Source organism: Pinus tabuliformis, chromosome 5_1 (genome assembly GCF_031772625.1).
Source record: "Pinus tabuliformis cultivar Carrire ecotype Pingquan chromosome 5_1, CPIR1, whole genome shotgun sequence".
NCBI lineage: Eukaryota > Viridiplantae > Streptophyta > Pinopsida > Pinales > Pinaceae > Pinus > Pinus tabuliformis.
This window is the reverse complement of record NC_142305.1, coordinates 343,355,465-343,427,553: the sequence shown is the minus strand read 5'-3', so window position 1 is coordinate 343,427,553 and position 72,089 is coordinate 343,355,465. Positions and strand designations below refer to the sequence as shown.

The 72,089-nt window shown below is 39.3% G+C and overlaps 1 pseudogene; it reads left to right on the top strand.

Annotated features, from left to right (window-relative positions):
* Positions 1–33,989: 33,989 nt before the first annotated feature.
* LOC149164856 (uncharacterized) lies at positions 33,990–71,702 on the top strand (annotated as a pseudogene).
* Positions 71,703–72,089: the final 387 nt, after the last annotated feature.

Sequence of the window (72,089 nt, the reverse complement as noted above, 5' to 3'; positions counted from 1 at the left end):
GAAAATCAAACTATACACTCTATATTATATTAGGTATATACAAGAGTAGAGTTAGGAGAGTGATAATTTTTCACCCACCTCATTGTAATAAACTTACATATGTATAAATATTGGACCAAATCAACTAGGCCTAAGTCTCATCACTCAATAAAGTTACTAAAATTACATCATGGAAGAATAGCCTAGCCTCAAAAGCAAGTTTTGATACAAAGAAAAAAATGGGTTATTGTGAGTATTGGCTCCATTTTTTGTCTGCCTCCTACACCTTATTTGGATGGTCTTTATAAATTTCTCATTCAATCTAATTTAGCACCTTATAAGTTATATCTTGTTTTATGTCTTCTAGATTTCTCTTGGTTCAAAATCTAGCTTTTATAACAAACATGGAAAATATTTCCTGAACAATAAACCTCGAAACCTAGTATAATTTGTCACAATATTGCATGGTAACTGGGTTAAAAGATAAATTGTTGAGTTTTCTGAGTTAATGAAGAAATTATTAATCCTTTTTCCATTTTCTATGTATCACCAAAAGAAAAATAGAAGTAGGGCATGTTACATCTATCTAACAAGAGATCCTATTAATCCAAACTCTATAATTAATTTCAGGTGAATCCTTGGGCTACTTGATATATATCACATAGGGTGAACCAGGTTTAATCAGGAACTCCCCTCCCTAAATAAGGAATGGGGTAGCCAATTAATGGGAATTTTGCATATGATTCCTCACATCCTGGAGGAACATGAAGGAGAGGAAAATATGATGCATTGCCTTCAAACCTACCCTTCTTCAAGATCATGAATTCATTGTGTCAAAACACAACCAAGTGTTCCAAACAATGTTTGTGAGACCACACTGGTTTTTTAGCTGATCAACTCTCATCTTGAATTCAACAGGGTCAAAGATGTAAATTCAGTGGTATCCCCTTCAAATTCAAGGCTTGACACAAGAATATTTTGGACATGGTCATTCATGGAGTGGAAAAGAAATTCAAAAATTGTTGACCAACGTAATGGCTAACATTACTAGATTTCAAATATGAACTAAGGTTCTAGCTTCTACCCCATCTACATTCATCATGTTAGGGTCCATCATCTAATGCATAACAACGTCATGATAAATCTCTCCAAAAATCTCTAGGCTAATAAGGGAGGAGGCAAAGTCTCCCATCGCATCAACAAGAACACCTATTACATCTGAGGGGACATGAGGTATACGAATCATCAAAGCCTATACCTAAGGCTCAAGCCTTATATTTTTTTATTTCCTGTGGATTCCTTGAAGTTCATAAATTGGTTTTTAGAACAAACATATCCAATCGTTGTGCACAAGTACTTCACCTTGTTGACCATAATCTTAGAACATTCATTCATAATATATTGCAGTTATATGGGGGCATTTATATGAATTGGGGATTCTAAAAAAGGTATTTAATAAAAATAGGTTTTTTTATTGGAAATATGTATTGGTAATGTTGTTCAATAGAAGACTTTTGGAAGAAGACTAATATCCTAATAATATATTCCCAAGGGAGGGCTGATATTTCAGGGGTGATTATTCTTAGATTTGGCACCATATATCAGTGTTTTCAGGAGGATAGATTGGAGATCAATCATCATATTCTGAGGCTGAGAAACATCATTAAAGGGTTCAGAATTTTTGAAGGAGGCTAACATTTTATACCTTCTTTCTGAGTTTATACCAGTTTATACCAATGGGCCGAGATTGGTCAAAAGTTGTCGCCATGTGAAGTTGCAGTTTCCTTGATCTTCCTATATTGTAATAGCTTTCTAAATTAAGAAATAAACTTAATGATTGCCTCTTATTTCCTCTTGTTGTAGTATTTCCCTTATTGTGCACACCAAGTTTTTGATGAAATTACTGCACTCTAACTATTCGTAAAAAAATGTCAAAGAAAGTTTGTTAATGAAGGAAGAAACTGCATAATTTAGAATTCGTACATCACAATGGTATCAGAGCATGCTCCTGGCCAACTATGGAACTAGAACATATTGAAAAGGAATTTTGGAACTAGAATAAAAAGGTCTAAGGTAACTAGGAAAAAAAAAATGTTTCCAAATAAAAAATTTGAAGACTATAGCCAAGCCTTCATAAAGGTAACAAAACTCTTGGAAGCCTAGGTATCATCAAGGGTTTCCAAGAAGGGAATAAATAATGATGAACCTGAAGTTTATACAAGCAAGACTAAAGGCTTAGTACATTTAATTGAGAAGACATACAAGGATGAAGACATGGAAGTAGTTAATTCCGTAGAGGATCTAGATGCAATTGAAGAATTGAAAAATCCATTTAGAGGGAGCCAAAAGGTAAATAAAGGTATGGGAAATATGTTAAATCCTACAAAAGAGACAAAACCTATATTTGAAGGTGAATTCCAAGATTGAGATATCAAGGACAAATTTGGAGGAATTTTCCCTGTTGAAGAAAAGTATAGGACAGACGAATTAGTTTCATTATTTTTTGACCAAAATCCTTCTACTCAATTATCTGACAGCACAATTATAGTTTATGATCGAGGCAAGGGAAGATATACGCTTAAAATGTGAGGTTGTAGTCTCTCTAAGAATTTCTCAACTACGGAGGTGGGCCATTCTATAGACGTTTTGGAGGCAAAGAAGCTAAAGTCCCATAATCCACAAGAGGTGGATCATTATACACAGACACTACAAATTTTCCCAATCCTGCAAGTTAAGTGGCTCATTATTTTTTAACAAATGCAAGAAGTAAAATGATATGGTAGTATATGATATCAAAATAATGGAATAAACTCTAAAACCAACATACTGGAACCCATTCCTAAGCAATAAAAAAGGCCTGACAGTCTAACAAATTGCAATGGTTTATTGGAAACGAGCATTGTGAAAATGAGTGATGTTTATTGGAAATGAGAATTGTGCAAATGAGTGATGGCTATGTGAAACTTTGGAATATTAATAAGGAAGAAAGTGTTCTTCAGTTTCCACCAGGCTCTGCATTGGCTACTTGCATCCAAATCTGTAGATTATAAAATATATTGTGACAATCTTCGAAAGATAAAAACACCATGGTACATTTTGGCACATCATAGGAAAACTGTGGATAATATCAAGTCTCTTTATTTAAATAACCTTGCCACAGCTTCAATTGATGGTACACTCAAGCTTGGAACCTAGAAACAAGTACAAAAAGTGTATATTGCAACCCTATTCTAACATATTTTGGGCATAAAATGAAAAGAACCTCATGGGGCTTTCTATTTCTAATAGGTATAATTCTATTGGTTCAAAGTCAAAAAGGAATTTGTCTATTATGAATAGTTTCTAATACTAGTGGCATCTTACAAGTTTAACTGTGTAGACCTAGTGAATGGTCAAGAGGTATATGATGCTAATGGGCAGTTGGTTTCCTCTGTGTTCTAAAGAGGCATACCCAAACATTGGTTACATCGCCACTATTTACATCGGGAGGCCTCTATTACACTTCATTTGTAAACCAGATTGGATGTAAGGTGACAACAAGAGTTCTTGCAGCTCATGCAGTTGTCAAGGCATATGCATAATGTTGCATGAAGAGCGAGTCTAACATTATAGAATATTAGGTATTTGTACCATTTTTTTCAGATGACCCAACCCTCCTTGAATAATGTTGGATTGGGCTCCTCCAAAATCATACACATCTAAATATGTGTGTGTTATCAAAGGAATACAAGATGTTTCTGGATGGAACTCAATCAATAGCCATTGGATCAGTTGTGCTACCATATCTACATGAAGTCAGACCAATTATTCTTCAATCTAGTGTTTTGGATGCAACCCCAACGAAGTTTGGGAATGGAAACCCTTACACCCAAAATACCAAAGAAATGAATTCACTAGATACTAACACGTCTCGTTGGATCGTGGTTCAATTGGGAATACAAGATTTTAGTTTTCTTTGGGGCTTGCAATACTGATTTTGTGTGAGAAATACCATGCAAAATCATTACCATCATCCAACTCCTACATCTACATTATAAATGGAAAACTAGCTCAAGACATCCATACAAATGTAGACTCTAGGTTGCTCTCAAAACAAGACTTATGAAAAAGAGATGTTTTCTTGCAAATTTTGTCTAGAGCTCTTGCAGATGCTTATATGGGCAGTCACTTTATCCTTATCAATCTTGGAACAAGTTCTCAAGTTTTATCTGGATGATCGCATAAAAAATGAAATCCTTTTATTTATTTTACTTTAACTTTGTATGTACTGCAACATTTTTGGAAATGATAACTCTAATATTCCTAATCATAGTGATCTAATAACTACCTTTTAAAGAATTGTTGGAAGCCTTGAGTATTGGCTGGCTCACAAGTTGTTACTTTCAAAGGTCCCAAACAACAGGTTGAATCATGCTAAGCTTTTGAACAAGTGTTTGGAATTTTTAAATGAACAAGAGCATTTGGTGGTTTTTGCATGTGCTCATGAACAACTTAATTCCATGATGAAAACTGAAAGTGATGTGCAAGTTCATGTTGTTAAGAACCTTCTTGCTATGCTACAACAAGATATGTTTCTCAACACTATTGAAATTAAGGAATATGACACCACACCAATAAAATTTGATAGGGTTTCAGAGATCTCATTAAACAAATTTCTGAAAATTGATGTTATAGGTTATGATGCCTTACAATTTTTTCAAGTTGATAAGCATCCAAGCAGCATGGCATTGGCAAAGCCAAGGAAGGATTTTTGTTATTTGGCATGTTTAACAAGTGTTTCATTGTCATGGGTTCAGGTCTAAGGACTTGATTCTTAAGGCCTATATTAGATCTCAACATTTTGAATGGTCGCTTCAACACTATTCCACTGCTCCATTGTGATGAAATGATGTCATCCTTGCACAACACTTTGAAATCTGTGAATGATATTCCACATCTACTCAAGATTTTAGTGTCCAGGTTGTTAGCCTCCTATACCAATAGGTTCTCATCTCTCATGATTGACAGTGGAAATGCCAAAAAGGCTCACCTTCCATGCCACTAAGGTTCCATTTTTGTGAAGAAAGCAGACATGTTAAAAAATGTAAAGAGGGTATGCCTTAAAAGAAAAATCAAAGGGAAAGAAAACGAATTGGTCAAAGAAAAAATAAAAGAAATGAACCCCAAACAAAGACCATGAAAGTGGCTAGTTCAAAATTGCCACTACTACTTTGGTGGGTGGCCCAACAGCTCAAGCTGGGCCACACCATGTTTTAAATTTCATGTCATAGATTAGAGAGGAAGTACCTATTCAAACAGTTCAAGCTTGACAGATGACTAGGTGGATAGAGAAAGAAAGGAGCCCAACCACTTAATCTGGGCCCTTGGAAGTCATAAGGGTAGACTTAGATAGGAGGGCAGCAAAAAGAAAAAAGAGAATTATCAGGGTTTGCAAGGCTAAGTGCACCCATACAAAATGAAGAAAAAATGTTAGGCATAATAGGCAGGGTAGGCAGTTGAAGGTTGCAGAAAGCAAGATCCAAGCACATCCCTTGGAAGTAAATCAAATGTTGCCATCAGCAGGAGAAAGGCAAGAGCAATGGCCTATTTGGCATACTACTAAACCATCACTAACTTCCCTCCTCGCCTTCAAAGGTTTCTTACTAACCCCCCATGAGCGCTGCAGGATCTGCCTGATCAGTCCTCTTACACCCTTCATTTGTACAAATTTCATGTCATAAATGACTTCTTTCTTTGAAAAGAAGCCACATTTCTTGTGTAAAAATTCTCTTCATTTTGATCTACTTCCTAACTAAGTTTGATTCCTGAAAAGCTTAGTAACTACCACTTCCCATTGTCATTCCCCTCCCAGTACTAATTACTAACTGTATCTACATTAAATCCCCTATATTCCCCTTTCCCTATTATTATAACACCATGGTGTATAAACCCCAAACAATGTATAAATATCGCCCCTTTAGCATTATAGCTAAATAGTATGTCTATGGGAGACTTTAGTCCACCAGGGACTGTAGTCAACCCTTGTGTTGGGAATTACTCTGACCCCTGGTTAGACTAATAACCCACCTTTAACCCTCATATACCCTATTTTTCTAAAAATGCCCCTGCAAGCCCTTTCCCCCTCTCAAAACCCAAAATCCCTACTTTTTATAAAGTCCGACAGATTAACCAAAAACCCACGAAAACCCAAAACCAAAGTTTGAAACCCAAATTATTAAAATGCATATTTTAATACGCCGGGGGGTCCCCCCCAACATGCACGACGGGTCGGGGCGCCCGCCAGCCGTCCATCTCCTGCCCCCCTTCATCCAACAGTGGGCGGTCTTTTATGATTTGCAACCCGCCTCCCTTTAACGTCCGGGGAGAGGGCGGTTTTCCTCCCCGTACACAGGACGCGTGGCAAGCATCGGGGGTGTTCGGAGCCCCCCTCCCCGATACCGCCTTTGCCCAAAAGCGGTGCGGGGAGACCGCTTACCACTCTCCCCGATACCGCCCCTCCGCTGTCACGTCGGCCCCAACGTCATCGTGATGTCATGCCACCTCTGCCTGCCCTCGCGCCTCGTGGCCCTCCACGTAACCATGCCACCCCACACCGTCCGCCACCCTGTCCTGCCACGCTGGCCTCCAGCTCAGCGCCCACGTCACCCTCTGTACTCGGGGTCCGCCATGACGTCATGCTGACGTCATCAGCGGAAAAGCGCCAATAACCCCCATTTTCCAAATTTTTCGTTAAAACACGCTTTTTAGCCGTTTTATGTCATTTTCATTGGAAACAAACAAGAGCCGTTTTTTCCGTTCACTGTGAAAATTGTCACCAAGCTACGAATTTGAAGATTCAGACGCCGCCACTCGCCAAATCAAGTGCATTCTTCATTCACTATCCAACCCGGCAACTCTCGGCGTCGTTTTTCCAGGTATTTGCCCAAATTCACCTATTCAACCCGTGTTTATGCCATTTCTCTGCAAATTGTCCATTAAGCACCTGCTCAATCCAACATTAAGGACTGTCATTTAATCATTTCTGCACCAAATCAACCTACATTGCCCCCTGCTCCAAAATTTGATGATAAAACCATAATTCGCGACCTTAAATTCACAAATTATCATCCAAATCGCCCGGCATTGTTCCCTTTTGCCGGGTACATATTTGAAAAACTAAATTTCACCAGTTATAATCCTACCACACCCTCTGCAAATCATCCTCATCAATTCACAATCCCTGTGAAATTACCCAAGCAAAGAAGAGACAGTCCTGCATAGCCTGCCTATTCCAGTTGAAGAGAATTTCTAGCATTATCTACATTGAGTCTGTCACTTGAGCTTTGAGGAACCTTGCAAGCTATTACACTTACCTTGTTCAATTCAAAAATTGCATAATGGCTGCTCCTGCACCCACAACTCTCAGTGTTGCCCCCATAAATGCACCAAATAAAGACCTGGAGTCCTTGCCTCTTGCTGACAGAGATTTTCTCATTCAGGACTTTGTAGGTGATAGGAATCACTTGCAGACTTTTAGGGAATTGAGAGATGATTACTTAAGCAATAATGACAAATATGGGATATGGGAATCCAATCTCCCTTACTACTTCCTCCCCTCTGTCAATATCTTTCCAGAGATTATCCGACTGTGTGCTGAGAATTATGATGCCAGTCAAAGAGCTGTCAAGTCTCCATCTGGGAGCATCCTCTTTCACATTAATGCTGAGTGCATCAACCAGATGCTCAGTTACAAACAAACTCAGTTGTTGTTCCCTTTCTCTATGAACTATCTGCTGGATACAGGTGCCAAGATGTCCACTGCTGACATTTAGAAAGTCACCCAGACTTTTATGAGGCCAGACCGCCAACCCAGAGGGCCACCTCCCTATTTGTATGTGCACTTCACTGAAGTAGGAAAGCTCCTGTTGGACATGATTGCTTATGTGTTGGGGTCCAAAACCAGCGAATTTGTTGATGAGACAGTGCTGGTATTACTTGCAGCCTATAGCCCAGGCCAACCTCCTGCCTACAAATGCAATTTTGCCAAGTTCATAACCAACAGAATACATGAGCAGCTTTTCAGAGTAGACAGGGAGGGCATCTTCAAGTATTCATCTTACATCTACCACCTATTCATGTACTATCAGTCCGAGGCTTTTCCATGCCACATCAAAAAGCTGGATTCTAAAGGAGAAGGAAGATCTGTTATCTTCTGGACATCTGTCTTCCACCGAGTGCAAGATTCACCTTATTCATATTGTGAATTCATAGATCAATTTGTTTACCCAGTCTCTTGTCTGTTGATGAGGTCCCCTCCCTCCAGAGTGTCATTTGAAATGCAAAAAATCCTGCAGCTCTCCAAGAATTTTAAAATAGGTGATTGGTACCTATACCAGGATCATATAGTCATCAGAATCTATGGCTGTGAGCTCTGTCCATACAGGCTCCCAAAATATGTGCCTATGAGACTGTTTGCTCTGGAGTATTATAGGCAGCTCATTCATTCTGACATCACTCACTTTCACAGCTCCAAAAAGAAAGCCCATCTCAAGTTTAAGCACCACCTGGGCCCCTTCATTATGAATAAGAAAGAGGGATGGCAAGATGCTGAATTAATCCTCGAAGAGAAGTACAAGCTCTCAAAGAGCTTCCGGTGGGTCCCTTATGACCCAGAAGGCTTCATCACTGCTAGGAGAGTCAAGTACAGGCTGCTAGGCTATGAGCATTGCAAATATCCACACATTGAACAATATGCCAATCAGAAAGAGTGGAAACCAGATACATTAATTGAAAAATTGACGGAGGAAGAGTTAATGCAAAAGAATGTCAAGGATTTGGAAAAGACTCTTGACCTAGATTTTGTGCAGTAGGTACCCTTCAAGCGACCGCACCCAGTAGGAGAAGGGACCTTGGCCTCAACAGCTACACCAACCAAACAGGCACCTTCTACAGCAGCACCAGATACAGGTAAAGGTAAAGGAATAATGGGTGTTGAAGAGGAAGCACCAAAAGAACAGCCTGCCCCTTCAAGTGAGCAGCAACAAGAGCAGACCCCCCCTCCACAAACTGAGCCACCAGCAGCTCCAATCTTGCAAACCCCGGCACATGAGGAGAGGGGTAAGAAGAGAGAAAGAGAAGAGTCAACTCCTGCAAGTGGATCCTCCCAGCAACCGGAGACCAAAAGGCAAAGGGCTGACTCCCCTGAGATAGAAGTAATCAGTGAAGAAGTCCTTGACAGTTCAAGGAAAGATGGAGAAGGCAGCCAGCAAACAGGTACAAGCTCCTTTCAGCAGGAGCAGGGAGTGCAACTTGGTTTGGAGGTGTCATCCTCCACTCAGCAGAGCAAGAAGCATAAGAGCACTGAGGCTTCTTTCAAGCAAATAAAGGCACAAAATGACTTGCTGAGGGTAGAAGTGTACAAACAATTTCTAAATGCAACACCAGCCCAACAAGAAAGGCTGATGTCAGTTTATGACTTTCAAGAGGAGAAAATGATCCTCAGTCACTTCAAGCCTAAGGTGCCGCAGCCTAAATCAGCTGCAGATTTTGTAAGGACAAGGGTGGAGGTCATGGCAAAGGACATTCACCCCATGGACCAAATAGAACTCCACAAGCAAACTGGAGAAATGGTCTATGCCACCTTGGTGGACCGGGCAACCATGGCCCATGAATTAAAAGAATCACTGAAAAATACCAACATTCAGTTGGATTTTGAGAGAATGTCCTCCATGGCCAAGGACAACAGAATAAAATCGCTGGAGGACATCATCATTGACTTAGGACATGATCCTAAGGATCCAAAGGGCGTAAGGGCCCTCCTAAAGAAAAAAGAAGATGACCTTAATGCACTAAAGAAAAGGTTAAAGCTGCTGCCCACAGAGCACCCTCAAACAGCAGAGTTACAGAAGGAAAAGGAGGCCGATGAGCAACTGGACCTCATAATGCAGCTCAACCAGAAGGTCCTCGATTTGGAGAAGGAACTTGAAGGAGCACTGCAAGATAAGCAGGGAGAATCCACATCCCAAGCTCCTCCAACTACTTCAACCACTGCAACAACAACAGAGGCAGCAGTAGCCCCTGTCACAACCACAGCCACAACAGAAGCAGCAGCAACAACAACAGCTCCAGACTCCAGTACAAGCATGGAAGATTTGACTAAGGCTATTAAAGAAATGGAGCTCCAGGCCACTGAGATAAAACAAGCCAAGGAAAAGTTGGCAGAGCTGGATACCAAATATGATAAATCAAAAATGACTGTGGCAGAGCAAGGAAGAGAAATAAAGGCCCTCAAAGAAAAGATAAAGGCCTTGGAGAAAGAGCTGAATCTAGAAAGCACCATGGCTGAAATAAAAAGAATTATGTGGGCCAAAATTGACCAATCCATCACTAAACAATGGAAGTCAATTAAAATTGTACATGAACAAATGGATTTAATTGGCCAAGCACAGATAGAAATTCAGAAGGCCAAAACAATGCTGGGAAATAGGCCTGAGCAGGCCAATAGAATGATTGATTTTTTGAATAACCAGACTAAGGAAGAACTGACAGCCTTCGGCATTGTCAACAGAACAGAGGCTGTCCTTATAGCTAAAAAGGTGCTAACTCTCAGGAATTTTGTACAAATCGTGGAGAGGAAATGCTATGAGATACAGGCTGAAGTGGATGAGTATAAACTCAAAATGGGAGCACTGCAGCAAAAGGGACTGCCCAGCCTACTAAATGGTGCAGGAAGACTGATCTCCCGAGAGCAATATGCCACCAGAATGTCAAATTATATTGAAAATCAAATCACTGCATCTGGCAGTACTTCTGAGGAAACAGGGCCTCCAACAGGACAGAGTCTATACAATAAACTTGAAGGTCTGTTTTTTATTGAAAATGAAGTAAATCACCTTTTTGAAATTCCTCCAAATTTTTACAGATATACAGAGGCAGATGAAACTTTAGTGAAGATTCGAAGACATCAAATGCCCAAGGAGGATTGGTGGCAGGCAATGCTTCAAATTTTGCCACAATAGCCTCAGTTGCTCGGTCATTGCCAGCTCCAACTCAGCAAAAGTTAAGCAGCAGAATAAAGACAACATTTAAGGCAGCTGAAAGGTGACTCAGCATATGGACAACGACAGCAAGCCCAAGAGATAAGAAATACGCAATTTTTGGACAGCGTATCCTCAGCCGACTCCAACAGCCACAAAGTCAACAGTTTCTGACTATTTTGGACAGCGTATCCTCAGCCGACTCCAACAGCCACAAAGTCAACAGTTTCTGACTATTTTGGACAGCTAAGGCACTGAAGAGTTACTACAGCATTTACTTTCTCAGCTACCATGCTCCAGAAGTTGGCACGATATTAATGGAACATTTATTTCATCAGCTAGATATTTTCTTATGTAAATTATGTATATATACCTCCCCTGGCAGCGTATAAGGGGTTGGTGATTTTCATTCTGAGGCAAATGTATTGTATACTTTCAGATTATCTAATGAAAAAGGCTGGAAAAGCTCAGTGATTTCCTGAATGTTTGATGTCTTGTTGATGCTATGCATGCTGTTGCAGAATTCCTGTGTTGTCTGATGGAACAATAATTTTTCTCAATCGATGTTTTGTCTTCTTATGTTTATCTAAATCATATACATGTTTCACTAATCTAGCAGTAGGGAAAAGGAATAGTACAGGAAATGTTTGACTACATCTTGTGCTCAATCTCTATTGCTGTAAATGTTTTCTTCAGAATTGACCATGAACATGAATTCTTAATTGCTCATGTTTTCATTAATTCTATAAATATGAATGTTATGTAGAAATTCTTCATTGCTTCTAAATAATATTCTCACTGTTCTCCATACCAGTTTGTTGAAAGATCCGTAATTGCCTTTCATACCCTGGTTATATCACATTTAAATCACAGATTCAAAGAATTGTTTCTCAGACACTTATCTGGCTCTGCAGCATCACTATGGTAACAACACAGACATGTCAAACTGATCAAGCACCACTGACTCCATGCCCAATGGCCTAGAACACCCTGGTAAGCACATATATATCTTGACTGAAGTCACCATCCAGCAAATTCCTAAACAAAACCTTGAGCATCATAACTAGCCTAAAATCTTATACCAACAAAGTTAAATCACAAAGAGAGAGCCCTCTCTAGTCACAGGTAGGCTAGAACCTGTGACCAAAAGATTGGTTAGTGGTTACCTCGGTCGTATTCCCTTGGGAGTCAAAGGGAACAACCTGAGTGATAACATAATTGGCGACTCCACTGGGGAAGAGCGTATTTTCAGCTGCTGTCTATTCTTAGACAGTGGTTCCAAAAGCTTAAACAGTCCCTTTAAAATAGTTCTAAAAACAGCCCCAAAAAATACCAAAAACAAGTTCAGAAGCTGGCTCCTAAGAAGAGAACTAGGCACACCAGGTCAAATCCTGACCCAAATCCCCCACCTGTTTTTGATAATCCAAATCTCATCCCTAAAACTCTTAGGAACCAGAAGGAACCAGAACAATCTCCTGAAGCTAGCCCTGAGGCAGGTCAGCCGAGTTTTATTCCAACACCTGCTAAACCATCTGTTCACTTTCCTACAAGTCATTCTTCCCCCTCTTCATCATCCACTTCTCAAAACATATTGTCCACATCCAACACACAGACTGCTGTTGTTTTCCCTGTTGTCCCAGTTGTTCCATTTCTACCAGTTGTCCCACTTATTCCCCCAAATATGGCTAACCGTTATGCACCACTTCAGTTACCTGGTAATCCTGGGGCTATGCCTCAGGACTACCAAAGCAAGGTTACTTATTTCGATGGAACCAGTACATACACTGCCTTACAACATACTAAGAAAATGCAAGACTACTTTGAGAACTATGAGATAGATGATGATGATGTAAGGATGAAAATTTTTGTCCAAAGTTTGACAGGTGAAGTAAGAACCTGGTTCAGGGCTTGACCCCAAATTCAATAGTTGATTCGGGTGCCCTTTATCAGTCCTTTTTAAACTGATGGGAAAAGAAAAAGGACCCTCTACACATTCTATCTGAATATGACACCATAAGAAGAGGCCCACAAGAAACTGTCCTGGACTGTTGCACTAGATTCAATACTATCTATAATGCCATACCTCAAAACCTTAGACCTCCACCTGATTTAGCATTGATTAAATTCCCTGATGGATTTGATGCTGATATGGCATATCAACTGAGAGAAAGAGCCCCTGCAACTCTAGCAGACATGCAAAACATAGCTGTTAGTGTAGAGGCAAATCTAATTGCCAAAAGAAACCGGGCCAGAACTGAAAGGAGGACTACTTTCAAAGAAAAACCCTCATCATTTGAGCAAAAGCTAGATGCAATCATCAAAGGGATGGACAGACTTGGAGATAAGGTAGAAACCATAGAAAGAAAATCATCATGGGAAGGCCAAACAAGCAATATTAGAAACCCAAACTTCAGAAAGAATCAAAATCCTAATGTTGGTAGGACTGATCCTGACCAGCATGTCAGACCTCCTTTTCAAGAGAATTATGCTGAGGCTTCAACATCTAGTGAACCTAGTGAGGATCCTCACATCAATCTAATGGGTTTGGACAGTGAAAATCAAGTCTTTTTGACACAAGAAGACCAAGAGGTTTACAATGACAATCAATTCCACACTAAGTCAGGAGAATCTTTCGACTTTAAAGAAGGATATGATGCAGCTGTGTATGAGGTGCACAAACAGTACAAACTAAGGAGTAGAACAATAGAGGTACCTACACCCCTCAAACCAAAGGATAATAAACAACCAAAAAAGATCAATGAAAATACTACTCTCCCCAAATCAGCTGACAGCTCAAAATCACCGGCCACAGAAGTAACTGTGGAGGACATTTCAGAACAACAGTCCTCTCAAAATCAGCCAGGTTTGCCCCATCAATCAAAGACAAAGGCAGATACTCCCATAGGAAACAAACATGGCACCGGTGTCACTCAAAAGGATCCTAACTATGAGCAGAAGACCCCTGATAACTCAGCCGAAAAGGAAAAATCTGCAGCACTAAATGCCAAATTTCAAATGGAAAAACCTTTCAACTTGGAAACAGAAATTAGTAAGCTAAAAATATCAGTGCCTCTTTCAGAACTAGCCAAACATGACATATACAGACAACAGATTAACAAATCACTCCAAATATCAGACAATAAAGATGTTGTGAATGTCCTAGATGATCAACCAGAATTGTTGTTCGGACCTGAGGTTAATGGAAAAACAGAGAATGGAGGGGTGCCACCCTTTTATGTGAGTCTAAACATTCATGATAAGGTCCTACATAATGCAATGTTTGATTCTGGGGCCTCACACAACTTGATGCCCAAATCTGTGATGGAAAAACTTGACTTGGATATCACAAGACCATACAAGGATCTATTCTCATTTGATTCAAGCCAAGTCAGGTGTTTAGGCCTAATTAAAGACTTATGTGTCTCCCTAGTTCAATACCCAACCAAAACTATCTTGATGGATGTAGTGGTAGCTGACATACCCCCTAAGTATGGCATGCTCTTGTCCAGATCATGGGGGGCCAAACTTCAAGGATCTCTGCAATTAGATATGTCTTACGCAACCATCTCAGTCTTTGGGCAGCCAAAGAGATTATACCAGGAGACTTTGATGAAATATGTGGTAAGCAGTCAAGACAAGCCTCAAAACTTCCCAATCTACTCAATACACTCCGACATGGATTCCTTTATTCTCTACAATGCTGACATCTGTCACAAAGCCTATTCGGAACTATTAATGACAGTACAGACCGAGGAGTTAGATGAGCAATGTATTTACAAAGACCAAGGGACCATGAGCACAGCTGATAAGAAGAATGAAGAATATGATGTGCCAGGTAACTTGCAAGAAACCATCCTACCCATGATCCAACTTCCTAGTGATCCCAATCTAAACCTTGATCATGAAACCTTATGGTATCTAGAATTTGATGGCTCTGTAAACAAGCTAGGAGCTGGAGCAGGAGTCTGGATCCATAATATGCACAATGACCAAGCTGAGGGCCATGCATACAGACTAAACTTTCGATGTACCAACAACATGGCTGAATATGAGGCCCTTCTGTTAGGTCTGAAACTCATAAAAAATCTAGGCGCAACTAAAGTTTCAATCTTAGGAGATTCAGACTTGGTCATACAACAGATGAAAGGGAATTTCACCACGAATGATCTGAGGTTGAAAGCATACAAGGGAGCAGCTATCCAAGTACTTGAGAGCTTCTCACATTCATAATTAACCAAAATTTCCAGAGAACTCAATCTACATGCTCACAGTTTGGCAACTTTTGCCAGCACTTGTAAATTGCCTTTCAAAACCAATCATACATTTACTGCTGAAATCAAACACAGACCTTCAGTTCCAGATAACATCAAGAATTGGCAAGTCTTTGAGAATAATACACAAATAAATAACTTTCTCACTTTAAAGGAAGAATTTTCTGGTATGAATATTGACACCAGCACTAAAGATGACCAACCACAGTTATGCACAATTACATAGAAAATATCAGCTGAAACAACTGATTTAGTGTTGCATCCTACCACCTTTGACAAAGAAACTATACAGGAGCTGAAAAAATCACATGAAGAAGAAATGGTTGAAGCAGAAGATGAGGTAATTGACCTAAAGGATAATTTTCTGCCCATAGGTCTTACCCCTTTGGAGGATCTGTTTGATTCAAATGATATCTCAAGAAAACCAAAAATGCAACCACTAAATGCTGAAATAGAAGATTGTAATATTGGGACCCCTGAAAATCCCAAAATGGTCAAATTATCCAAAGCATTACCACCTGAGCAGAAACTGAAATACATTGAGTTATTTAAAGAGTTTCAGGATGTCTTTGCTTGGAGTTATGAGGACCTTAAATCCTATGATACATCAGTTATCCAACACACTATCCCTCTAAAAGAAAATCAAAAGCCTTTCAAACAGAAGCTTAGAAGAGTCAATCCAGTCCTACTTCCCCTTATTGAAAAAGAAGTTAAGCGTATGTATGAAGCTGGGATCATTGCCCCAATCAGATTCTCAGAGTGGATTTCAAATCTAGTGCCTACTAGAAAAAAGACAGGGGAAATCCGACTATGTGTTGACCTGAGAAATCTGAACAAAGTATCCCTCAAAGACCATTACCCCTTACCAAAAATGGATCATATCTTGCAAAGGGTAGTGGGAGCTGCTAGGATCTCTTTACTAGATGGTTTCTCAGGATTCAATCAGATCTTAGTACATCCGGATGATCAAGACAAAACTGCCTTTACAACACCTTGGGGAACATTTAAATATGTCAAAATGCCTTTTGGACTGAAAAATGCAGGGGCCACATTCCAAAGAGCAATGGATATTTCCTTTGCCAAGGAAATTCATGACTTCCTAGTTGTCTATCTTGATGATCTAACTGCCTTCTCAAAATCAGATCAAGAACACTTAGAACACTTAAGACAAGTTTTCACAATTTGTAGAAAGTATGGCATATCACTGAACCCAAAGAAGTCACTATTTGGGCTGGAAGAAGGCAAACTCCTGGGACATATAATCTCAAAAGATGGTATTAGGATTGACCCGGACAGAATTCAAGCTATTCTACAAGTACCTCATCCAAGAAACATCAAAGAACTGCAAAGCTTTCTAGGAAAGATCAACTTCTTGAGGAGGTTCATTCCTAACTTGGCTGAACTCATTAGACTGCTAAACAATATGCTGAGAAAGGATTCCAAGGTCAAATGGACTATGGAAGCTAAACAAGCCTTTGAGGATATCAAGAGAGCATTGACAAACACACCAGTCCTCACAAGCCCTAGATTTGATCAAGATTTCCTTATTTTTTCTTTTGCTTCTGAGCATACAATTGCTGCTATTTTGCTGCAAAAGGATGACCAAGGATGTGAAAAAACCATTGCATTTTTTAGTAGAGCCCTTAGGGATGCTCCTTTAAAATATCAGATCATGGAAAAACAAGCCTATGCATTGGTAAAAGCCATCAAGGAATTCAGAATTTATATCCTCTACTCTCACATAATTGCTTATGTTCCTAATGCAGTGGTCAAAGATATTTTAACCCAAGATGGAATTGAAGGCAAGAGGGGCAAATGGATTGCCAATATCTTGGAATATGACATTGAGATTAAACCTACCAAACTGATAAAGGGACAAGGCCTAGCTAAACTAATGACTGAAACTAATTTTCAAGCCCTTGACATTAATGAACTGGACAACGAACAGGAGATGGCGACTCCACAGATCAACCAAGCCTTTATGCAATCTCCCTGGTATACTGATATATGTTTTGTATTATTGAACCTGCAAGCTCCTCCAGGGTTGTCCAGAACCAAGAAAAGATTCTTAAAGATGAAAGCATCCAAGTTTTGTATTATTGACAATGTATTGTTTTGGAGAAATCATGAAGGAATCTTACTCAATTGCTTAACAATAGAAGAAACTGATAATGTCCTCAAAGAATTTCATGCAGGTGACTGTGGAGGACACTTATACTGGAAATCCACAGCTGATAAAATCCTAAGGGCTGGATTTTATTGGCCTTCCTTGTTTTCTGATGTGAAGAAATTTGTAATGTCTTGCCACAAATGCCAAATTTTTGAGGGCAAGAGGAAACTGTTGCCTTTACCACTCAAACCAGTTTCAACTGAGAGACCATTCCAGCAATGGGGTTTAGACTTCATTGGTGAAATTCATCCTCCATCCTCTGTCCAGCATAGGTGGATTCTCACTGCCACAGATTATTTCACCAAATGGATAGAATCCATCCCTTGCAGGCAAGCCAATGACTCCATTATCATACAATTCCTAGAAACCAACATCTTGTCCAGATTTGGCTGTCCAGACAAAATTATCACAGACAATGCTGCAGCCTTCAAATCCAAGAAAATGATCAATTTTTGTCACAAGTATCACATGACCTTAGGTCATTCCACTGCCTATTACCCTCAAGGTAATGGCCTAGCTGAATCTTCCAATAAAAGTCTCATCAACATCATCAAAAAAGTTTTGGAAGAAAACAAAAAGAATTGGCATAAAAAGTTGGTAAATGCACTATGGGCTGATAGACTGACCACCAAGAGATCAATTGGCATGAGCCCATATGAACTGGTCTATGGGCTAGAAGCAAGGTTTCCTACATCTCTAGGAATTCCTGTGATTAAACTGCTGCAAGAAATACAAGCTGAGCCCAATGATATCCAAAGAAGAATTAATCAAACAATTCATTTACAGCAAACAAGAGAAGAAGTCTATCAAAGAACTCAGATTCTACAAGAAAAGCTTAAAAGAATATTTGACAAAAGAACCAAAGCTGAAGATTTCTATATAGGAAATAAAGTGTTAAGATGGGATTCCAGAAGGGAAGACAAAGGCAAACATGGTAAGTTTGATTTTTTATGGAAGGGACCCTATGTCATCTATGCTATACAAGGAAACAACACCTATTTTCTAAGAAGTTTGGATGGCTCAAACACTGAGGAAGGCCCAGTTAATGGGAGAATGCTCAAGCATTATTTTGACTCCCCTTGATCAAACACTAAACAGGCATGTATTGTACATAAATATTTGTATTTCCAGTATTTTAAATTACAGCAGATAAGTAAAGCAGCAAAGTGCATCATAGTTTTGAGAAGACCAGGATGAAATACTATGATATTTTTTGGGAAATTTGGATCCTGGCATTTGGGCAGCAAGCAAAGCAAAGGGTGACTATCAAATCAGCAAGAGAAAGTTTGAGAAACAGGTAAAAACAGATCTGCAAATTCACAGCAAATAAGCTTACTGGGTGCTGCTTGCAACCATTTGGGGTCCTAACCATTGGGCTCCAACAACACAGAAATTCAGCCAGCAGCAAGGGAGCAGAAACTAAGGCAATCTGACCTGCTGTTCTTGGCTTTTCATCTGGAAAAGCCATCCCCAAGTGGAGCCACTGTTAGCCTCCTATACCAATAGGTTCTCATCTCTCATGATTGACAGTGGAAGTGCCAAAAATGCTCACCTTCCATGCCACTAAGGTTCCATTTTTGTGAAGAAAGCAGACATGTTAAAAAATGTAAAGAGGGTATGCCTTAAAAGAAAAATCAAAGGGCAAGAAAATGAATTGGTCAAAGAAAAAATAAAAGAAATGAACCCCAAACAAAGACCATGAAAGTGGCTAGTTCAAAATTGCCACTACTACTTTGGTGGGTGGCCCAACAGCTCAAGCTGGGCCACACCATGTTTTAAATTTCATGTTGTAGATTAGAGAGGAAGTACCTGTTCAAACAGTTCAAGCTTGACAGATGACTAGGTGGATAGAGAAAGAAAGGAGCCCAACTGCTTAATCTGGGCCCTTGGAAGTCATAAGGGTAGACTTAGATAGGAGGGCAGCAGAAAGAAAAAGAGAATTATCAGGGTTTGCAAGGCTAAGTGCACCCATACAAAATGAAGAAAAAATGTTAGGCATAATAGGCAGGGTAGGCAGTTGAAGGTTGCAGAAAGCAAGATCCAAGCACATCCCTTGGAAGTAAATCAAATGTTGCCATCAGCAGGAGAAAGGCAAGAGCAATGGCCTATTTGGCATACTACTAAACCATCACTAACTTCCCTCCTCCCCTTCAAAGGTTTCTTACTAACCCCCCCATGAGCACTGCAGGATCTGCCTGATCAGTCCTCCTTACACCCTTCATTTGTACAAATTTCATGTCATAAATGACTTCTTTCTTTGAAAAGAAGCCACATTTCTTGTGTAAAAATTCTTTTCATTTTGATCTACTTCCTAACTAAGTTTGATTCCTGAAAAGCTTAGTAACTACCACTTCCCATTCTCATTCCCCTCCCAGTACTAATTACTAACTGTATCTAAATTAAATCCCCTATGTTCCCCTTTCCCTATTATTATAACACCATGATGTATAAACCCCAAACAATGTATAAATATCCCCCCTTTAGCATTATAGCTAAATAGTATGTCTATGGGAGACTTTAGTCCACCGGGGACTGTAGTCAACCCTTGTGTTGGGAATTACTCTGACCCCTGGTTAGACTAGTAAACCACCTTTAACCCTCATAGACCCTATTTTCCTAAAAATGCCCCTGCAAGCCCTTTCCCCCTCTCAAAACCCAAAATCCCTATGTTTTTATAAAGTCCGACAGATTAACCAAAAACCCATGAAAACCCCAAAACCAAAGTTTGAAGCCCAAATTATTAAAATGCATATTTTAATACACCGGCGGGTCCCCCGCAACATGCACGACGGGTCGGGGCACCCGCCAGCCATCCATCTCCTGCCCCCCTTCATCCAACGGTGGGCGGTCTTTTATGATTTGCAACCGGCCTCCCTTTAACGTCCGGGGAGAGGGCGGTTTTCCTCCCCGTACACAGGACGCGTGGCAAGCGTTGGGGGTGTTCGGAGACCCCCTCCCCGATACCGCCTTTGCCCAAAAGCGGTGCGGGGAGACCGCTTACCACTCTCCCCGATATTGTCCCTCCGCTGTCACGTCGGCCCCAACGTCATCGTGACGTCATGCCACCTCCGCCCGCCCTCGCACCCCGTGGCCCTCCACGTAACCATGCCACCCCACACCGTCCGCCACCCTGTCCTGCCACGCTGGCCTCCAGCTCAGCGCCCACGTCACCCTCTGTACCCGGGGCCCGCCATGACGTCATGCTGACGTCATCGGCAGAAAAGCGCCAATAACCCCCATTTTCCAAATTTTTCGTTAAAACACGCTGTTTAGCCGTTTTATGTCATTTTCATTGGAAACAAACAAGAGTCGTTTTTTCCGTTCACTGTGAAAATTGCCACCAAGCTGCGAATTTGAAGATTCAGACGCCGCCACTCGCCAAATCAAGTGCATTCTTCATTCACTATCCAACCCGGCAGCTCTCGGCGTCGTTTTTCCAGGTATTTGCCCAAATTCACCTATTCAACCCGTGTTTATGCCATTTCTCTGCAAATTGTCCATTAAGCACCTGCTCAATCCAACATTAAGGACTGTCATTTAATCATTTCTGCACCAAATCAACCTACATTGCCCCCTGCTCCAAAATTTGATGATAAAACCATAATTCGCGGCCTTAAATTCACAAATTATCATCCGAATCGCCCGACATTGTTCCCTTTTGCCGGGTACATATTTGAAAAACTAAATTTCACCAGTTATAATCCTACCACACCCTCTGCAAATCATCCTCATCAATTCACAATCCTTGTGAAATTACCCAAGCAAAGCAGAGACAGTCCTGCATAGCCTGCCTATTCCAGTTGAAGAGAATTTCTAGCATTATCTACATTGAGTCTGTCACTTGAGCTTTGAGGAACCTTGCAAGCTATTACACTTACCTTGTTCAATTCAAAAATTACATAATGGCTGCTCCTGCACCCACAGCTCTCAGTGTTGCCCCCATAAATGCACCAAATAAAGACCTGGAGTCCTTGCCTCTTGCTGACAGAGATTTTCTCATTCAGGACTTTGTAGGTGATAGGAATCACTTGCAGACTTTCAGGGAATTGAGAGATGATTACTTAAACAATAATGACAAATATGGGATATGGGAATCCAATCTCCCTTACTACTTCCTCCCCTCTGTCAATATCTTTCCAGAGATTATCCGACTGTGTGCTGAGAATTATGATGCCAGTCAAAGAGCTGTCAAGTCTCCATCTGGGAGCATCCTCTTTCACATTAATGCTGAGTCCATCAACCAGATGCTCAATTTCAAACAAACTCAGCTGCTGTTCCCTTTCTCTATGAACTATCTGCTAGACACAGGTGCCAAGATGTCCACTGCTGACATTCAGAAAGTCACCCAGACTTTTATGAGGCCAGACCGCCAACCCACAGGGCCACCTCCCTATTTGTATGTGCACTTCACTGAAGTAGGCAAGCTCCTGTTGGACATGATTGCTTATGTGTTGGGGTCCAAAACCAGCGAATTTGTTGATGAGACAGTGCTGGTATTACTTGCTGCCTATAGCCCAGGCCAACCTCCTGCCTACAAATACAATTTTGCCAAGTTCATAGCCAACAGAATACATGAGCAGCTTTTCAGAGTAGACAGGGAGGGCATCTTCAAGTATTCATCTTACATCTACCACCTGTTCATGTACTATCAGTCCGAGGCTTTTCCATGCCACATCAAAAATCTGGATTCTAAAGGAGAAAGAAGATTTGTTATCTTCTGGACATCTGTCTTCCACCGAGTGCAAGATTCACCTTATTCATATTGTGAATTCATAGATCAATTTGTTTACCCAGTCTCTTGTCTGTTGATGAGGTCCCCTCCCTCCAGAGTGTCATTTGAAATGCAAAAAATCCTGCAGCTCTCCAAGAATTTTAAAATAGGTGATTGGTACCTATACCAGGATCATACAGTCATCAGAATCTATGGCTGTGAGCTTTGTCCATATAGGCTCCCAAAATATGTGCCTATGAGACTGTTTGCTCTGGAGTATTATAGGCAGCTCATTCATTCTGACCTCACTCACTTTCACAGCTCCAAAAAGAAAGCCCATCTCAAGTTTAAGCACCACCTGGGCCCCTTCATTATGAATAAGAAAGAGGGATGGCAAGATGCTGAACTAATCCTCGAAGAGAAGTACAAGCTCTCAAAAAGCTTCCGGTGGGTCCCTTATGACCCAGAAGGCTTCATCACTGCTAGGAGAGTCAAGTACAGGCTGCTAGGCTATGAGCATTGCAAATATCCACACATTGAACAATATGCCAATCAGCAAGAGTGGAAACCAGATACATTAATTGAAAAATTGATGGAGGAAGAGTTAATGCAAAAGAATGTCAAGGATTTGGAAAAGACTCTTGACCTAGATTCTGTGCAGCAGGTACCCTTCAAGCGACTGCACCCAGTAGGAGAAGGGACCTCGGCCTCAACAGCTGCACCAACCAAACAGGCACCTTCTACAGCAGCACCAGATACAGGTAAAGGTAAAGGAATAATGGGTGCTGAAGAGGAAGCACCAAAAGAACAACCTGCCCCTTCAAGTGAGCAGCAACAAGAGCAGACCCCCCCTCCACAAACTGAGCCACCAGCAGCTCCAATCTTGCAAACCCCAGCACATGAGGAGAGGGGTAAGAAGAGAGAAAGAGAAGAGTCCACTCCTGCAAGTGGATCCTCCCAGCAACCGGAGACCAAAAGGCAAAGGGCTGACTCCCCTGAGATAGAAGTAATCAGTGAAGAAGTCCTTGACAGTTCAAGGAAATATGGAGAAGGCAGCCAGCAAACAGGTACAACCTCCTTTCAGCAGGAGCAGGGAGTGCAACTTGGTTTGGAGGTGTCATCCTCCACTCAGCAGAGCAAGAAGCCTAAAAGCACTAAGGCTTCTTTCAAGCAAATAAAGGCACAAAATGACTTGCTGAGGGTAGAAGTGTACAAACAATTTCTAAATGCAACACCAGCCCAGCAAGAAAGGCTGATGTCAGTTTATGACCTTCAAGAGGAGAAAATGATCCTTAGTCACTTCAAGCCTAAGGTGCCGCAGCCTAAATCAGCTGCAGATTTTGTAAGGACAAGGGTGGAGGTCATGGCAAAGGACATTCACCCCATGGACCAAATAGAACTCCACAAGAAAACTGGAGAAATGATCTATGCCACCTTGGTGGACCGGGCAACCATGGCCCATGAATTAAAAGAATCACTGAAGAATACCAACATTCAGTTGGATTTTGAGAGAATGTCCTCCATGGCCAAGGACAACAGAATAAAATCGCTGGAGGACATCATCATTGACTTAGGACATGATCTTAAGGATCCAAAGGGCGTAAGGGCCCTCCTAAAGAAAAAAGAAGATGACCTTAATGCACTAAAGAAAAGGTTAAAGTTGCTGCCCACAGAGCACCCTCAAACAGCAGAGTTACAGAAGGAAAAGGAGGCCGATGAGCAACTGGACCTCATAATGCAGCTCAACCAGAAGGTCCTCGATTTGGAGAAGGAACTTGAAGGAGCACTGCAAGATAAGCAGGAGAATCCACATCCCAAACTCCTCCAACTACTTCAACCACTGCAACAACAACAGAGGCCGCAGTAGCCCCTGTCACAACCACAGCCACAACAGAAGCAGCAGCAACAACAACAGCTCCAGACTCCATTACAAGCATGGAATATTTGACTAAGGCTATTAAAGAAATGGAGCTCCAGGCCACTGAGATAAAACAAGCCAAGGAAAAGTTGGCAGAGCTGGGTACCAAATATGATAAATCAAAAATGACTGTGGCAGAGCAAGGAAGAGAAATAAAGGCCCTCAAAGAAAAGATAAAGGCCTTGGAGAAAGAGCTGAATCTAGAAAGCACCATGGCTGAAATAAAAAGAATTTTGTGGGCCAAAATTGACCAATCCATCACTAAACAATGGAAGTCAATTAAAACTGTACATGAACAAATGGATTTAATTGGCCAAGCACAGATAGAAATTCAGAAGGCCAAAACAATGCTGGGAAATAGGCCTGAGCAGGCCAATAGAATGATTGATTTTTTGAATAACCAGACTAAGGAAGAACTGGCAGCCTTCGGCATTGTCAACAGAACAGAGGCTGTCCTTACAGCTAAAAAGGTGCTAACTCTCAGGAATTTTGTACAAACCATGGAGAGGAAATGCTATGAGATACAGGCTGAGGTGGACGAGTATAAACTCAAAATGGGAGCACTGCAGCAAAAGGGACTGCCCAGCCTACTAAATGGTGCAGGAAGACTGATCTCCTGAGAGCAATATGCCTCCAGAATGTCAAATTATATTGAAAATCAAATCACTGCATCTGGCAGTACTTTTGAGGAAACAGGGCCTCCAACAGGACAGAGTCTATACAATAAACTTGAAGGTCTATTTTTTATTGAAAATGAAGTAAATCACCTTTTTGAAATTCCTCCAAATTTTTACAGATATACAGAGGCAGATGAAACTTTAGTGAAGATTCGAAGACATCAAATGCCCAAGGAGGATTGGTGGCAGGCAATGCTTCAAATTTTGCCACAATAGCCTCAGTTGCTCGGTCATTGCCAGCTCCAACTCAGCAAAAGTCAAGCAGCAGAATAAAGACAGCATTTAAGGCAGCTGAAAGGTGACTCAGCATATGGACAACGACAGCAAGCCCAAGAGATAAGAAATACGCAATTTTTGGACAGCGTATCCTCAGCCGACTCCAACAGCCATAAAGTCAACAGTTTCTGACTATTTTGGACAGCGTATCCTCAGTCGACTCCTACAGCCACAAAGTCAACAGTTTCTGACTATTTTGGACAGCTAAGGCACTGAAGAGTTACTACAGCATTTACTTTCTCAGCTACCATGCTCCAGAAGTTGGCACGATATTAATGGAACATTTATTTCATCAGCTAGATATTTTGTTATGTAAATTATATATATATACCTCCCCTGGCAGCGTATAAGGGGTTGGTGATTTTCATTCTGAGGAAAATGTATTGTATACTTTCAGATTATCTAATGAAAAAGGCTGGAAAAGCTCAGTGATTTCCTGAATGTTTGATGTCTTGCTGATGCTATGCGTGCTGTTGCAGAATTCCTGTGCTGTCTGATGGAACAATAAGTTTTCTCAATCGATGTTTTGTCTTCTTATGTTTATCTAAATCATATACATGTTTCACTAATCTAGCAGTAGGGAAAAGGAATAGTACAGGAAATGTTTGACTACATCTTGTGCTCAATCTCTATTGCTATAAATGTTTTCTTCAGAATTGACCATGAACATGAATTCTTAATTGCTCATGTTTTCATTAATTCTATAAATATGAATGTTATGTAGAAATTCTTCATTGCTTCTAAATAATATTCTCACTGTTCTCCATACCAGTTTGTTGAAAGATTCTTAATTGCCTTTCATACCCTGGTTATATCACATTTAAATCACAGATTCAAAGAATTGTTTCTCAGACACTTATCTGGCTCTGCAGCATCACTATGGTAACAACACAGACATATCAAACTGATCAAGCACCACTGACTCCATGCCCAATGGCCTAGAACACCCTGGTAAGCACATATATATCTTGACTGAAGTCACCATCCAGCAAATTCCTAAACAAAACCTTGAGCATCATAACTAGCCTAAAATCTTATACCAACAAAGTTAAATCACAAAGAGAGAGCCCTCTCTAGTCACAGGTAGGCTAGAACCTGTGACCAAAAGATTGGTTAGTGGTTACCTCGGCCGTATTCCCTTGGGAGTCAAAGGGAACAACCTGAGTGATAACACAGGTTATCTATCAACATTAGATGATTGGAAAACAATGTCAAAGAGTATGAGTTCCATTTTACATACAACGAAAAAAAATTAAATTGGGATTTCAGAAAGACAACATGAGCATGCAGGGATGTTCAATTTGAATATTGTAAGATAGGCTTTTACATACATTACAATTGAGCTTGTCCATATCTATGAAGTTTGAATTGATAAATGGAGTCTTTGACTTTAATCAAAGCAATAGAAACAAATATAGAATGATGATTGCATCCCACATTTGTCTAGAGTTGGATGAATTGAAGGAAATAAATAAGGGCTCACTTGAGGAGATTTCAACAACTGAGCTAAAATGCCTCTCATGCCAAGCTAATAATACCAAACACAGGTCCATTGTGTATATACCTCAAATTGGTTATGAATTGTTCCTTTATAGACTAAAACTTGACGATAGTGAATTAGAAAATCTTAAAGACATGGAGTTTGCTTATGCAAGTGAAAAGGAACATCAGGAAGCTTACTTTTATCAAACTTCAACGATAAAAGAGTTAGATCTTCTTCTATGAGACATCTATCATAAAATGTTAGATATGGAAACACCCATAGTAAGAGATTTGGAATCATAGCTTTACCCTTTCTCAATGCATTTTCATAGGACATCAAAGTTCGTTGGGGAGCTGGACTACATGCTCTCGTTGGCATTAGTTGCACATCAGTACATGTATGTAAGGCCAATGTTCACTACAGAGGATGTACTTGAGATATTTAAAAAAAACACTCATTTTCGACTAGGAATAATGCCTTCTCCCTATCGGAAACCCTTGCTAGCGTTGATAGCCTAACTATACATAATTTTGATGGCACTATTATCCCTATGATCAAAAGGTAAATACATAAAAAATTGGAGACTTAGGAATCTAATCTATCCTGGACTGGTTTCCTCAGTAGGCTAAAGAGGGCAGATCCAAACTTTAGTTGCGTCACCAATGTTAACATCTAGAGGCCTCTATTCCCCTTCATTTGTAAAACAGATTGGATGTAAGGTGAAAATCAGACTTCTTGCAGCTCACACAGTTTTCAAGGCATATCATATTGTTGCATGAAAAATAGGCCTAACATTATAAAATATCAAGTATTTGTACCCTTTTTTTCAAATGACCAAACCCTCCTTGAACAATGTTGTATTGGGCTTCACCAAAGTCATACACTTCTACATACGTGTGTTCTCTCAAAGGAGTACAAGTTATTTTTGGATGGCACTCAATCAATAGCCATTGGATCAGTGGTTCTACCATATCTACATGAACTCAAACTAATTATTCTTCAATCTAGCACTTTGGATGCAACCCCAACTTAGTTTGGGCAAGGAAACCCTTGCATCCAAAATAACAAATAAATGAATTCATTGGATACCAACACGTCTAGTTGCATCATGGTTCAATTGGGAATACAAGATTTTAGTTTTCTTTGGAGCCTTTCAATATTGATTTTGTGTTACCAATACAATGCAAATGCATTACCATCCTCTAGCTCCTGCTTGTACATTATAAATGGAAAACCAGGTCAATACATCCATACAAATGTATACTCCAGGTTTCTCTCAAAACAAGAATTTTATGACAAAGAGATGGTTTCCTACAAATTTTGTTTAGACCTCTTGCAGGTGCTTATATTGGTAGTCACTTTAGTCTTATCAATCTTGGAACAGGTTCTCAAGTTTTATCTGGATGATCGCATAAACAATGAAATCTTTTTATTTATTGCACCTGAATTTTTTCTGTACTGCAACATTTTTGGAAATGATAACTCTGATATTCCTAATCATGGTGATCTAATAGCTACCTTTTCAATAATTGCCTAAAGCCTTGAGTATTGGTTGGCTCATAGGTTGTTACGTTCAAAGGTCCCAAACAACAGGTTGAAGCATGCTAAGCTTTTGAACAAGTGTTTGGAATTTTTTAATGAACAAGAGCATTTGTTAGTTTGTGAATGTGCTCATGAATAGCTCAATTCCATGATGAACACTGAAAGTGATGTGCAAGTTCATGTTGTTGGCAACCTTCTTGCTATGTTACAACAAGAGATGCTTGTCAACACTATTGAAATGAATAAATTTTACACCGCACCAATAAAATTTGACAGGGTTTCATAGATCTCATTAAACAAATTTATGAAAATTGATGCTACAGGTTATGGTGCCTTCCAATTTTTTCAAGTTGATAAGCATCCAAGCAGCATAGGCATTGGAAAATAAAAGGAAGGATTTTTGTTATTTGGCATGTTTAACAACTGTGTCATTGTCATGGGTTGATGTCTTTTAAGCACATGATTCTTAAGGCTTATATTAGATCTCAAGGTTTTGAATGGTCGTCTCAACACTATACCACTGCTCCATCATTGTGACAAAATGATGTCATAACCACACAACAGTTTGAAATATGTGAAATATATTCCACATCTACTCGAGATTTATGTGTTCAAGTTATCTGTCAACATTAGATGATTGGACAAAAATGTCAAAGAGTATGAGTTCCATTTCACATACAATGAAATTTTTTGAAATTGGGATTCAAAGATAGCATGAGCATGCAGGAATGTTCAATTTGAATATTGTAAGACAAGATTTTACATGCATTACAATTGAGCTTGTCCATATCTATGAAGTTTTAACTGATAAATGTAGTCTTTCACTTTAATCAAAGAAATAGAAACAAATATAGAATGATGATTGCATCTAGCATTCATCTAGATTTGGATGAATTGAAGGAAATATACGAGGGCTTGGTTGAGGAGATTTCAACACTTGAGCTAAAATTCCTCCCATGCTAAGCTAATAATCCCAAACACAGGTCCATTATGTATATACCCCAAATTGGTTATCAATTGTGCCTTTCTGGACTAAAACTCGACAATAGTGAATTAGAAAATCTTAAACACACAGAGTTTTCTTGTGCAAGTGAAAAGGATCATCAGGGAGCATACTTTTATTGTACTTACAAGACAAAAGAGTCAGATCTTCTTCTAGGAGACATATATCATAAAATGCTAGATATGGAAAGTGCCATAATAAGAGATTTAGAATTGTAGCTTTAGCCTTTCTCAATGCGTATTCATATGACATCAATGTTCATTGGGGAGTTGGACTGCATGCTCTCATTGGCATTAGTTGCACACCAGTACATGTATGTTAGGCCAGTGCTCACTACAGAGGATGCAATTGAGATAAAAAAAAATGAAAGCACTCATTTTATGTAGGGAATAATGCTTTCTCCCTCTCCGAAACAATACAAGAATTGGAAGCCTGCCTGCACAGAATGTCTCTGGCACTATTGTCCCTATGAGCAGAAGGTCAATACATCAAAAATTAGAGACTAAGGAACCTAATTTATCCTGGACTAGTTTCCTCTGTGTTCTAAAGAGGGTAGACTCAAACTTTGGTTGCATCACCACTGTTAACATCTCGAGGCCTCTATTACACTTCATTTGAAAAGCAGATTGGATGTAAGGTGAAAATAAGACTTCTTGCACCTCACCTAGTTCTCAAGAAATATGCATATTATTGCATGAGGGGCAGGCCTGGCATTACATAATATCAGGGATTTGTACCATTTTTGTCAAATGATCCAACCCGCCTTGAACAATGTTGAATTGGGCTTCTCCATCATCATACACTTCTACATACATGTGTGCTCTCAAAGGAGTACAAGGTATTTCTGGATGGCACTCAATCAATAGCCATTGGATCAATTGTTCTACCATGTCTACATGAAGTCAGACCAATTATTCTTCAATCTAGCGCTTTGGATACAACCCCAATGAAGTTTGGGCATCGAAACACTTACACCCAAAATACCAAAGAAATGAATTCACTGGATACCAACACATTTGGTTGCATTTTAGTTTTCTTTGGGGCCTTGCAATATTGATTTTGTGTGAGAAATATCATACAAAAATGTTACCATCCTCCAGCTCCTGCATCTACATTATAAATGGGAAATTAGATCAAGACGTCCATGCAAATGTATACTCCAGGATGCTCTCAAAACAATACTTTTATGACAAAGAGATGTTTTCCTGCAAATTTTGTCTAGAGCTCTTGCAGATGCTTATATGTGCAAGTCACTTTAGTCTTATCAATCTTGGAAAAGGTACTTAAGTTTTCTCTGGATGATCACATAAACAATGAAATCTTTTTATTTATTGCACCTGAACATTTTATGTACTGCAAAATTTTTGAAAATCATAATTCTGATATTATGGTGATCTAATATATACCTTCTTAGGAATTGTTGGAACACTTGAGTATTGGTTGGCTCATAGGTTGTTACTTTCAAAGGTCCCAAACAACAGGTGGAAACATGTTAAGCATTTGAACAAGTGTTTGGAATTTTTTAATGAACAAGAGCATTTGGTGGCCTGTGGATGTACTCATGAACGGCTCAATTCCATGATGAACACTGAAATTGATGTGCAAGTTCATGTTTCTGGGGACCTTCTTGCTAGGCTACAACAATATATTCTTATCAACACTATTGAAATTAAGAAATATGACACCGCACCAATAAAATTTGATAGGGTTTCAGAGATGTCATTAAAAAAATTCTGAAAGTTGATGCTACAGGTTATGATGCCTTGCAAATTTTTCAAGTTGATCAGCATCCAAGTAGCATGTACATTAGCAAAGCAAGGGAAGGAATTTTTTTATTTGCAATGTTTAACAACTGTGTCATTGTGATCAGCTGATGTATTTTAAGGACTTGGATCTTAAATCCTATATTAGATCTCAACATTTTTAATGGTCATCTCAACACTATACCACTGCGCCATCACTGTGATGAAATGATGCCAACCCTACACAACACTTTGAAAAATGTGAAAGACATTCTACAACACTTTGAAAAATGCGTAGCCATGGTTTCAAAGAAGTTCAATGCTTGCTCCTAATGGAGGAACGCAGAGGAGGGAGCTCCCCTCCCTCCTACAAAAGCTGTGTTTCCAGTAGAGGCAAGTCCCCTCTTGGTAAAGTCAAAGATTCTGTGGAAGAGGAAAAGAGTAATAATGAAAAGGAGACAGACAGGGGTAGGCCCAAGGAAAATGTCAGCACTAAAGACAAGGAAGAGTAGTGTTAAACGATCTTGCACTACAAGTACATAGGGAACATATGGGGACCTATGCTATAATCTACAAGTTTATGGGATTATGGCCCATGGAAAAGGCTTTACAGTTATTGATCAAATATCACTAGAAACCAAAAGGAAGTATAGACCTTCATCTTGGGTTAAAGGGATTTTTCACTGTGGTTTTCACAAACATCGAAAACAAAGATAGAATATTCGAAGGAGGACCCTAATTTTATACAACAGCTAGCCTCTATATGCGGCCTTGGATGATGACCTTTGTTCCAGAGCGGGAAACTTTCACTTCAGTACCGGTCTGGGTAAGGCTCTATTCTCTACCTATTGATTATTGGCAAACTAAATCGCTTGCTACGATTGGAAACAAACTAGGACGTTTTGTCAAAGCCTCAAAAGCCACAAGAAGAGGCAAATACACTTCCTATGCAAGGATCTATGTAGAAATGGATCTATCAGGAGCTCTTCCAAATGAAGTCATCCTGGAAGTTTTTGATGAGGAATGGGTGCAAACCATAGAATATGAGCATATCCCGTTGAGATGTCGTAAATGCCATGAACATGAACACTTGTTCAGAGATTTCCCTCCTATTCAAGTATACAACAAGGGCAAATCAAAGGAAATGAAGGATACATATAGCTTCCAGAAAGTTACAAGTAGAGGAAAAGGTGGAAAAAAAGGACCAAGGAAACTTCGTAATGAGGGTCAAAAGGTCAGTGAAAATAGGTATCAAGCACTGGAAGAGAATGTAGAAATGGAAAATGAAGACCAATCTATGGCGGATAGCCCTAATGAAAAGGAAACGAAAACACAAGAAAACTGCTACCCAACACAAGAGACTGATAATAAGAAAGAAACTATAATGAGTGAAACAGAACTAGAGATGGATCAGGAAATGACCCAAAGTGAAATAGATCTGGAGGATCATGAACTTCAGGAATTTCGAGATAAGGAACATCTAGATCTGGAAGGGTTCTTAGTGCAGACATCCATGGGAGGGATAGAATCACTACCCCAAGAAGACTGCAAAAAAATTCAGTAGTTGTTCTTATGGAAAACTCAGGAAAGAGGATCAGATAAAGGAAAAACCATTGAAAAGTAGGAATACAGAGGTGTGAAAATAATGAAGTCAACTCTAGGATTGGATACCAAAAATGCGGGAAAGAAGAGGGGCAGGAAAAGGTAGAAGGATCTCTTGATGGAGTGTGGAAAGTTAATGATAGACTCAGGTAAGATGAAAGACCTAACCAGTTACTCATTTACAAATCTTTAAATATGAACTTCACATCAAGGAATATCAGAGGTATAGGTAGTAAAAGAAAACAAAGAATTCTTAGTCATAGAATGAAACAAGAAATGCCAGATATTATCTTCATCTAGGAAACAAAATGTTCCATTCATAAAATGAAACAAATTCACAGCAAATGGCTCAATAGATTTGAGTTCCTAGAGGTTAAAGCAAAAAACACAACGAGGGGCATTCTAACCCTTTGGAATCCCTATAAAATTAGTATAACAGATGCTGAAGCATCTAGAAACTACTTATCAATGGTCATTCAACCAGCGAGGGATCCAAAAACCTTCCTGGTCACAAATGTTTATGGTCCTCAAAGAATAGATGACAAACTCAAATTGTTAGATTCCTTAATTGATCTCAGGAACAGACAGGATGGGATTCCTCGGATCATGGGAGGGGACTCTAATATGATCAAATCTCTTTCAGAAAAAAAAGGAGACACCAGAGCGCTAAACAAAGACTCCTTAGCATTCCAAACTTTCACAGATGATATGAAATTGGTTGATTCAGAACTGAGCAATGGCCTTTTTACATGGAACAACAAAAGAGGAGGTGAGGCACTGGTAGCCTCTAAATTGGATAGGGTCATGATATCAAAGGCGCTTTTGCTTACAGATAAAGAAATAACATCAAAACTCCTTCCCTTTTGAGGTTTAGATCATTGGCCGATTCAAATAGAAATCAAGGGTTTCATTTCTCCCAGGAATAGGCCCTTCCGATTCGAGAATATTTGGCTCTCCCACCGGGATTTTTGGCATCATGGCTCAAGTGTTGTCCTCGATGGTAACTCATACAGATGATAGATCATAGTGCAATAGGTTAGTAGCAAAGATTGATGATCAACCTACAAATAATGAAGAAAATAAGAAGTTCGCAGGTGCGCCGATCAAAAGGTGCAGTCATCGGCAGGTTCCGCAGGAACATTGTTTAGAAGGTGCGGACATGTTCGCAGGTTCACAGTTCAAAAGGTGCAGACCCCAGTTCACACACTTTCATGCAGAGAAAATCGCACGCATGTGGGAAATCTTATGGGTGGTCCATGGTATTTAGTCCGATGTTTTTGAACCTATGGTTTGGTCCGTGCTTTTGCATCTAAAGGTTTGAACCTCGGTTTTGGATCCCTTGTATTGGCTTTATATGGTTTTGATCCATGGTTTGAATAAGGGCTTGCCTATAAAAAGGAAAGGAGATCAATTGGCTAAGCACTCATGTGTTGAATATCTTAAGGAGAGCAAGATCTGAAATTCTGGTGATCAGTTGGTGAGTGATAACTGGATCTGAATCAAGGAGGAACCTGAGCTTTATAAGGCGGATCTATTGATGGGTCGAGATCTCCTTGGCGCATGATCAGATCTGTAGATCTGATAGTCTGCGGTATGCTTAATGACTGATAAATTATCTATACCTGGAGGTACGCAGTACAGACATGGTGTAAGTGTGGAGGTGCACAGGCAAGCCATAGCAGTAGGTGCGAAGGTGTGCATGCAAGCCACAACAGTAGGTGCGGATACTCACAGATCAGAAGACTGTGCAGGTGCGGAGGTGCGCAGGCAAGCCACAGCAACAGGTAAGGATACTCACAGATCAAAAGAATGTGGAGGTACAAGGGTGCACAGGAAAACCACAGTAGTAGGTGCGAAGGTACGCAGTCGAGCGGAGGCGTAGGTGTGGTGATACATAGGCTCGACATGGAGGAAGTGCGGATACCCACATGCTTCCTATTGGTGAAGTTGCGGACTTCTTAGAAGATATGTGTTAGCTGATTTTGGCTATTACTATTGTGTTCAGGGTTCTGAATTAATGTCTGGTTACTGGTACTATGTTCTGGTAACAACATTCTGAGAAGTGATTGATTGATTGATTGTGTTTAGCTTCAGTATTGATGGATGAGATCTATAATGGATCAGGTTCATAATGACTTATCGTTATGTGATCTGATGGACTAAATCTGGTTGCTAACAGACATATTATCCTTGTATATGTAATGATCTAGTGATTGGGTGATTCAGAAGATTGATTGATTTTGTGCTTCAATGATATTGATGGGTCCAGTATGAAAATTGGATGAAATGTGGCCCTCAGATTATGTGTTGTGCTTCAGGAGTATCCATTCTGAAAATGTATGAAATGTGGTACCCGGATGAGAGAAGATTGTAGGCCGGCGCCTGTGTACTAGTTTCTTAGCTAGTACAAGAGCAAAGGGGGTGGTAGCTCCCTTCCAGTAGCAGTTGGAAAATGAGTAAAGGTTGGATCATTTCTATAGGTAGCAGCCTGCGTACTAGTAAATGGATCAGCTAGTACAAGAACTAAGGGGGTTGTAGCTCCCTTCTAGGAGAGTCTGGAAAATGAGAGAGGGTTGTAGCTCTCTACAGGTTGCAGCCTGCGTACTGGTAAAGGACTGCACCAATACATAATCATTGTAAAAAGAAGTTTCTAATTGAAAGAAGATTGAGACGACTTGCAGCAGGTGGTTTTCACCCACATTGGGTTTCCACCTTACATCATGGTGTTCATGTGTGCTTCGTGTGTGTGATGATCTATTCTGTGTTACTACTCCTGTTTACTGTTCTTATGGTTAATAATGTTCTAATGCACTCATTAAAGGAACAACTAACCGAATCATAAGTTTACTGGATATACTCTGGTTGCATTAATCATAGTTGTGGAAGTAGCATACATGAATCAGAATATGGAAATGAAAAAGTTATATTGATTTGATCATACTGATTCACCCCCCCTCTTAGTATTATTTCCAACAGAGATTTCATCAGTAACATCAAAAAATGGTGGTCGTAGGACTTGCAATTTTAGGGCTCAGAAATGTACCTCCTTCATAAAATACTAAAGCATGTCAAGTTCAAGCTAAAAGAATGGAACAAAAAGGATTTTGGTAACATATTTGTGAACAAAAGATCATTGGAAAGCAAAATATAGGAACTCAACCAAGCTCTGACCAAAGATAGCTTTGATAAAGTCAAAAGTGATCAGGCTGATAAGCATCACCAAGAATGGGATAATTTATGCAAACAAGAGGAAATATTCTGGAGGCAGAAGTCTAGGATTCAATGGCTCAAGGAAGGAGAGCAGAATACAAGATTCTTCCACAGATCCACTATGGCTAACAGAGCATACAATATAATCTCTACGATAAAGGATGAGAATGGAAATCTCTAGAACACCCATAAGAATATTGAAGTCGTGCTTGTTCAGTATTTCTGAAACATCACCTGAAAACAATCCAGACAGGGAACATTCCATCAAGGAAATTACAAGGCATATCCCCAAGTTGGTGTCTAAAGAGGACAATTTTAACCTCAACAGACCTGTTACTGAAGAGAAAGTCAGCAACATTCTCAAAGACATGGAGAACTGCAAAGCACCAGGTCCAGATGGTTTCAATGTGGATTTTTTTACAGCTTGTTGGCATATTGTCAAACAGGATATTCTAGAAGTGGTGGAGGATTCCAGGGGTGCCAAAACGATCCTGAAAGCCCTCAACACCTCCTTAATCTCCCTAATCCCAAAATATGACTCAACTAAAACTGCAGACAAATACACAGCAATAGCTTTACACAATGTGGTTTACAAGATAATTTCCAAGGTAGTGGCTAATAGACTTAAACCTCTCCTTCATTCTTTAGTTTTAGAGGAACAATCAGGCTATGTGGAGGGTAGACAAATCTTAAATGACATTATTCAAGCCCATGACGTGGTCCACATGCTTACTAGTAAAAAGCAGGCAGGGATGATCATGCAATTGGATATAGCCAAAGCCTATGACAAGTCAATTGGATCTACATAAAAAATGTTCTCACTACTTTTGGGTTTGACCACAACCGAATCCGATGGGTCATGGCTCTGGTGACCTATTCTAGCTTTTAAATTTTGGTGAATGGCTCTCCCTCAAAGATCTTCATTCCATCTAGAGGCCTCAAGCAGGGAGACCCGCTCTCTCCCTTTCTTTTCATTCTTATGATGGAGGGACTTGGAAGATCCATTAAGCATGCCAAGGCAATAGGAAAAATCAAAGGTATTCAATTATCTGAGAATGGTCAAGCTCTAACTCACTAACAATTTGTAGATGATACCATGCTGCAAGGGCTCCCCATGGTCAAAGAAGCTTTAGCCTACAATCAAATCCTGCAGGAATTTGCCTTGGCTACAAGTACGGAAGTCAATCTTTCTAAGTCAAAAATCTTCTTCTTAAACACTAACATTGCTATTCAGAGAAACATTTCAAGAATCCTGGGTTTCCAAAGGGATTCCCTACCCACAAAGTACATGGGAATTCCTCTCATAGCCAGACCAATGCACAAGAGTATCTAGGAACTGACGCCTAACAAACTGCAAGACAAAGTAAAAAGTTGGACCTTCTGGGTCTTGAACTTGTCAGGTAGGTTGGTTTTGACAAAGGCAGTCATGCAGTCTATCCTGGTTTTCAATCCCGCTTTTCATGTTGTCTACCCTCCCAGCTCCCAAAGGTGTTTTAGAGCAATTCCGAATCATACAAAGAGATTTCCTCTGTGGGAAGGAAGAAACTATGAAGAAATGGGCCCTGGTCTCTTGGGACAAAATTTGTAAACCAAAGAGATAGGGGGGACTAGGCTTGGATGATCAAGAGATTCTTAATAAATTTCTAGGAGCCAAGCTTTGGTGGCACTGGGTTCAAGATCTGAAAGCACAATGGGCAAGAATCTGGAAAGAGAAATATGCCAGCTCTTGTCACACTAAGGATCTCATAAGAATGTCTGGTAATGTAAAAGGTTTTCACATCTAGAATAGAGCCTGGGAAAATATAAGCCTAGTTCAAAATAATAGCTTCTGGGAAATTAGAGCAGGAGATCTTGCACTCTTTTGGGAAGACAAGTGGCAGCAAGAACCAATGTTGTTAACATAGGATTTTGTTAGCCTCAAGTAGGAAACAAACCACCAAGGGTTAAACAAAGTCAAGGATTTTTGGGATCTTGCTTAGACCTCCGAAAAGTGGAGAAGCTAGAGAAAAATTAACTACAGAGATGATTGCCCCATTAAAATTAAAGCAGAGGCTCTTGGGAGCTTTCTTAAACAAAGGATGATTTTAGTTACAGGGAGGGAGGATCAATTGAGATGGAGCAATAACAGTAAAGGCACCTTTAATCTTAAGGAAGCTAAAAGTATTCTCCTTGGGCTAGATTCTAGTGTTCCAGATAAGACATGGTACCACCTCTGGAAGCGCCAAGGTTAGATGACAATCAAGCTTTTCATGTGGTTGGTTCATCATAAGAAAATTTTAACATAGGAAAGAATTAGGAAAAGGGGTGTTATGGGACCTTCCAGATGCCAGCTTTGTGAAAAACAGGAGGAGAATATGGAGCACATTCTTAACAGCTGCTCTTATACCACCTGGTTATGGGATTCCTTCTCTTCCATTTTCCATCAGTAAGATAGGGACAGAAGTAGTATCACCAATACCCTAAACAAATGGAGAGTAAACTATTCGGAAAATGAGTTCATTAATCTGACCTGGGCCTTCACGCCAAGCTTCATTATTTGGAATGTTTGGAAAGAAAGGAATAAAAGAATTTTCAAAAATGAAAAGTCCACCCCTCACTGTCTATTTGATCTGATCTTGAAACAGCTTCGGGAGACAGTTAGTACCACAATTTGCAATCTCCCCAAAAATCCTCCCTCTTTGTCTGAGCTAAGAATTCTCAGACAATTGGGAATGAAATAGATTATTCCCCAAGGTCTAGTCAGAAAGGACACATCTATGGATATAGAGAAGGAGTTCTAGAAACTGCCATCGAAAGGTTATCTCAAATACAACATTGATGGGGCTTCAAAAGGCAACCGTGGAACAATTGGTTTTGGAGGAGTTTTAAGAGATGAAGAGAGCAGAATTACTTTTATCTTCCACTATCATCTAGGCAGAGCCACAAATAATATGGTAGAATTAATGGCTCTGGAACAATGTCTAGAGTTTCTGGTCTAGAACCATTGCTCAAATGTCATTGTTGAAGCGGATTCAAAGATTACCATTAACTCTGTGAAAAGAATTAATTGTGGTACTCGGCTGAAGAAATTTTCTAATCACTGGAAACTAATCCTGGTTTACCAAAGAATCCATGTTCTCCTCCAGGGGCTTCGAACGGTGAGTTTCAACCATGTTCGACATTCGGCCAATAAACTAGTGGACGTTCTGGCCAACCAAGGGGTGAAAAATGTGGATTGTGGTATGGCGAACAAGTGGTAGGAGATTCCTCAAAATCATTTAATGGCTCTCTGTGATGAACAAGCTGCAAAAGATAGAGAAGGGTTTCGTTATCAGACCCGGATAACAAGCAGGAATTGATTTTTCTAGCAAGTTTTTTCTCAACCTATCTGAATGCATATGGTAGAAAGGAAAGCTAGTTTATGTCTCACTCTCTATTAGAGTCAGTGGAATGGGGTCCCCAGGTTCTTAGAAGACAATTTACCAGGTCTTTTCTCAAACAAGCTCAGTAGCAGGGATAGGCTCTGTAGAAAGGATAGACAGAAAGTGAGAATGGTTTTTCTGGCAGTTGGTATTTCCCCCTTCCAACTTTCTGGTCTGAAAACCATGCCCGGGTCGGCTCTCCGGTGATCGCACGACTCATAAGCGGTTTGTGGATTTGTAGTTTCAGGAGCGATTCCATTGGGAATGCTACACGTGGCAGAGGGACTGACTTGAAAACCGCCCTTGATCGCACATTATCTTTCAGGCATGTTTGAATGCATGATATGGTTCCTGGCCATTGGATCCAGCAACCAGGATCAACGGTTGGGATAAATCATCTGGTTTTGTGGGGCCAGGGGGGCTTTATACATTACGCTTATTTGGCGCGTCTTTTTCCCTCTCTTGTAGGGTGTGGTTTCATGCAGTTGGGGATGTTTGTGGTTGTTGATCAGCTTTAGGGAATTTTTTGTACAGAACTTCCCTAGTGGGTGGGGGTTCTTGTAGCCTTTCCACGTCAGCTTCTCTTAAGACGGGTGAACGTTGTAGTAGGGTGGGGGGTCTTTGACATTGGCAAGGATTCCTTTTTCCCATGTTCTTGTAAAGAATCGATTTTTTGTACAATATTTATTTTTATTTTGAATTAATGAAATAGAAGGATCGGTGCTTGCTTCAGCAAAAAAAGAAATTAAGAAATATTACACCACACCAATAAAATTTGACAGGGTTTCAGAGATGTCATTAAGAAAATTCTGAAAGTTGTTGCTACAGGTTATGATTCCTTGCAAATTTTTCAAGTTGATAAGCATCCAAGTAGCATGGACATTAGTAAAGCAAAGGAAGGAATTTCATTATTTGGAATGTTTAACAACTGTGTCATTGTCATCAACTGATGTCGTTTAAGGACTTGGATCTTAAATCCTATATTAGATCTCAACATTTTGAATGGTCATCTCAACACTATACCACTGCGCCATCACTGTGATGAAATGATGCCAGCCCTACACAACACTTTGAAAAATGTGAAAGATATTCCACATCTACTCAAGATTTCAGTGTTCAGGTTATCTATCAACATTGGATGATTGGACAACAATGTCAAAGAGTATGAGTTCCATTTTACATACAAGGAAAATTTTTGAAATTGGGATTTCAAAAAGATAGCATGAGCATGCAGGAATGTTCAATTTGAATATTGTAAGATAGACTTTTACATGCATTACAATTGATCTTGTCCATATCTATGAAGTTTGAACTGATAAAGGGAGTCTTTGAATTTAATCAAAGCAATAGAAACAAATATAGAATGATGATTGCATCCAAGATTTGTCTAGAGTTGGATGAATTGAAGGAAATATATGAGGGTTTGCTTGAGGAGATTTCAGCACTTGAGCTAAAATGCCTCCCATGCCAAGCTAATAATCCCAAACACAGGGCCATTGTGTATATACCTCAAATTGGTTATCAATTGTGCCTTTCTAGACTAAAACTCGACGATAGTGAATTGGAAAATCTTAAAGACACGGAGTTTTCTTATGTAGGTGAAAAGGAACATCAGGAAGCGTACTTTTATCATACTTCAAAGACAAAAGAGTTGGATCTTCTTCTAGGAGACATCTATCATAAAATGTTAGATATGGAAAGACTCATAATAAGATATTTGGAATTGCAGCTTTAGCCTTTCTTAATGCATTTGCATATGACATCAAAGTTCATTGGGGAGCTTGACTGCATGTTCTTGTTGGAACTTGTTGTAAACCAATACATGTATGTTAGGCCAGTGCTCATTGTAAAGGATGCACTTGAGATAAAAAAATGGAAATTTCTTACTTTTTGTAGGGAATAATGCCTTCTCCCTCTCAAAAACCCCTCCAAGCATTGATAGCCTTCCTATACGAATGTTGATGGTGCTATTGTCCTTGTGATCAAAAGGTCAATACAAAAAAAATTGGAGACTAAGGAATCTAATCTATCCTAGACTAGTTATGTCGAGATTGCTTACAATAGAAAACCATCAAACAATGAAGAAGGGGATCCTATTAAGTTCAGCCTTGGAGTATTAGAAAATATAATGGCAACAAAAGAAGTGGAAGATGTCAAACATAATGTCACATAGGAAGATGTCACACATAATGTGAGGGTACCAAAAGCATATGTCTGAATTAATGGAAACTTGGAGTTAATGATGATCATCCATATATGCTCAATCAAATAAGCCTAGATTATTTGTGCCCTGATGGACTTTCATGTGCTATACTACAAAAATAACTTTCTATCAAGACAGTATCAATGCCTATATCTAATCAATCCTAAGAAGAGTCCTAGAAATCCACAATAAAAGAGGTTGTGGCTCTAAAACTTTACATGTTGGCTAATTTCTCACAATATATGTGGACCCTTTTGTAATACAAAAGTTGATTCAGAACTTGTTCCCATAGTAAATCTAGGCAATTGTGTTTGTACTATTTTCAAAAATTTTGTTATTCCTCTACTCCTATGTTAGACTAGTTACTTTGCAATGCATTTATAATAGCTTTTCATTTACACATTAATTATTGCGTCATGTTGTTATAGAAATTTTTGGGCACTGGAACCCCAATCATAAAATTCCATAAACCAAGGGTTCTTAAGTCCCTAAAAGTGTTTTTCTAACCTCTAAAAGAACAAGGTCAACTGATTACATCTTCTCCCAAAAGTTCTCCATGAAAAACTGCTCAGAACTAGTCAAAACTGGACCATCTCACCTGCTCCATGGTCAAAGTGCATTGCATCCCACCTAAATACACATAGTAGGTGCGATGCATCTTGAAAAACCCTTCTATGGGGTGCGATGGGAGAGAGTGGACAAATGGCAGGGTCAATCTGCAAGGTGGAGGATCATGGAATCTTCTAGAAACTTCGGCTATGACACTTGCCTCTCTGCATTCGCCCAGGGATGAGTAAGAAATCATCAATCTCCAAGTGGAATCAATAACTATTAGAGAGAGGACACTAATCAACTCTCAAACGCTGACTCACCCCCCTTGCAAACATCTATATATGGATCCCTCATCCCAGAGATCCAAAGGCTAGAATTTTGTATCTTGTAAGGAAGTGTTGTTGGTTTCTTGGTGCAATATCATAGTGTTGGGTGATCTAAGCTTTTCATGTGGTGAAGAAGGGCTTTCTTGCTGAGAGGATGATGCTGGGTCAGAACAATTGGTTGTAATCCTCTTTCCTCTTTCTTGATTATCAATAAAGCTATTCAAGTTTTCCTCCACATTCTTGTATGATTGATGTTATGTGCATTTGTGTGGTCAATATATATCTGGTCCTATATTGTTTATGATAATAGATCTATGTTCTTGGATAGTGTTATGCTACTTTGATTCTATAGGTGCTCTGTGAAGCTGGGTAGACAAGGAAGCGAGTAGCAAAGATCTATCAGAAGGGAGAGGAATCGAGCAAGGAACCAAGCCCAAGACAGAGGTTGGTTTCCTTATTCCCCTCTTATCTATTTCTCATAAAGGAAAATGAAAGTAGTTTTAGTTTGTTTGTTTCTAAGGTAGCTACCAGCCTTAGTGGGACTAGAAGCTCTGCATAGACACTAGTTTTCTCGATAAAAAAATGGCGACTCCACTGGTGAGCGAATAGATTGTTTTTTTTTCTACATTTGTTTACTTTATAAACTTACATACGGAGCTTGGAGTTAAGCCAGCTAGCCTTCGAACTGCATTTGCTATGCAAGTTCAAAGTAGATCAATGCTGCTTCAATCTATCTCTGGGTTTTGTTTATGAACTGAACAATTGATTTACAAGCTCTTTAATTGCCCTTGTGGTGGCTCTAGTAACCTCTTTAGATCTACCCCTGTGATTGATTTACTGATTACCACTTGCTCGGCCTAAATCCCTGAACTGAGCTGCAAACTGTGACCCAGAACCCATTTAAAGTCTCATCCCTGGTCCAACGCACTGTCTCTTCTGTGAATTCTAGATGCATCACACTTCCCGAGTGTATTAGGTTCATTGCATCTTCAGTTCACTGTGTTACAGGTGCGCTGATTAGACAAGGCCTTTCCTACTCCTAGATTTGGTTTCTGTGTTCACTCTTTTCAGCTCTGTTCAAGAGTTTTGCTGCCTATAGTCAGTACACCTTTGTTGAAACTCCCTTCCTTGCCATTATTCCACCTCTATTGTGCAAAGGACTGTAAATTTTTTTATGTATTTTGAGCCATTTTCAGTTCTCTTTAACAAAGAAGTAGTGTAATCGTATTGTCGTTTCTTAATTTGAAAGTGTCGCAAGTGTCGTTTTCAGTCATAGAAGAGAATCTAATTGTTCTTGATAGTCGATTACACTGTTACTCTTGTATTTTATTTGAATTAGTAGTTTTTCAAGTGTCGAAAGCAAGTTTTCATTTCCATCGCAAAGTGTCGTCATTGTCCTCATTTTGTCTTGAAAAGAAACTTGTTAGTAACGTCGCTTTGAAAAATAATTTAGGTTTGCGCTTAGCTTTCTTTCTATCATTCACACATTAAGAAGGCTGAAAACAAATACATGCACGTGCATTTGCATTTAGACTGTTTGTTGGTTTGATTTAGGATAGTGCATATAGTGTGTGCTCTCTGCTCTATGTTGAAAGAACGCCATCTCTCTTTCCTTAGTAGCTAGGATTTTCATTGAAAAAAGAAGATTAAACGACTGTTTATCATCTTATATTGCATTTTAGGAATTGTACATCTACATCACATGGTGAACCTAAAAGGAAAATTTCTTAAGCAAGATCAACTGTAAAATAAATTTAATGAATCTAAAAATGCTTTGGAACCTAACGCACAACATCTAGAAGTCTAGGCTAGAGACGTATTCCGGCGTCGTAAAGCCTGGTAACTATGTTCTCATTGTTGGTTGGGTGATTCCTCCACCTTGAGATGATAAGTGCTAGTACGGAATTGTGCTCCCAAGTACCGTTGAGTATATATTGGGAGACCACAATAGGCTTTATCCTTTATCCATAGGAAGTAGTGTCTACTGCCCTATCGATCGCAATGCACTGAACACAGCATTCGGGAAGATTGACTGCCGTACCCTAAAAAGTATTCTCCAGTTTTGTGACTGGTTTGGTAATCCCTCTGTCTATATTTCCAGAGCAGTCCCTTTCGTTCCTTTTCAGACTCCTTAAAGGAAAAGGTCCATTTGAGCACTTGTCACTTCAGGCTCATTAAAAATCGAAGGCGACTAGAGTCGTCTTTTGTTCTTTCTCAACTCTTAAAAATTGAAAAAACAAGTTGTGTGAAAGCGTCTAAAATTCATCTAATTCGAAAAAATACTTCCCCTTGATTTTTAGTTGATCGAGTAATCCACAATTGTGGAAGAAAGTCAATTGAAACCCCATTGTTCGTGGAGGCTTACGAGTCAACCGTCTTTGTTTCCAGAATCGAAACTATTATGGACAAAGTGAAATCGTTTAATCGGTTCCAAATCCCCTAGTAAAGTTACAACAAGTGTTCCAACACCATCAGAAACTCCGGTAACTCCAAACGTTTTTGGTATCCCTGCCTTTACCGAAGAAGTTTAGCAGCCACCAAAGGACAGTAGAATTGATCCTAGTGTGAAGGTAAACACTTCTATTACTGAACTAGCTACATATACAGCTGATTCAGAAGGTGTTATTCCCCAAACATCTCTCGTTGCAGATTCTATACCTTCTTCGGCACCAGAAATATTCTACGGACCTGACGGTCTACCTCTTCCACCTGGTCTGATTGCTATAGAAGAGATTGTGGAGAATCCTCCATCTAGTGCTCCATCACAGTTTGGAGTTGGGATCACCCTATATCGTTCTTCATCAGAAATTAGTCTACCGTTATTGGAAGCTCCTCTAGAATCACTAGGCAATCTTTTGGATAGACTAGAAATTTCTGAACAACCGTCGACATCTAGAACTGTGTCATCTAACACAGCGACGACATAACTTCCTACTGTCACTCCAACAATGTTCGCCAGCATACCATCTCTCCCAACTAGCTCTCAATCACTAGAAGGGGCCCACTTAGGGGCTATTTTGACAGTATGGTCTGTTCCTATTTTTTCATCTGGAATAGTATCCAGGAACTCTTATGTTGAGTCTCAGCAAATGGATCCTCCAGGGTGTCAATTTGAGCAGTTCGGTTCTCAAGGACAAACAATTCCTTTGAGTACTGGATTACCGCCATATGGGGGGCAGTATACCCTTTCATTGTCACCTCCGGGGGGACAACCATACGTGAGTTCACAACAAAATTTAGGTCATGCTAGAATTACATCTAGCGGTTGGGTGCCAATACTGCCTCAACAACCAAGAGTTGTTTATTCGATGCAACAATGTTTACCTATGTCAAATATACCAACTACGTCGGCTATCGTGACGGTGTCGCAAGTATAAGCGTTACCTGTTGTATGCCAACCTCACGTTTCTCAGGTTGTAATGTAACAGCCTCTTGTCCCTGCGACTCAACCACAATCGCCAACTATTAGAATGACACAGGCCCAAATAGGTACAATTACCCCTTATCTTTGTCAAATGGTTAGTATTGGACAACAGCACATGGCTTCGCAACCATGGCTGGTGCAAAACCAACAACCGCAATTCCAACAAGTATGCCAAGGATCTGAGCAAAAAATCTTTGCAAATAGTGGGCAGTTGTGTATTCAAAACGGTCAAGATCAACCATTCTATAATGGTTATGGCCATCAGCCTTACCAAAGTTACCAGCATCAAATGCATTATGCTGGTATGCAAAGACCAACTGCTCAGGCGATTCCGTCATATCCTGGGTATGCTTCACCAAACCTGAATCAACAGTTACCCTTCGTGGCAACTTTAGAGTTACCAAATCTAAATTGGCTAACAAACGATCCAATTGCTTATGCCCCTTGCTTACGCCCCTTGGTGGCCAACGATTCGGCATAAACTTCCGTCAGATATTCCTAAATTTAATGGAAATCCGGGTGAAGACCCGTCGAATCATGTGATGACATTTCATCTGTGGTGTTCATCAAACACCCTAAACGATGATTCGATTAGGCTTCACCCTTTTCAGAGGATGTTAACTGGTCTGGCAGCAAAGTGGTATATCAAGTTACCCAGAGCTTCGTTTGACAACTTCAGTACCCTAGCCACAACCTTTTCAACCCATTTCCAATTACCGATAAGGTACGAAACGGGAACATAACTTCTCACCAATTTCAAGCAAACAATGACCACTCACATATCCGATCATATTCATGAGTGGCGACGTCATCGTAGAATGGTAAAAACGTATGTTCCTGATCAGCTTTTAGCTGAATGGTTTATTAAGTCATTATTACCTTCCATTACAGAAGATGTGGCAAAAGGAGGAGTCGTCACTGAAGAGAAAGTAATTGCTCGTGCGCAATATTTAGACTTGATTTATACCCAGTCTAGCATGCTCTACGATAAAATCCCTGACGCTCCCAGACCAGAATTTTCCGTCCCACCTCCTCCTAAATCAAATAATGACTCTCATGCCGGCGATGGCGTGATTGGTGTGACAGACATGAAATCGACAAAGGCTACATCTAAAAAGGCCCATAAGATTTCCAATCAAAATGCAATATAAGAACTTCTCGCCTCGGAAGTAAATGTCGTCTCGACTAACAAAGGCGAAGAAACCAAGCAACCAGGAGGCGAGAAGAAAAACAAAGGGAAGAAGAAGAAACAAGAGGAATCATCACCTGAAAATTCTTCTGCAAACCCTCTTGGAGATAGGAAACCAAAAAGTCCATGCTTAATATGTGATGAGGATCATTAGAGAAGAGAATGTCCACATAAAGCTAAGCTTAAAATATTCTTCAAGAATTCAAAAGCCTCGGCAGTATTAGCTAATCCATTTCCAAATCCGGGGACAAATCTGGTTGCTAGTGAAAATGCTTCCCTGTCCCAAGTACTGATGTTGTCGGTTTCGAAACAGCAAAATGATGCTTTGATATCGACAAGGAATAAAGATTACGGGAATCCACAGCTGTCAAACAACAAGGATAAGGATCAACCTAGTAGTTTGACAAGGACTTCGACAGAGGTTGCGCCGCCCATCATTCTGGAGCTAACAATAAAACCGCCAAAGGGAGTAGTACACAAGTCGACATTTAATCCTCATGCCAGAGCAGCACAACATTATAACATAGTGGAAGATCTGGCCCAATCTCCATCTTCTATGTCGACACTTGAAGTACTACAAAATTGCCCATCCCAAAAGTAGGCTTTATTATCAGCTATAGGTGGGATAGACCCAAAGGATTCTAATCTTGTGCCCTTTAACCACAAAGGATACGATCCTTAGTTACCAGCTCAACTAGCTTTCCTCATTCAGGTGAAAGCCCTCAACAAAACTGTTCATCGAACAATTATTGATGAGGGGGCATCTACATGTATTATGTCGATGAGTTGCTGGAAAACTTTAGGATCTCCTACCTTGTCGCGTTCTTCGACGACATTAAAAGTGTTTGACGGACGAACATATACCCCGTATGGTATTCTAAGTTACTTGCAAGCTGAACTAGGGGGGAAAACAGTAGAAATAGATGTCGAAGTAATTGACGGAAACCTCGATTACAGCATCCTACTGGGAAGACCATGGATATATGCTATGGCTGCGGTTGTGTTGACCTACTTTAGAAAGATTACATTTCCTTTTCAAGGAGGAATTACAATCGTCGACCAGAAAACATTTCTCCCCAATAGTTCTCAAGTTACGGGAAGCATTCCGATGATCCATGGAAGCCCCCATTCGCTTCAAAATATCGGAGTAGGCCTACTAAAAGACCCTATATTAATGGGGACTTTTTCCCTCCCGCCTCCAATCAATTTGGCGGAAGTGGCGACAGTAGGAACCTGCAATATGATATCTTCGACTCAAAAGATCTCAGAAAATGATATTAACATGGATCATCCGTAGGTATTTCCTCCAAGCCCAATAGACATATTGTAGCAATCAATGTTTTTTGCATGGGAGGCAAACCCAAATCAATGCTCATCGAGCGTTTGAATAGATATATCTAAGGAATATGGCACCCCTTCAGATCCTTGGTCGCAAGTGCATTACACCGATGAAGGAATTGTTTAGTCAATGACAATTGAAGGGGTGCCATGGGAAGATTACCACCATCATTCCCATCTTCCGGATCATCAAGAAGATATCCCTGATGACCTGCACCATACTTCAGTTTTTGATTTCCTATCAAATACTGTAAACACGGTGGATTCCAAGCGAAACTTGTCCAATATTGAAGACACTATAGACATAAATATCTCGACCAAAACGGATGTTGTAGAGAATATTTATGTTGGCAAGCGTTGTTCTCCTTTAGAACTGGAAATATATAACGCTCTTTTTTGCGAATTCAGAGATGTCTTTGCTTGGTCAAATGATGAAATGCCAGGCATTTACTCGAGTATAGTTGAACACGAAATTAAGATGTATCTAGATGTCAAACCGGTACGACAACGGCTACGGTAGGTGCACCCCAAGAAAGCCACTGCCATCGAGGCAGAAGTTGAGAAACTTCTCCATGCTGGTTTTATATACCCGGTTCCTCTAACCGATTGAGTATTGAACATTGTTCCTGTGATGAAAAAACAAGGAACGATTAGAGTGTGCGTCGATTATAGGGATGTAAATCAAGCTTGTCCGAAAGACAACTACCCTACACCCTTTATTGACCAGATAATTGATGAATGTGCCAGATGTGAAATCTTTTCATTTATGGATGGGTTCTCCGGGTATAATCAAATAAATATCCACCCACAGGACCAGTCAAAGACTGCATTTATTTGTCCGTGGGGCACATTTGCATATCGTAAATTACCCTTTGATTTAAAGAATGCAGGGGCAACATTTCAGAGGGAAATGAATTATGCCTTCCATGACATAAAAAACATCGTTCAACCATATATCAATGACCTTCCAGCTCATTCACGAAAGCGGACCGATCATCTGCAACATTTAAGAGCGATATTTCTACGTTGCCAACACTACAAGATACAACTCAATCCACACAAATGTGTGTTCTGTGTCAGTTCAGGTCCTTTTCTTGGCTTTGTAGTCTCAAAAGATGGGATTCGTCTCAACCCATGTAAGGTTCAGGAAATCATAAATTTGCCTCCACCTTCAAATTTGCTTCAGATTCGGAAACTCCAAGGGAAAGCAAACTTTCTGAGGAGGTTCATTCCAAATTATGCCGAACTTGCTAAAGGTTATACACATCTATTGAAAAAGGAAGTACCCTTCATCTGGGATCAGGTCGCGCAAGCTTCCTTTGATGCTTTAAAAGAATCCCTAATGAAAGCATCATTAATGTACGCTCCTAATTATCAAAAAAACTTTAACCTGTATCTGACTGCAGCGGATACAACCATCACAATGGTTTTAGTTCAAGAAGACAACGAAATTGAACATCCTATATATTATTTGAGTAGGAACCTAAATTATACAGAAATAAAGTATTCCTATGTTGAAAAGCTGGCTCTCACAGCTGTTCAAGCGATACAGAGATTTCGACACTATGTCCTCTTTCGAAAAACCACCATTTTGTCAGATTGCAACCCCATGACTTATATATTATCGCGACAGTTGCTGGGGGAAAATATTTGAAATGGATAGCAATTCTCCAAGAGTTTGATCTGGAATTCGTAAAATCCAAATCAAAGAAATCCCTGGTTTTTGTGGAATTACTATGCGATCTCCCATCGCCGTCCAACGATGACACATCGAAGAAACCATTGTGGATGAATTATTGTTTCTGATATCTTCAAGCAATCCGTGGTATGGAGATATAATCGTCTATCTCCAAACCCAAAAATATAGGTCTAATACCTCCCACTCAGAACAAAAACGTATTCGATACCAATCAAAATACTACATGATTGTCGGTGATACACTCTACCATCGTGGTGTCGATACAGTTCTGAGGAGGTGCCTCACCCACGAGGAGGCCGAAAAAGTCCTGAATGATTGGCATTCAGGCGCGTGTGGGGGGCATCAATCTGGTTACGCTACAACACAAAAGATTTTATGAGCAGGATACTTCTGGCCAACAATGTTCAAAGATTGCATAACCGCAGTCAGAAGTTGCCATGCATGTCAAATTTTCGATAGCAAAACCAGAAAACCACCTGCTCCTCTGCAACAGATAGTTGCTGTTGGGCCATTCGCCAAATGTGGCATTGATTTCATGACATGTAACCCCACCTCGACCAGGGGGCATGGGTATATCATAGTCACCGTAGACTATTTTACCAAATGGGCCGAGGTGATTCCTACATTAGATAACACTGGCGAAACAACTACCCTTTTCTTTTTTAATCATGTAGTCACTAGATTTAGCGTTCCACAGGCTATAGTCACAGATCATGGATCACATTTTCGCAATCACATGATGGTTGAGTTGGCTATTAAATTAGGGTTGTCTCATGACAACTCTACTCCATATTACCCGCAGGCCAATGGACAAGTTGAAGCAATCAATAAAGTCCTGAAGTGGATGCTGCAAAGGATGATTGGAATCCACAAAAGGAGTTGGCACCTAATCCTGTATTCAGCCTTGTGGGCATACCGAACATCGGTAAGAAATGCAATCGGGTTTACACCTTTTCAACTAGTGTATGGCCTAGAAGCAATCTTACCAGTTCAGTGTGAAATCTCATCCCTCAAACTCGCAGTCGACCTTCTCCCCAGAACTTCAGAAGAGGAGGCTAATTTCTTGGAACTAATCCAATTGGACGAAACCCATTATGATGCTGCTTTGGCTAATGTAGCCCATAAGAAATGAGTCAAGGCGCAGTTTGAAAAGAATGTCAAACCCCGTGTCTTCTCAGAAGGTGACTTGGTCTTACTTTATGACCAGGAATCTGATAAATTGGGAGCAAGTAAGTTCAAGTATTTATGGATGGGCCCCTATATTGTTAAGTGAGTGTTAGCAAAAGGAGCCTACGAGTTAATGGATTATGACGGGATTCCACTGGCACAACCCCGTAACTGGTTGTACCTTAAGCGTTACTACGCATGATTCAGTGTGGTAACCTATGTGCTTTTGTTACTTTTTTGTTTTTGCTAAGAGTAATTGTTTTGGTCAAGTAATCCACTTTTTACATTTGTCGTAGATGTCAGACCGATTGGAATCTTTCGTTGGATATGCGAACGGAGCGAGTCGTAGTTCGTAGAACCTATCTTCTGCGGCCTGGGCCATTTTTTATCCAAGCAGCGAGTTAGTAGGGGTATGTATTGGTCGGTCAACAAATAACATCGTTGAATATAGCACGTTGATAGAACTTCTCTCTGATGCCATCGCACATGGCATAAGCCGACTTGTCGTCAGGCTAGACTCACAGCTCGTCATACTACAACTCACTAGTATCTACTCCGTCCGAAATCCAGCTATCTATCGTATGTTCCTAAGGGTCAAGATTTTGGAAAGACAATTTGATTTCATTCAATATCAGCATATTTCCATAAACTTAAACACATTAATAGACTCATTGGCAAATTATGTGTTAGATAGACATTTGCAACATTTATAAAAAGAAGCATTTCATCAGTATTTGGATCAGGATCATGTAACTTAACCAAAATAAAACTCCGAAAATCAAAGATATATATATATATATATATATATATATATATATATATATATATATATATATATATATATATATATATATATATATATATAATTGTTTATGGTTTACACATAATGTTCTGTAACCAAGACAAAATTGGTCAAATGACCCAAAACTCAAAATGCTAGGGGGCACCCTAGTTTAATGATGCTGGTGATAACAAGTCACCACCTATGCAATCATGCGTAAAAGCCTAGTCCACCAACTCGACACATGAGTGGTATGTCACTGAAACCTCAGGGGTAGCTCGTCGGTCCTCACATCCGGAATCAACTAGTGAAATTCAAGGGGGAAAACACCTCCAAAGCTCCAAAAAACCAAAGTTCAAATGAAATGGTAAAATGAGAGGTAAAAAGCACTTTTAAATTACTTTTCACGTAATTCAAGTAAAATATTAGTGTCTTAACTCATTTTTCAAACATAGATTGTTCGTTTCTAACTAGTTTGATGAAGCAATTGAACAGACAGTACAACCTTTGAAAAAAAAATTGTCAATGGTGAAATCAAGACAATCAATGACCATTATATCGAGCAGTTTTAACGCGGAATTCAAGCTTGTTACAAAATAAACATAAGCAATGAGCAAATGTTCCCCCAGAGTTTAATCTCGTTAAAAAATGAACCATTCTCTGGTAAATAACCATTGTGAATGTATTACCATCGGCCTTTGAAGCCTTGGTCGTGTTCTCATCATCACCTCCACTTTGTTTTGGCCAATCATTCACCTCCATTTGATTGTTTACCCTTTTTGAGGAACAACTGCGAAGAGTGATCCTGTTAGCCTTCCTTGTGACACTACCGTGATTGGAAAATTCCAAACCTTACCTGGAATCAGCTGCTACCCAAATTTATCACTCATTCCTCAAAAAACAAGTCTCCTTTAAGCTATTTTCAACTAACTCATAAAATATGAAAATATTGCAGAGCAATTGGCCTCTCCAGCTCGTTAAAGGGACCAGAAGTGCTATCCCTCCTTTAGATTTTAATCTTTTTGGACCTGAGGGATTATTACACAAAAATATCGAGCGCTTGTTTTGTTCGGCTCATTAAAAGTACCGAAGATTCATCCCTTTTGTATTGTTTTATACTTTTTCGGACTCAAGGGATTATATGACGAAAAAGGATCATTGGAGTTTTCTTTATGTCCCTTTTTCAGACTCTCTAGAATTGAAAAGGACCAAGTTATCCTTGTTGTTAAACTCGTTAAAACCGAATAGCGACAAACTTGTCCATAACAGACAAGAACGAGTTTCGCTATCGCTAGGCAAGTTAAAACATAGCGATGGGTTTGCCCGAAGGGAAAATTATAGAACAAACATATGTTATCCTCCTCAATCTTGACAAAAATAAAGAGGTACTGGTTAGCAATGACTAGGGAAAAATTGGGAAGAAAACTTGAAAAAACATTTTGGTAGCAAGTCGCTCTTGAACATGACACTTTCACTCTGCATCCAAGTCATGTTGGGTTGTTCCATTCACTGGTCATAGCACCATGATTCCATCACACCATCCATATTTGGGGTTAATGCCACCGATCCATCATGTCATTATCACTGATATGTTCAAGAGAAGACGCTCAGAGAATTCACCTGTGTCTCACCCACCGCAATACATTCACGCTCCATTCTTTCATGATCGCCACCGTGAACCTTATATCACCAGATCATTTTCACCTCCATTAAATCATTTGCTCCGTTCCATGTCATTGATGTGGGACTCATTAAGCCCCTCCTATGATGGATCGCTTCTTGTCGACATCAGCTCATTATCCAAGAAGTCGATCTAGGAACAACCCTTTAGTACTTTGAAGCTTGCATGCCTCAATGGCAAGTTTCTCACTTCTGGCGACAGGTTTACATCAATGGCCTTCGACTGAAAGATTTTGCATGGTGTTCAACGCCAAGTCCCTTATTCACACCACGTGAATTGTACTGCAGTACCTTGAGGTTCATCATCATTATCGATGATTCCTCTCGCGCCTGTTAACAACTTACATAATTGGCTGGTAATCAGGCGATGTCTTTCCATGTTCGACTCCAGAACATCTCTCACTTGTACTTTTATTCTACAGGTGCTCTGTGAAGCTGGGTAGACAACGAAGCGAGTAGCAAAGATCTATTAGAAGGGAGAGGAATCGAGCAAGGAACCAAGCGCAAGACAGAAGTTGGTCTCCGTATTCCCCTCTTATCTATTTCTCATAAAGTAAAACGAAAGTAGTTTTAGTTTGTTTGTTTCTAAGGTAGCCACTAGCCTTAGTGGGACTAGAAGCTCTGCATAGACACTAGTTTTCTTGATAACACATTCCATTTCCCAGTTTCCAAGAAATTTGTAAGTGGCATTTTTAAACATGTACCGTTTCCTAATACGAAATGCACTTTTTGTTTCCCAGAGGCAAGAATCACATTAAGTGGCAATTTTTTTTTGTTGAACTGTGTTTGTATGGTGAAGCACGAACCTTAAAGCATATATATGGTACTTGTCCATTCATCCCAACCCACATTGTCCTACAATGATATTGTACCACCACTTGATTCTATAAAGAAGTTGCAATCAATCCTGTACCACAAAGATGACACTATAGTTCATGGTTTTAAAACTCATATTCTAACTGAAATTATATCAAATGATAGAACACAGTCATAGGTTGAAGTACTTTGTCCACTTAAAAAGCATCTAATACTAGCCAACAGGATGGAAATTCACTAGTGAGGTCGATGGAATGCTATGCCACCACCATTGTTCCATTCCTTTAATGTTCTCAATAAATTCCTATCTGATTTGTTGGAGAAGGGTCATTTCACAGGAAAGGGGCAAGCAAACTTTAGGAAATATTATCAGACCATTTTGCACATATCTTGGTCTTCACTCTCAAAAAGGACTTCCATTTTTTTTACTAGCATAACTTCCCATTACCTCGAAGGACAACACTCTAATTACTAAATGAGAGTTACAAAAATACTCGGACACATTAGAGGACAAATCATACTAAAATACATGTACCTACAGAAGTTGGTTCTTTAAATAGAGAAAAAGTTCCTTCCATATTTTCGACAAATAATGTAACTTCCCACTACCTAGAGAGATAATAATCTAATTACTAAATGGAAGTTACAAAACCAATTGGACACATTAGAGGATAAAACATATAAAAATACATGTCCCTATGAAAGGAGATAGTAATGGGCCCAAAAATTTCTTATAATCTAGATTAAAACACCCATGATCTTCTCCCTACGCAGTGAAATTGTCTCAACTTTTGAATAAACAATTTTCACCATATTTACAAACCATAAAAAGTCATAAAACAATCTAAATCTCCTTCTGATGTAATTGGATTGATACAGATAGTAGAGATATCATCCTTCCAAATTGTGAATTGGCCTTTACTGGTTGTTGAAGGAGAACAATGATATGCTACCAGTGGTCCTGGCTTGTTCTATTGAAGAGGAGATGTCATCCATATAAGTTATTGCATGATTAGTCAAAATCCCAGCTATATTTCATCTTTTGGATAGTTGGTCAACACAATTTATAATTGTAATGATTTCAAGATGTACAATTTTCTAAACTATTTCAATGTCCTCTAAAAGGAGGTAACAAAATAACCTACTTTTTTACTTTATTTTAAGTAAGGAGCAAAGTAGAAGAGATGAAGGAGGCTTTCTAGTCATACAAGTATTCACAGAATCATTACTCCACTCTTTTAATCTCCAATCTCATTATTCTCTCACTGATACTCTTGAGCTTTAGAAGCAACTAGTTTTAATTGACCTCAAGAATCCTTTGATCTTCTAGAAACCATGTAGTAAATCTTTTCTTCTTTCGAGATGTAGGCTTTTGAACATGTATAATTAAAATTTTCAAGATGGTTTTTTCTTCTTTGAGTTAATATGGAAAGTTTTTGACCCTAGGGGCCATGGCAGCCCACATCAATACAATCATTTGTTGGTCGCCTCATAGAGGGAAACAACACCTCTTCTCTCTTGAATAAGAATGCAAACCTACAAACCTTTCATACAGCTCTAAGAACCATACAAAATTCAATGAATCTATCATCAAAAATAACAAAAATTGTCTAGACGATGTTGAAATAGCATATTGATGTTTCTTTGACTTTTTTCTTGTAGAAATCAGAGAAAAAGACACATCAAAGTGGATCTCTTTGGACCTAAGTAGACTAATCCATCTATATTGAGCCTTCAGAGACTACTCCTAAGTACAGGGAGACATGAATAGAGGAAACTGAGGAGAAAGAGCATATGTAGATTTCAAAAAGGTTACAACCTTCATCCATCTATCATGGCCAAGACCAAAAATGATTACATGACAATAAGGCACTTTCTAATGCATGTCAGGGAGATGGAATTGATGTGATCAGTTCCAGATGCCAAGGGAAGGCTAGGGACATTAATGTTAAGATTGTCCCCAAAATAAAGGTGGAATTGGGAGGATCAATGACATGCAAGGTAAAAATGCTATAAAGGATGTGGCATGGTACATCATGGTTGGTGAAAATGCATTGAAAGAAAATGAACATGGCCAGAGAGGTAGTTTCATATTGCACAATGGGATAATATGGCAATGAAGTGCCCTCCTAGAAAATGGTATACACATGAATAGACTGTAGTTGAGGGATTCCTTGCATCATGAGAATATCCAAGTGTGTTGGTAATGGGAATAGTCTAGTTTACGGGAAGTTTAACCATATCTGGACACCCATTTGGCTACACTGAATACCCTGGTGATGTATGTTAAATGGGTATGCATAGGGTATCATAGATGGGTATGAACACAAGGACTTTATGCTAAACAGGGGTCTAGTTTTCATCATTTTGAGGGAAAATGAAGTGAAAAATCACTTAGTCTATATAAATTCGATTGCACATTAATAGAAATCATCAGGCATCCAATGGAGTTTTACATATTGGTTTAACACCAACTAAAATTCTGACAAATGGATAAAATCTCCAAATATGTGCAGGGTTCATGTATTGCTTCTTTCACAATAATCATGTTTCTCTACAAAGGTGACTGCCTCAAAGTACTCACAAAATAATGTGTTGCAACTTGTAGCATTTTCTCCAAGAGAATTCACCATCATTGTTACAACTGCTAGCCCTATACCCCATAACCCATCACACTGTCTATCTTTATGCAACACAGAGAATGGACCCTCTCTGTCTCTGGAACCTGATGAAAGTTCATCCCATAGGAAGTGACTAAATGTTGACAAGCTTGAAAAAATCCCAGCATACTACAGCATCTCAGCACCTCCTCTAACACATGCTAAAAATAAACAAAAATTCAAGATTACAGGAGCTGAATCTCTCCAACTATCATGTCAAAGCTGACTAATTACACATTGTGTGGGAAAATGCTTTTGAAAAACATGCATCTAGGTATTAGGTGCTAGGAAACCTTTTAAGAGCATATCAATTAGAACTAAAGATAGGTTTGTAACATTTTTTTTTTCAACACAACTGCAAAGAACATGCAGAAATCCCAAACTCATAAGAGAAACATCAGAAAGGACATCTCCCACATTCTTCCTATCTGTCTTTGATTCTCCATTTTCCTGGTACTTTTTATGTTGAGAATGAATAAGCTCTAATAATGTTAGAAGCACTTCTAGGAGACATCTAAGCATTGTTTCAAATCCATCTAGAATAAATGGCTTGATATCCATCAATGATCTTAAACTTGTGATCACTGTTTTGATCTCCTTTGCATAGAGTGTCCAAGTTTGCATCCTATTTTTTGTTGATATTATATAGTTGGACATCCATCTCACAGAAATAAGCAAAAGTTGGGCCTGTTTTAAGAGAAAATTTAGCATGTAATTTGTTGTATCGTAGGGCTTAACAACTGAATTGTTGCCGATAGATAATTGAAAAGATAATCAACACACAACCCTATTGATTCTTCTATGAAGGTTGCATTTATATTTGTTTATCTCAAATTTTTCCCCTATTCAGCAAGACACAATATGAGGTCCTATAAACAGAAGGATAAGCACCAAAACAAACTGATCCAGAAATGTTATACCAGAAACAAGGAATGTAGGTAGTGTCTATAGACATAACAAACACAGAAACTATTTTGGATAAGTATGATAGTTATCAAGCATGAATGAACTTACAACATTTTTGTCGAATATTGACAAGGCTAACACAGCCATCCAATTTTTTTATCGCACTCAACTGCAAATCTGCAAGACAAGAGACCTTCTTTAAACAACTAAAGATTTCTAATGCCTTTTCTTCTGCAGCTATGACTCCTTTGTCATCAGAGTGAGACCACCACTCTATACCCAATTCTATTTCAAGAGATTTGGTATCATAAATATACTTATCTTCACACAATGGATGAAGCTCCTTTAAATGGAACTATTTATCAGTTTGCAAAATTTGATCTATCTCCAACTTTATGAGGTACTTTGAAACTCTCTGAAAGGAACCTGGGGGAATTTTTCGACCTTCTAACTCTCCTTGAAGATGATAATACAAATCATTTACAATCAAAGCATGAAGTTCCATACCATAAATGCCAATCAAATAAAAATTATTATTCAGTTTTCAAATACAAGAAGACTTTCAATTTCAATAGTACATTTTCATGCACATAAAACTTAAAAATATAGCATCTTAGCTAAAGGATACAATCAGCGATCAGTGGAGGAACTCCTTTATGGGAGTAACTATGAAGACATTTCAATTAAACATTAATACCCATGAATTTAATGGAAATTGTTACATTTATGTTTTACTTAAAAAAACGATTTACATCTTGGTCTATATATCGTTTCTATAATTTAATAAAAAATTATGTATGTGTGTGTCCTCTGTATTCTGTTTTGGGGGATCTATGTGTCTATGTCATACACTATGATACCCATGTCAGGTGACTCTAAATATTCTAGCTCTGGTAGGGAAGGGAGCTTGCTGGCCATAACTCTTCCTGACTCTGTAGCTCCAGAAAAAGGAAAGAAGGTTTGCAAGACGACAAAGGAGGTGATTAGAGAAGCAGGTGAACTTTTTCTCAATTCGGGACAAATGGGGAAACTGACAGATTATTTCCCTGGATCCATCCAACCATCTCAATGAAAATCATCTTGGAACATTTGGGGCTGCAATAGAAAAGGTAAGCTCCTATATCTGAAAGATAAAATCAATAAAGTCAAATTGAATATTGTATTGTTACAGGAAACCAATATGATAGCAGATAAATTGTTGGAAACAATTCAATACAGTTGTAAGTTTAGTGAAGTTATGATGATAGATGCCATAGGAATGACTGGCAGAATTGCAGTATTATGGAATCCACATCATGTCATCTTAAGAGACTGGATCGAAACATGCTACTCTCTCAATAGATCATGTCGGCCCATTGGCTTTGATGTCTGGCTCAGCTTGACGATAGTTTATGGACCTTCCACCACTCATGCCAAGGAGTGCTTCATCAGAGACAGTTATGCCCTGTGCCCTCAAATCTCCTCTCTCCTCTATATCCTAGGTGGGGACTTCAATCTTATTCAGAACTTCGAACAGAAAAGGGGAGGTGTCATACGGTTCGATTCAAGCTCCATTTCCTTCAATGAGCTGATCAATGATCTCCACCTAGCATACGTGCAAACGAAGACAGGGCTACACACTTGGAACAACCAGAGAGGAGGCACACACTAGATCGCCTGCCAACTTGATCGCTTCCTCTTGTCAGAAGAGCTACTCTTACAAGGCCCTCTCATTGAGGCTTCTATTTTTCTATCTCTCTACTCGAACCACTTGCCAATTTTCCTAAAGATGATGATACTCTCTCCCCTGAAAAAGAATTTGTTTCGTTTCGAAAGCTTTTGGATAAGGCATCCTAGATTCATTGAGAAGATAGAAGTTAGGTGGAACACCCTAGAAGCTCGTCTACGGACGTCCATGCAATCTTTTCAGAAAAACTCCAAACTCTGGAATTAAAGGTCAAGGTTTGGAACTGAGAGGAGTTCGGGGATATCCTAAATGAGAAGCATAAGCTTAAGCAACAAATGGAGGAGCTATAAATCCAGAGCATATGTGATTATCGTTATGAGTACTTAGAAATGCAATAAGGACACCTACTAGCCCAAATAGAGGAAAGGTGAATCTAGGAGGAAACATTATGGCATCAGAAATCTCAAATCCAATGGCTTCAAGAGGGAGAGCGGAACTCAAAATTCTTCCACCGATCTATAATCAGTCATAGCGAACATAATCAAATGACCTCTATCACTATGGAGTAGGGGGATCCCCTAGAAAACGACCAAGATATGGAGAGTGAATCGATTTCCTACAACTCTTCTCTCTTAACTAAAGAAGATATCAACATAGCCAAAGATATAGAGAGAATCACCTGTCATATTACCCAGCTTGTGACTGAGGATTTGAATGAGGCTCTTATGTGACATGTATCATATGAATAGGTGGAAGCGATGGTGAAGGAAATTCCCTCTAATAAGCCTCCTAGTCTGAAGAGCTTCACTTAAAAATTCTTCAAAGCATGTTCGCCTTTCTTGGGACCTGAGATTGTAGATCTTACGGAGGAGCCTCACCAAAGGCATCAAATCTGGTCAGGTATCAATGCTACTTTCTTCACCCTTATCCCTAAGGCCAAAGAGGTTAATAACTTGGGTGGGTTTAGATCAATCACCCTTTGCAATGTGATCTATAAAATTTTATCCTTTGTTCGAGCTCGAAGATTGAAGCCCATCCTTCACCACATCATCGACCAAGAGCAACCTAGGTTTGTCAAGGGGCAAAAAATTCTAGATAGAATAGTCTCCGCTCATGAAGTCATCCATTCTCTCATGAGCTGAAGGAAAATGGGAATCTTGCTTAAATTGTACCTCTCAAAGACCTATGATCAGATTAGTTGGTATTACCTCATCTCGGTGTTGCGAGCTTTTGGCTTTGCAAATGAATGGTTGTGCTAGATTTACTCAATGATCTCTACCCCTTTCTTCTCTATCTTGGTCAATGGGGCCCCTTCCCCTACCTTCCAATCCTCTTGAGGACTCAGGCAAGGAGATCCTATCTCACCATTTCTATTTATTATAGCAGCTGAGGGCTTGAGTCGTGCGATTAAGGTGGCAAAATTGCAAAATGATCTGAAGGGCATCCAAATCCTATGCACTAACATCTCAATGACCCACCAGCAATTTGTGGATGATAACTTTATGGGGTAGTGATGGTTCAAGAAGCCTTAATGTATGATGGAATCATAGAATAATTCCAAGCTACTTCAAGTATGCTTCTGGACAAGGAAAATTCCAATGTCTATTTTTTCAATACTCCTCAGCCCATTCATGTGTTTTTGGCCCATATTCTGGGATTCCCTATTGGGGCCCTTCTATCAAAGTATCTGGGAATTCCATTGTTGGTAAATCCTCTGTGTATTAGCCACTGGAAGGAGTTATGCACCAAAATAATGAAAAAATTGTCAAATTGGACCTTTAGAATTATGAATTTGGCTGGTTGAGCTACACTCTTAAAGTCGGTCCTGCAAGCAATCCCTATTTATCAACTCTCTGTTCTCCCTACCCCCAAGGGAATATACTGAGAAATGGTCTCTATCTTTAGGCAGTTTCTATGGCAAGGTGAAAACTCGGAACAAAAATGGCCCCTCATTGCTTGGGAAAAACATTGTCTTCCCAAGGACCGGGGGGGTCTTCATTTGAGAGATCGAAGAGATCTTAACACGACACTGGGGGTGAAGCTATGGTGTCATTGGATACAGGGTAGAACAAAGCAATGGAAACAAATTTGGACCCAAAAGTATGGTCAAAGAATAACGCAGAGTATGCTGCTAAGAGATCACTACTACCCACAAGGCTTTGCCATTTGTAGCTTGGCTAACCAAAATAACCACCTCATTAGGGACCATTTCTTCTAGGAAATCAAAAATGTCAAAACAACGCTTTGTTGGGAGGAATCGTGGCAACAGTCACCACGTCTGGCCCAAGTAGCCTCTCCACAAGCTCTTCACCCCTTACTTCTTCCTCATTCTAAGGGTCATATAGTTGATTACTAGATTGAGAACTTGGCTCTGCATGAATGGTGACAATGGAAATCTGAATTTGATTGGAATATATAGGTCCCTCGTGCTGATTGGTAGCACTTTATGTAGTAGATGCAACAGATATGCATCCCATTCTCCCTGGAACATGATAAATTGTGCTAGGAATACTCATCTACATGATCTTTCTCCCTTAAAGAGGCCTACATTAAGAAGACTTAAGCCCACAACACGGCAAGATGAAAAATATGGAGCAAACTTTGGTGGGGGGGGGGGGGGGGCAATGTATGGCTCAAAGTCACTCATTTCTTATGGTTGATAGGGCACAAGCAGATCCTTACCTGGGACCGCCTACTGAAACACGGCTTTGTCGGTCCCTCTCAATGCCCTTTGTGCCAAGTTTAGGAGGAAACTATGGAGCACCTTCTACTCATTTTCCCCTTTACCAGGGAAGTGTGGGATCTTGTTGTTGATCTCTTTGGAACCACATATCATTATCAAGAGGACCTTATCACTATGAATGAGTAGTGGCCCAACACCTATTTCAAAAACTTAACCAAGCTTGAAGCCTAATCCTAGGATTTATCCTTTGGAATGTATGGAAAGAAAGGAACAAAGCTATATTTCAAGACTAACCCTCTTCTAGTGCCTCTACTTGGGGTCTTGTGAAAGAAAACAAAAGGGAGGTAATCATGTCAAAGAGATGGGATCTAAATGACTGGAAAGCCAACCTACATGAGACATCCATTCTTGTAGCCCTTAACCTGGCTCAGAACATGTCCATTCCTCAAATGCCTTCTATAAAAGATCCCCCCTATATCTTCACCATCTATATTCCAACTACCCCTAGAAGGATTCATTCAAATCAATTTCGATGGAGCCTCTAAAGGGAACCCAGTGCTTGCTGGGTACGAGGGTATCTTAGGATCCTCTAATGACTCTCCCTTTGGGATCTATGTTGCCTTATGTGGCTCCACGAGAAACAATGTAGTAGAATTTATGGCTCTTGAGAAAGGCCTCTCCCTTGCTCGGAATATGGATTGTCACAATGTTCATAGCACAAGAGACTCAAAATTTGTCATCTAGATGGGCCAGAAGCTCATTAATGGTTTTCCTACCACCAAAATTTCCAAGAGTGGGCGGCTAGAGGCTCAGCTCAAATGCATAAGACATATCTTCAAAATATTTGATTATGTCACTATTGGTCATGTTATCCAAGCTAGTAACAAAGTGGCAGACAGGTTGGCTAACAAGAGAGCATCACATAAGTATCGTGATTTCGCCTCCCCTTAACATGAAGTGCTTGGTATAGCTAACTTAGACCCTGGGAATGCTCAACTGCTTCAGGACCTCACAAAAAAGACTCTCCTCCCCCTAATGGAGGTGATTGTACTGTGGTACAAGTGGCACTAGAGTGACCCTCAACACATACTCTGACACCATGCGCTTCATAACTTCACACTCATGCAAACTTAGTGCATTCAATCCAAAGGTATGTGGGAGTCTCCTATCGTATTTATAATTGCAAGCTAGTCACAAAGGAAGTTTAGTGTGGAAGCTTGGGAGATGAGTTTTGGTACACAGGGAGTGTGGTCTATATCCATGGTGGCCCCCCAGGGTTTCAACCTTGGTTGAGAGGAATTTTGGGGGATCAAGACCTTGTGGTGTAGTCTTGGGTTCATGGATTGATTTTCCCTTGGGACCCAAGGATGTGAACAGGCATGGAGTTGAGCCATCGCCAAGCTCTGGTCCATCACTGGTTTGAGCAGAAGGAATTTTTCTCACCGGGCCTTCTTGCCTACGTGTGGGATAAGGAGTGTGAGTCTCTTCATCTCTCTGTATGGTGGTTAGTCTAGAATTTTTCCCAGTTGGCGGTGCTCAGGTAGAAATTAGTGGGTTCTTCGTAGTGTTTTTAAAATCGAAACTGGCGATTACACCTGTCCACCTAATGAACTAGTTTACCAACCGGAACGAGTCGAGCCGGGACTAGCTAGGTCTAAATGAACCAGTTTTAGAAAAACACATTAAATAATTAATTTTTAATGAAACAAAACTATTTTTAAGATTTAAAACCATGATTCCAAACCAATAGAGACAAAATATGGAAAGTTTGTTCATTTATATACCATGTGAAGGTGAATATATCAAAATGACACTGAGTGCAATATATATCATCGACAAAATAGTAAAATACATAAGCAATGACTGAAATAAAAGATTTGTTTGGTTTGCAATTTTATTGCCATAAAAAAACCCTTTATCTTGCACTGAATCACCACGATGAAAAGATATGGTTGTTCATTAAGAATGAAAAATGGTTCACCTGCCTCCACCATGTCTGGCTCTCTGATATCATCAAAGATAGACCCTACAATGCTTTCTCTGTGCTTCATGAGATGGTCATTGATGCTGATTGGAATTGGAGTAATTGAGTATGCCAATTAGACCATTCTTTATTCAACTCCCAATATCCATGTCAGAGTTAGGATCTTCACAAACAAAGAAGTAATACAAATTCCATCTACACCTTACAATAAAAAAGTGTCAAAATCCTCATCCTCTTGGCCATCACGCTCTTCATTACATGAGGGAATGATAACACCTAAAAGGTTTTCATCTTCGAGGTTCTTCTACAAAATATACCCTCTCCAAATCATCAAAAGAATCATTACTAAATTTAGAAACTTGGAAGGGAATATGACTTACCAAACCCTTGCCTTCATGCAAGTGTATCTCATCATCACAATGTGCTTCATTTGAGACATGATGACATGCATACTATTTAATAGAAACATGGAGTGCCACAACAAGGCCTTCATCACACTTTTCTTCCTTGTATCTGAATCTCATGAATATATGGTTCATGTGATGAGATAGAATGTTATTCATCCTCATACAATTCATGTCCAAGCTTCCAATCATGTCAGAGATAGGATCCCCACAAACAAACCAGCAATACAAATGGTGGCGGCTAGCATGCCAGGTACAATTTAGGACTGAACTAGCTGGTTTGACTACAAACCAGATGGTTCCGTCCTAAACTGGCCAATTAGGACTGGTTAGGGCCAAAAATTAGCCAAAGCACCTTCCTGACGAGGTTTTTCAGCCGGTTCTAACTGGTGGCCTTGCTAACCGGCTGGTTTGATTGGTTACCGGTTAGGACCAGCTGACTTTGAAAACACTAGTTCTTAGTGGATTGAATTTCACCTGGGGTGTCTATGGTAGAGGAGGTGAAGGCCATCTAGTGTGGATCGCAGCTTGCTTGTCTTATTCCTATCAAAGGGTGGTCAACGGTGTGTGGGCTGAGGAGTTTGAACCTCCCATTTATGTGGGGTTGTTTTCTCAGAACCTCACCCATCTGATGGTGCTCGGGTGTGAATTTTTGGGATCCATGTGGCTGTCCTTTGGAATTGTGTGGTGCAAAGTCGGCCTCGGTGTGACTGGGGCACATACGGTGTTCCTTTATGGGTTGAAGTGCACTTAGGGCTATTGTGGTAGAGGGGGGTGCAAGCCACCTATTGTGGTTAGTGACTTGTTTACCTCGGCCTTGTAGGAGGGTGGTGACCGTTCCAGTGCAGTAGTCTCCTCGGAGGTGGTTCAGCAACCCAAGTGTCAGTTATTTTTATTGCAGGTGTCCTTATTTTTGGGGAGACTTCCCTTTCTCTCTGGTTAATTTTCCTCTTTTCTCAATGCCTAGTCAAGGGGTTGACCTCTCCATGGGGGTGGGTAGCAGCAATTAGAGAGGCATCCTGAGCCTAGACATAGTGCATCCTCGACCAATTCTAGTAGTTGGGACACTGAGGAAATAAAGATTGTCTCTCCAATTCATTCGCATGGCCATGTGGTAGCTCCAGTCACTGTGGAATCTCTTACAGTGCAACTTCATCAAATCTATCAATATGGATATCTTCCGAGATCACAGGTATGAAGACAAAAATGAGATTATGGCCTATTCCCAAGACATCCAATATAGCCAGAACGAGATATTGGAGCAACTGGATAGTCGTTAACGTCACCATCATCGTACTAACAACCACCTTCATAGTTTGGGAGCAAGCGTGGAGCATATTGACTTCCATATCCATGATCATGTTGGTTCATGTACTTCCCCCTCACCTGCCACCCTGATATGCAACTACCAGTTATGGTTTTCTTTTTGTTTATGTGAGTTATGTCTAGGCTTGAATGCCCTCCAAAATAATGTATGTTAGTTGTCTTTTTGGTATGTCCCAGCCCCCACTCTCAAATATTTTGGTCATAATGGGAGAGCCGAGGCTGCCATAATGATCTTAAGCTGTATTTTATTGAAAATCTAATGAAATAATTTTTGAATGACAAAAGAAAATGCAGTTAGCATAACAAGGCTTAGTTGTTTGCACAGTAAACATTTGGAGAGGCTTAATTGTGTGTGATAAATGATGCAAAAGGCTTATTTGTGTGTTGATTTGTGGCCCAGAACCAAGAAGTGGAACTACAATAGCAAACCCCCATGGTTGAATGGACAACTTTCCACTGATTTGGCCAGTTGATTTTTGGTCATCAGATTTGAAAACCAAAAAATTTCAAAAAAAAAAATAAAAAGAGAAAACTTCTTTGTATGAACCCCGAATTCAAGGATAACCTTGGTGTATTTATGAGGCCTCATTAATTCAAGGGAGATACATGATTCAAACTCTCTCCCTCCATGATAAATTGGATATTGGTGTTCATAGCTACCAATAAATTAGCTGGGCATTGTGACAGTGGCATAGGAGGAGAGGAAAACATAGAGTATCATTGCATCGAAAGCATTTATTGAAAGACTCATCTATATACCCAAAATATCTTCCACACACCCTAAACAGATGGATGATCTAATAATGTATTGGAAAACGCGTTGTTAATGAATATTATAAAGAAGTGCAAGCTCAGAAATCTCAGAATCTCTCCGGCCATGTGAAATATTTCTTTCATATCACTGATCAATAAAAAAACGAAATGTACCAATAAAAAAATCATATTAACTCTAAAATCAAAGGAAACACAATAATAATTTTACTTTTTAATTTCCTTGCAATATTCTCGAAGTGTCTTGATGAATTTCACCACGGTTCAAAACTCCTATGCTTAAAAATCTAAAGGGCATAAAAATAGGGTACGAACACAGAATCAAACCCTGAGCATGGCCAAGCTTTATGATTTACTTAGAAAGCATATGAAGCACCAGATCAATGGGCTTCTTCAAGGAGATCATCTACATGGCAAAGTGCCAGGATATGACCATTCTCAAAACCACAAACCATGTCTGCCCTGCCCCACACCACCGTGCCCTACTGATGTTGTTAGTGTTTCCTGCGTACAGGTGAAATTGGTTGCTCGCCTCTTCTAAGCACTACCATAATTCTTAATCAAATTAATGAATACCGAAGGCTCCGACTACTCACAGATTGAAGCCATTGCAAACCCTGAAAAATAGTTCAATGAGGTTTTGGGCAAAAATGAAGAAATGAACTCAGAAGGAAGGAAGCGTTGTGGGAGTCCAAAGTTACATGGTTTTTTTTGGATGGATTACATTTTCGCGAGATGAATTTATGGCCTCATTAAAGTCATGTAATTTTCAAAAAAAAATGTATTAACAATGATTTTGTTGTAAATTTTTATTTATTTTTTATTTTGTAACATGTAATTTTTCAATTTGATCAACTTAATATTAATTAAAAATTAGAGAAATTTAATTTTAATAAAAACTAAACCATTTCTAACTTGATTAATTTATTTTTTCTTAATAGTAGAAAAATTTATTATAATTTAGTTGTTAAATTAGCAGTGAGGACAATTTTTTCTACTTATTTAAGGAAAACCAGGACACTTAAAATGAACCATTGGTGGTCTATAAATGGGTAGGCCTTCACTGCTACTAGATGCCTCTGTGTCTTGGGTGGTTAGTCAACTTCCTTACTTTTGAGGAAGACAAGCTCTTAGCCAAGCAAAAGCAAGTTATTTTAAGACATACTCCAAACTCAATCGATTAATTTATATGTTGAAGAATATATTAAAATTAATGGTCGAATTTTTTTATTTATTTAATCTTATATTAGTATGTCATACTATATTTTAATAAATATGATTTTGTTTTTGAAAATATAAATTATAAAGACTATGATAGATATATAAAAAAATTATGTTTCTTATTTTCAATTATGAGTTTGATAGAGATAGTTTATGGTATTATTATATATCTATATGTGAGAAACTTAACCATAACTCTTGAAAGAGAAATTAATGAAAACAGGAAAACTTAAATGGCGAGGCTCAAGAAATTATAAAGGATTCCAACTCGATGTGAATTTATGTCTAGGATAAGGGTTTCATTATGAGGTTTTCCACATCATATATGGGATTTAGGACTTATATCTTGGCCAAGGAATGAAAAAGGGCCCTAAGCCTAAAAAAATTATTTCTCATGTTTAATATCCATATTGAACAAAAAATTAGAATGGGAATATGGTCACAATTAGTATTTTTTTCATAATAAGATTGGGTTTTATGCCCTCTACGATAGATAGGGAAAGAAAACAATAATTTTAGTCCCTAATAAAAACTTCTCTAGTAGTTCAATGGATATGAATCAGGCCTCAAACCACCACACATAACCTATCTTATAAGATATTGCTAGCCTTCATGTATGTTATGGGTGTTATTTGAAGGTTTTTTGTGCCATAGTTGGTTCTTAGGGCCTCTAAGTTTGGCCTCAATATCATTAGGAGGTTTTTTACACCATGTATGGCACTTGGGGCCTTAATCCTTGTGAAGGAAGGATCATAGGGTTCTTGGGTCATATTTTAATCTTCCCATGATCAATCTTCTTGAACAACTATTTGAATTACCACACGGGACATCTCTAGGGGATATTTGGTGTTTGGGGGGGATGTTTGTCACCATTGGTATGGTTTACATAATAATAATGGGTCTTGGGGAATGTACTATCTTGAGGGGAGGATAAAAGAGGGCCTTAGGCCCTAAATGAAGCTTCTAGAGTTCAAGGAACATGAAGTAACCCTCAAACAACCACATAGATACGTCTCTCTAAGGGATATTTGAATTTCAACTTGGACATGGGAGCCATGGCATGTTATTCTACATAAAGAACCACAATATTTTTTAGTATGTATGGTTTTCTAATAATAGTGTGTGCACATTCTAAGAATGTGAATGTACTATTAGGATTTGTACACATTTTTGTAATGCATGTATCTATAGAATTATTTATAGAATAATATGGCTTTAAGAGTAATCTAGATTTATATTAATTAGCCAAGTTTAAATCAACATACTTTGAATTCAAATTAATAAAATAATTATCTCTATGAATCTAGTGCAATAATCAACCATGGTATGTAATAACACCACAAAAACCCCACAACAAATAGTGTGTCGTCTCTTTAAGATGTGAGGAACAAATTCCTTATATTAACCCTTAAACCCTTTCTATATCAGTTTCAAACTCTCTTTTTTGTCCCTTATAAAACTAATATATATTGTAAACGTATACTCTAGTATATTGTATAAAATTGTTATAATTTTAGCATTATAGGTGGATTCATATACCGCTTTAAAGGGATCATTGAAACTATCTAGTTAAATTTTAACATTACAAACGGATTTAGAAACCCCTATAGTGAAATGAAACACTTCAATATCAAAATTGCAATTTTCCATTTCCGGAGTGACACTATTAAAAAATACTAACATAAATGACAAATTCATATACTTGTTGTACTTTTTATTTGGTCATATTTTTATTCTTGGACTATAGTAATCATTTATGTTAATCATTATTAATTTTTTCACTTATAATCTAGTCATATGTTTTATCCCTAAACTAAATTGGTCAATTAAGTTAGTAATTTTTAGTTAAGTCACTTAAAATTGCTCAAATTTAGTAGTAATTCACTTGAAATAATTGTGGTGACCAAATTTTTTAGTCACCTAGTCACTAATTTCATGATTTTCTACTACTGCAAGAAAATCCAATTGAAGGATATGCTCCATGCACAGGGGTCTCTGATTTTGATGTTAGGGAGCCAAATAATTATCATGCAGACCTTTCTAACAATGATTTTGTGCAAATTACACATCAAGTGGCAAACAAGGTTGGAAAAAGAAGAGGGCCATGACAAGTAGCCTGGCCATAATAAGATGCTTGATAAAGATGTAGAGGATATAAGTTTGTCTTATGAACAAAATAAAAGTGCTGACGGGCTTAATGCCAAGGAATATCATTCTACCTATGGAATTGAACATGAAGACCAAGGAAAGGGTGGGCACAAAGCTAATTAACATCTTCCTCTTACCAGAAACATCACATATAAGTTAGGATACTTGGGAAACTCTGATTGAAAAAATAGAGTGCATGGAACGAGAGCATACTGTGGCATCTGGAGAAGTAGCAAATAAAGGAATCAGTGTGACGTCTTGTTATGACAAGAAAAATGTTGCTACAGAGAAGGGATCTTGTATTTTTCTTGATATTTGTGACATTTAAAGGAAAGTTCAAATCAAACATAATGAGATTTCAAAGGTATATTCTAATATTTTTTATGAATGTCCATAAAGCATTATAGTTGTACCTTCAACATTTGTAGAACATCAAGAATTTTGTTTGAAAACAACAGTACATAGTGCGTGGTGAGATGAATTGCATTCTTTTGACTAGAGTATTGCAACAATTGTCCCTCTAGCAAAGTATGATGAAAGCAATGATTCATTAGAAATACTTTCTTTTGACTTAAATGAATCTATTGAATTGTATGAAGCAGGTCATTATGACGCAACACTATCCACATCAACATCTCATTTATCAGTTGTGCCTTACACAAGTGCTTATGTTCCCATTATCATATTGTGCACTAGCTTAGCAACACCAATTGTAGTGGTTGCTAGGTCAAAGGGACCTTTCATTCCTTCAATAAATCTAGTGAAAATCATAGGAGAACTAGGTTAGAAAGGATCTAGAGCAACAAGTGCTTTTCGACCAACAAATACTAGAGAAATAATTGATCTTCAACATCCTGTCTCCAAAATACCAATTTCATATTCTGATGCATTTAATTCAATTGGAAAAGGAAATAGAGATTCATTAGATATTGATCTTAATGTGGCTTATGAGAAAAAAAACTGAAGATGGGGTAATAACAACACATTTATCTTCTCAAATATGTGAACCATCAATAAGATTTGGATGCAGAGATATGAGCGGAAAATATTTTATATCTTCAATCGTTGAACCTTTTTCTCCTACCAGGCCTTGTAGTCCTTTGAAGTCATATTTAGAATTGAATCACATTGATGATAGTGGGGAGAATGAACTGATCAAAATGCCTCTTGGTATCAGTGCTGAAAATTTTGGATTGACTTTGAAGGCTGACACCAGTGCATCGTCCCTTGGAGCTTCATGTGTTCTGAGAGATTTTGACTTGAATGATGGGCCCACTTTTGATGATGGTGGAGTTGAATTGTTGCCTCATAGAATTTCAGCTCATCTTCCCAACCTATAGTTGACCTTAGAATGAAGGTCGAGCTATTCAATTCATCATCTTGTTTTTCTGCTAGAGATGCCTTTCAGTCATTTACAATACCTTTGCATTTTAATGACAGGACAGATCATCAAGTTATCACTACAGTTGCATCTGCATCTCAGTCTAATTGGAGTTCATTACCTAGTCCTAATTTGTTTAGTGGTGATATACATATAAAGGGCAGAAATCATTCTCTTCAGATCCTATTATTTCCTTTTCAAATGCCACTAGTAAATCATACCCATTTACTGGATTTCGTTTTGGGTCAAGTTTTCAACTTAACTCTGCTTCTTTTTCAAGTGACTCAACTTCCTATCCAGAATCATTAGGACCAGGATATTTTCCATGCACTTCTCAACCTCATCCATCCTCTCTATGTCTATTCAGAGACCAGTAGAAAAATGGATAAACCTTGAGACAGTTGTGTCAGAAAGTATTCCAGAAAAGGATTTCATTGAAGTTAAATTCTTTTGAGTTCAAACCAAAGGAATGCAAATATTTTTCACTGAGGTGGTGTAGCCAAGTGTTCAAATATAGGGCATGCAATGCAATGTAAGCAGGCTCCATAGGATTGGACCCCAAATCCTATCGTGTAAAAATCCCATGCATTCATGTATTGTAGTGCGGGCACTCTAAATTTCATAGGCCTATGGTTTTTTACATTTACACAAAACCAAAAATCCCTGTAAGATTATGACTTTCCAGTGGCAGACCTAGAATTTACCCATCATTAATGCCCACATCACACTGGTTTTTTGCCATGGAAGGGCTTACTGACATATTT